Source organism: Strongylocentrotus purpuratus, unplaced genomic scaffold, assembly GCF_000002235.5.
Source record: "Strongylocentrotus purpuratus isolate Spur 01 unplaced genomic scaffold, Spur_5.0 spur5_scaffold_10, whole genome shotgun sequence".
Lineage (NCBI taxonomy): Eukaryota > Metazoa > Echinodermata > Echinoidea > Camarodonta > Strongylocentrotidae > Strongylocentrotus > Strongylocentrotus purpuratus.
Genome location: NW_022145595.1, coordinates 21,786,224 through 21,858,312, shown reverse-complemented (window position 1 = coordinate 21,858,312; position 72,089 = coordinate 21,786,224). Strand labels below are relative to the sequence as shown.

At 37.0% G+C, this 72,089-nt stretch overlaps 1 protein-coding gene and 2 long non-coding RNA genes across 4 annotated transcripts; 1 reads left to right on the top strand and 2 right to left on the bottom strand.

Moving 5' to 3' along the window:
• Positions 1-24,113: 24,113 nt before the first annotated feature.
• Positions 24,114-28,341, bottom strand: LOC105443691. Of its 2 annotated transcripts, none has more exons than XM_030979768.1 (2): positions 27,199-28,341; positions 24,114-25,237 (listed from the first exon to the last, which is right to left on the bottom strand). In XM_030979768.1, the coding sequence occupies exon 2, from the start codon at positions 25,232-25,234 to the stop codon at positions 24,254-24,256; it is 981 nt and encodes a 326-aa protein (XP_030835628.1). In that variant the 5' UTR covers positions 25,235-25,237; positions 27,199-28,341; the 3' UTR covers positions 24,114-24,253. The 2 variants fall into 2 exon arrangements, with proteins under 2 accessions (XP_030835628.1, XP_030835629.1); XM_030979769.1 differs by having other exon boundaries at positions 24,429-25,237.
• A 12,059-nt stretch (positions 28,342-40,400) lies between these two features.
• LOC115921727 lies at positions 40,401-41,545 on the top strand. Its single transcript, XR_004063071.1, has 2 exons — positions 40,401-40,431; positions 40,945-41,545. It is a non-coding gene; the product is annotated as an uncharacterized LOC115921727 (long non-coding RNA).
• Positions 41,546-42,977: 1,432 nt separating this feature from the next.
• On the bottom strand, positions 42,978-44,495 carry LOC105440701. Its single transcript, XR_004063133.1, has 2 exons — positions 44,377-44,495; positions 42,978-43,545 (listed from the first exon to the last, which is right to left on the bottom strand). It is a non-coding gene; the product is annotated as an uncharacterized LOC105440701 (long non-coding RNA).
• Positions 44,496-72,089: the final 27,594 nt, after the last annotated feature.

Genomic DNA, 72,089 nt, shown 5'->3' with positions numbered 1-72,089 from the left:
GCACGTACGGACATTATCTTAAACGGACGCTCATTCCGTTATTAATTGGCAGAAAAAGGTGAACAAGGTATCAAAATGCTTGGAAAAATGTGCCAAATATGATGACAGAGAAAATTTTGCGATTTTATGTAGGCAAATACAAGTACGCGCGAAAACGCCCGCGCACGCGCGTGCGAGCTTTTTTTTGCGAAACGCTTAAAATGGCCTGAAACGTATGCAAAATTAATTTTAAACGATTTAGAGCATTTTTATTTTTTGCGCGCGCGCTGACGCGCGGACGTACGCATGCGCGCGCGTTTTTTGACCTGAAATTGACCGGACGGATATTGACCTTAATCATGATAAATATGAATGAGAAATGCCTTTCCGTTATAAAGATATGATCATGAGTTGAAAGTACAAAAAAAAACACAAAATGGCGCCTGGATGACGTCATGAAGACTTGATGATATTGAAAAGGTTACTGTCACGTCTCATGACAATGACCTATGACTGTGCCAAAATTGAACGAAATTGATCAAACTGATCTTGAGTTATCCTGTGAACAAAAAAGTGGGAACAATAAATAAAAATAAAGAATAACTAGAATTTAATTCGTCACGAAGACGAATAAGGTGGTCTGTCTTCAAGTCTTATGATAGATTAAAATAGTTACTGTATTGAGAAAGGGAGAAGTTATAAAGACATGTAAACAATGATCATCACCATGATGATGATGATCTTGATAGTAATGGTGATGACGATGATAATGATGATGATGATGATCATCATGATGATGTTGATGATTATCATCAACAGACCATGATGACATCAGACTGAACAAAATGAGAGAACATTTAGATAGTATATAGTCTCAGCTATCACATACTCAAAAATCAACAAAAATCAAGCTGAAATAACGGCGATATTGCTCGCAAAAGATAAGAATGTAGAATCCAGATTTGAGAAAAAGTCATCTCCCATAAGGATTACACGCAAAAAGTAATGGATCAAGTGATAATATATAGGGTAATAATAAAGTAAATATGGTTGTTTATTACATTATTTGCGATTGTATGTGTTTTAATATTCAAAGGAGATGGTACAGTGAAAGGTCAAAAAGAAAAAAAAGGGAAGAAAAAAAATTGTTGGAGACGCCCGGACTCGAACCAGGGACCTCGAGGTCGGAAGTCAAGTGCGTTACCGATATACCAAAACATTTCCCTTAGAGATTACACGTAAACGGAAAATGGAATTATCAAATCCCACTTTGTAAGTGAAATATGAGCATGATCCCGGCATCTGATCGAAAAATAAAGGGCACATTCATGATAGCTTATTGTCTCAGCTACAACATACTCAAAGATTAGCGTAAACAAAGATAAAACAACGGAGATATGGCTCGCGAAAGACCAGAATGTAGAATCCAGTTTTGAGAAAAAGTCATGTCCCATAGAGAATACACGCAAAATGTGAAAAATTGACATGCCTCCTTTAATCGCAAAAATACGCCATGATACCATTGTCAAAATGAAATAGCATGTTGACTGCATTTGTTGAAAATATTCTCAGGTAGAACATATCAAAATTTGAAAGAAATTTGATTAATATTTACAGAGATACAATCAATTTTTCAAAAATCTGCTGACGTCATAATATGCAAATTGAAATGTTGAGTTCGGAGGCCATTATGATGACGTCATGAGTTAATTGAGGGTCAAATGACACATGAAATCATATCTCCAACTCATGCTTCTTCCAACCATGATATAAAAAATGGGATCAATTGATTATCTGAAGAGCTATTTTGATTTTAAAAATGTCATGTTTTTGATCAAATTTGCATTATATTGCCCATAGCAGCACGCGCGGATTTTGAACTTTGACGTGCGCTCACGGCCTTATAAAAGATCAAGAGTAACTGAAATTAATGTAAATTGTCATTTACGGTAAGAGGAATCTAAATCATGTAAAAAAAAAATTGAATTTGACCATTTCCGCGCGTTGTGAGCGCGCGCAACGCGCGCGGGGACACTTACGGACGGAAAATTTTGAAATGCTTAAAATGACCTGATTCGTACTCTCGTTTAATAGTTTAGTGATTTTGAGCATTTTAAAAATTTGACGCGCGCGTACGTGCGCGTCATGACCTTTATGTGACCTTTGATGACATGACTTGTTGACCCTTGACCTGAAGTATATGTGATATGAATATGAATGACCTTTGCTTACGCATCATGAAGATATGATGGATAATGGGATTTCACAAAATGGCGCCTGGATGACGTCACGATGACCTGATGACCTTGAAAATGTTCCTGTCACGTCTCATGACAATGACCTATGACTGTGCCAAAATTGAATGAAATTGACGAAATCGAACTTGAGTTATCCTAGGCACAAAAAAGTGTAGGAAATAAAAATAAAGAAATAACTAGAAATTTAATTCGTCATGGGGACGAATTAGGTGGTCTGTCTTTAATTCCTATGTTCATGCTCATCTTTAATTCAATATTTACTATATTGAAAAAGGGAGAAGTTATATAGACATGTAAAGAATGATGATCATGATGATGATCTTGATAGTAATGGTGATGACGATGATGATGATGATGGTGATGTTGATGATCATCAACAGACCATGATGACATCTGATTAAAAAAATGAGGGGACGTTGAGATAGCGTATAGTCTCAGCTACAACATACTCAAAAATCAACAAAAATCAAGCCGAAATAATGGCGATATTGCTATCAAAAGACAAGAATGTAGAATCCAGATTTGAGAAAAAGTCATCTCCCATAAGGATTACATGCAAAAAGTAATGGATCAAGTGATAATAGGGTAATAATAAAGTAAATATGGTTGTCTATTACATTATTTGCGATTGTACGTGTTTTAATATTTAAAGGAGATGGTACAGTAAAAGGTCAAAAAGAAAAAAAAGTGAAAAAAAAATTTGTTGGAGACCCCCGGACTCGAACCAGGGACCTCGAGGTCGGAAGTCAAGTGCGTTACCGATATACCAAAACATTTTCCATAGAGATTACACGTAAACGGAAAATGGAATGATCAAATCCCACTTTGCAAGTGAGATATGAGCATGATCCCGGCATCTGATCGAAAAATAAAGGGCACACTTGTGATAGCTTATTGTCTCAGCTACAACATACTCGAAGCTCAGCGAAAACAAAGCTAAAACGACGGAGATATTGCTCGCAAAAGACAGGATGTAGAATCCAGTTTTGAGAAAAAGTCATGTCCCATAGAGAATACACGCAAAATGTGAAAAATTGACATGCCACCTTTAATCACAAAAATACGCCATGATACCTTTGTCAAAATGAAAAAGTGGGGCAACTGCATTTGTAGAGAATTGTCTCAGCTAGATCATATCGAAATTTGGAAGAAAATCGATCAATATTTACAGAGATACAATCAATTTTCCAGAAATCTGCTGACGTCATAATATGCAAATTGAAATTTTGAGTTGGGAGGCCATTAGGATGACGTCATGAATTAATTGAGGGTCAAATGAGACATGAAATCATATCTCCAACTCATGTTTTTTCTAACCATGATATAAAAGTTGGGGTCATTGGACTATCTGAAGAGCTATTTTGATTTTTAAAATGGCATGTTTTTGATCAAATTTGCATTATATTGCCCATAGCAGCACGCGCGGATTTTGAACTTTGACGCGCGCTCACGGCCTTATGAAAGGTCAAGGGTGACTGAAATTAATGTAAATTGTCATTTACGGTAAGAGGAATCTAAATCATGTAAACATTTTGAATTTGACCTTTTTCCGCGCGTTGTGAGCGCGCGCAACGCGCGCGGGGACACGTACGGACGGAAAATTTTGAAAAGCTTAAAATGGCCTGATTCGTACTCTCGTTTAATAGTTAGGTGATTTTGAGCATTTTAAAATTTTGACGCACGCGTACGCGCGCGTCATGACCTTTATGTAACCTTGGATGACATGACCTGTTGACCCTTGACCTGAAGTATATGTGATATAAATATGAATGACCTTTGCTTATGCATCATGAAGATATGATGGATAACGTGATTTCACAAAATGGCGTCTGGATGACGTCACGATAACCTAATGACCTTGAAAATGTTCCTGTCACGTCTCATGACAATGACCTATAACTGTGCTAAAATTAAAAGAAATTGATTAAACTGATCTTCAGTTATCCTCTGAACAAAAAAGGGGGAGAAATAAAAATAAAGAATAAATAAATAATAATAAAGAAGAAAGAAAATTCTGACGAAAACAATAGGTGATCTGTTTTCAACAGACCACCTAATAATAAATAAACTAGAAATTTAATTCGTCACGAAGACGAATAAGGTGGTCTGTCCAAGTCTTATGATAGATTTGAGAATGGGAGAAGTTATATAGACATGTAAACAATAATGATTATGATTAACATGATGATGATCATGATAGTAAAGGTGATGATGATAATGATAATGTTATATGATGATAAAAACGATAATGTTAACGATTATGATGATAATGATCATGATCATGATGATGTTAATGATGATCATCTTCAGACCATGATGATGATGATGATGAGCATGAGCATGATCCTGACATCTGATTGAAAAATAAGGAAATATTTAGATAGCAAATAGTCTCAGCTACAACATACTAAAACTTGGGAGAAAACTGTTGAATAATAACCGAGATACTGGTCAAAACACATTGTCAAGCAGATTCATGTTTAGAAAAAAGTGACCTCCCATAGACATAACACGCAAATATGACAAATTATGCATTGTCGCGTTTAATCGAATATTTACCTATGATGACGTCATCTAAATAAAAAATAAATAGCATATTTTTGATAGAGAATTATCTCAGCTACAACATATCAAAATCTGGGAGAAGATCGGTGACCGATAAGTGAGATAATCTCAATTAAACAAAGACAAAAATGACGTCATCAACAAAATACATTTTGTTGAGTTTAGATGTCAATATGTTGACTTTGTTACACTTTGTACGAGTCAGAGTGGTATGAAATCATATCTCCAACTCATGCTTTCTCCAACCATGATATAAAAATCGGGGGTCGATGGACTATCTGAAGAGCTATTTTGATTTTTAAAATGGCATGTTTTTGATCAAATTTGCATTATATTGCCCATAGCAGCACGCGCAGATTTTGAACTTTGACGCGCGCTCACGGCCTTATGAAAAGGTCAAGAGTGACTGAAATTAATGTAAATTGTCATTTACGGTAAGAGGAATCTAAATCATGTAAACAATTTGAATTTGACCTTTTCCACGCGTTATGAGCGCGCGCAACGCGCGCGGTGACACGTACGGACGGAAAATGTTGAAATGCTTAAAATGACCTAATTCGTACTCTCCTTTAATAGTTAAGTGATTTTGAGCATTTTAAAATTTTGACGCGCGCGTACGTGCGCGTCATGTCCTTTATGTGACCTTTGATGACATGACTTGTTGACCCTTGACCTGAAGTATATGTAATGTAAATATGAATGACCTTTGCTAATGCATCATGAAGATATGATGGATAACGTGATTTCACAAAATGGCGCCTGGATGACGTCACGATGACCTGATGACCTTGAAAAGGTTACTGTCACGTCTCATGACAATGACCTATAACTGTGTCAAAATTGAAAGAAATTAACACAACCGATCTTGAGTTAACCGATGAACAAAAAACGGGGAGAAATAAAAATAAATAATAATAACTAGATTTTAATTCGTCACTTTGACGAATAAGGTGGTCTGTCTTCAAACTTATTAATTTGAATATTTACTATATAGAGAAAGGAAGAGGTAATATAGACATGTAAACAATGATGATCATAATGATGATGATGATGAACATGATGATGATCTTGATAGTAATGGTGATGACGACGATGATGATGATCATGATCATGATGATGTTGATGATTATCATCAACAGACCATAATGACATCAGACCGAACAAATGAGGGAATATTTAGATAGTATACAGTCTCAGCTACAACATACTCAAAAATCAACAAAAATCAAGCCGAAATAATGGCGATATTGCTCGCAAAAGACAAGAATGTAGAATCCAGATTTGAGAAAAAGTCATCTCCCATAAGGATTACACGCAAAAAGTAATGGATCAAGTGATAATAGGGTAATAATAAAGTAAATATGGTTGTCTATTACATTATTTGCGATTGTACGTGTTTTAATATTTAAAGGAGATGGTACAGTGAAAGGTCAAAAAGAAAAAAAAAGTGAAAAAAAAAAAATTGTTGGAGACGCCCGGACTCGAACCAGGGGTCTCGAGGTCGGAAGTCAAGTGCGTTACCGATATACCAAAACATTTCCCATAGCGATTACACGTAAACGGCAAATGGAATTGTCAAATCCCACTTTGTAAGTGAAACATGAGCATGATCCCGGTATCTGATTGAAAAATAAAGGACACACTTGTGATAGCTTATTCTCTCAGCTACAACATACTCAAAGCTCAGCGTAAACAAAGATAACACGACGGAGATATTGCTCGCGAAAGACGAGAAAGTAGAATCCAGTTTTGAGAAAAAGTCATGTCCCATAGAGAATACACGCAAAATGTGAAAAATTGACATGCCTCCATTAATCGCAAAAATACGCCATGATCCATTTGTCAAAATGAAAAATCGTGGCAACTGCATTTGTAGAAAATTGTCTCAGCTAGAACATATCAAAATTTGGAAGAAAATCGGTCAATATTTACAGAGATACAATCAATTTTCCAAAAATATGCTGACGTCAAAATATGCAAATTGAAATTTTGAGTTCGGAGGCCATTATGATGACGTCATGAGTTAATTGAGGGTCAAATGAGACATGAAATCATATCTCCAATTCATACTCTATCAAAATATGAAAACAAAATTGGGATCACCTTGCATCCTTAAGCGCTACAATGGATTTTGTATAGGCATGTTTTTGCCCATGTATGCTATGTATTACAAGAGCTCGCACGTACGGACATTATCTTAAACGGACGCTCATTCCGTTATTAATTGGCAGAAAAAGGTGAACAAGGTATCAAAATGCTTGGAAAAATGTGCCAAATATGATGACAGAGAAAATTTTGCGATTTTATGTAGGCAAATACAAGTACGCGCGAAAACGCCCGCGCACGCGCGTGCGAGCTTTTTTTTGCGAAACGCTTAAAATGGCCTGAAACGTATGCAAAATTAATTTTAAACGATTTAGAGCATTTTTATTTTTTGCGCGCGCGCTGACGCGCGGACGTACGCATGCGCGCGCGTTTTTTGACCTGAAATTGACCGGACGGATATTGACCTTAATCATGATAAATATGAATGAGAAATGCCTTTCCGTTATAAAGATATGATCATGAGTTGAAAGTACAAAAAAAAACACAAAATGGCGCCTGGATGACGTCATGAAGACTTGATGATATTGAAAAGGTTACTGTCACGTCTCATGACAATGACCTATGACTGTGCCAAAATTGAACGAAATTGATCAAACTGATCTTGAGTTATCCTGTGAACAAAAAAGTGGGAACAATAAATAAAAATAAAGAATAATAATAAATAAACTAGAAATTTAATTCGTCACGAAGACGAATAAGGTGGTCTGTCCAAGTCTTATGATAGATTTGAGAATGGGAGAAGTTATATAGACATGTAAACAATAATGATTATGATTAACATGATGATGATCATGATAGTAAAGGTGATGATGATAATGATAATGTTATATGATGATAAAAACGATAATGTTAACGATTATGATGATAATGATCATGATCATGATGATGTTAATGATGATCATCTTCAGACCATGATGATGATGATGATGAGCATGAGCATGATCCTGACATCTGATTGAAAAATAAGGAAATATTTAGATAGCAAATAAGTCTCAGCTACAACATACTAAAACTTGGGAGAAAACTGTTGAATAATAACCGAGATACTGGTCAAAACACATTGTCAAGCAGATTCATGTTTAGAAAAAAGTGACCTCCCATAGACATAACACGCAAATATGACAAATTATGCATTGTCGCGTTTAATCGAATATTTACCTATGATGACGTCATCTAAATAAAAAATAAATAGCATATTTTTGATAGAGAATTATCTCAGCTACAACATATCAAAATCTGGGAGAAGATCGATCACCGATAAGTGAGATAATCTCAAATAAACAAAGACAAAAATGACGTCATCAACAAAATACATTTGTTTGAGTTTAGATGCCAATATGATGACTTTATTTCACTTTGTACGAGTCAGGGTGGTATGAAATCATATCTCCAACTCATGCTCTTTCCAACCATGATATAAAAATTGGGGGTCGATGGACTATCTGAAGAACTATTTCGATTTTTAAAATGGCATGTTTTTGATCAAATTTGCATTATATTGCCCATAGCAGCACGCGCGGATTTTGAACTTTGACGCACGCTCACGGCCTTATTAAAGGTCAAGAGTGACTGAAATTAATGTAAATTGTCATTTACGGTAAGAAGAATCTATATCATGTAAACATTTTGAATTTTACCTTTTCCGCGCGTTGTGAGCGCGCGCACCGCGCGCGGGGACAAGTACGGACGGAAATTTTTGAAATGCTTCAAATGACCTGATTCGTACTCTCCTTTAGTAGTTAAGTGATTTTGAGCTTTTTAAAATTTTGACGCGCACATACGCGCGCGTCATGACCTTTATGTGACCTATGGTGACATGACCTGTTGACTCTTGACCTAAAGTATATGTGATATGAATATGAATGACCTTTGCTGATGCATCATGAAGATATGATGGATAACGTGATTTCACAAAATGGCGACTGGATGACGTCACGATGAACTGATGACCTTGAAAAGGTTACTGTCACGTCTCATGACAATGACCTATGACTGTGTCAAAATTGAAAGAAATTAACACAACCGATCTTGAGTTAACCGATGAACAAAAAACGGGGAGAAATAAAAATAAATAATAATAATAATAATAAAGAAAGAAAATTCTGACGAAAACAATAGGTGATCTGTTTTCAACAGACCACCTAATAAAGAAAGAAAATTCTGACGAAAACAATAGGTGATCTGTTTTCAACAGACCACCTAATAACTAGAAATTTAATTCGTCACGAAGACGAATAAGGTGGTCTGTCTAAGTCTTATGATAGAATTGAGAATGGGAGAAGTTATATAGACATGTAAACAATGATGATCATGATGAACATGATGATAATCATTATAGTAAAGGTGATGATGATGATGATAATGATAATGTTATATAATGATAAAAACGATAATGATGATGATGAGCATGAGCGTGATTCTGACATCTTATCGGAAGAATGAGGGTGATTTAGATAACATATAGTCTCAGCGACAACATACTAAAATTTGGGAGAAAACTGTTGAATAACAACCGAGATACTGGTCAAAACACATTGTCATGCAGATTCATGTTTTGAAATAAGTGACCTTCCATAGACATAACACGCAAATATGACAAATTATGCATTGTCGCCTTTAATCGAATATTTAACTATGATGACGTCATTTAAATGAAAAATAAATGGCATATTTCTGATAGAGAATTATCTCAGCTACAACATATCGAAATCTGAGAGAAAATCGATCACTGATAAGCGAGATAATCTCAATTAAACAAAGACAAAAATGACGTCATCAACAAAATACATTTTCTTTAGTTTAGATGCAAATATAAAGATTTTGTTTCACTTTGTACGAGTCAGGGTGGTATGAAATCATATCTTCAACTCATGCTTTTTCCAACCATGATATAAAAATTGGGGGTCGATGAACTATCTGAAGAGCTATTTCGATTTATAAAGTAGCATGTTTTTGATCAAATTTACATCATATTGCCCATAGCAGCACGCGCGGAATTTGAACTTTGACGCACGGTCACGGCCTTATGAAAGGTCAAGAGTGACTGAAATTAATGTAAATTGTCATTTACGGTAAGAGGAATCCAAATCATGTAAACATTTTGAATTTGACTTTTTCCGCGCGTCATGAGCGCGCGCAACGCGCGCGGGTACATGTACGGACGGAAATTTTTGAAATGCTTAAAATGACCTGATTCGTACTCTCCTATAATAGTTAAGTAATTTTGAGCATTTTAAAATTTTGACGCGCGCGTACGTGCGCGTCATGACCTTTATGTAACCTTTGATGACATGACTTGTTGACCCTTGACCTGAAGTATATGTGATATGAATATGAATGACCTTTGCTTATGCATCATGAAGATATGATGGATAACGTGATTTCACAAAATGGCGCCTGGATGACGTCACGATGACCTGATGACCTTGAAAAGGTTACTGTCACGTCTCATGACAATGACCTATGACTGTGTCAAAATTGAAAAAAATTAACACAACCGATCTTGAGTTAACCGATGAACAAAAAACGGGGAGAAATAAAAATAAATAATAACTAGAAATTTAATTCGTCATGGGGACGAATTAGGTGGTCTGTGTTCAATTTTCATGATCATTGACAAGTCAAAAAGAAAAAAAAAGAGAAAAAAAATTGTTGGAGACTCCCGGACTCGAACCAGGGATCTCGAGGTCCAAAGTCAAGTGCGTTACCGATATACCAAAACATTTCCCATAGCGATTACACGTAAACGGAAAGTGAAATTCTCAAATCCCACTTTGCAAGTGAAATATGAGCATGATCCCGGCATCTGATCGAGAAATAAATGGCACACTTGTGATAGCTTATTGTCTCAGCTACAAGATACTCGATGCTCAGCCAAAACGAAGCTAAGACGACGGAGATATTGCTCGTGAAAGACGGGAATGTAGAATCCAGTTTTCAGAAAAAGTCATGTCCCATAGAGAATACACGCAAAATGTAAAAAATTGACATGCCTCCTTTAATCGCAAAAAATACGCCATGATGCTTTCGTCAAAATGAAAATTCATGTAATTGCATCTGTAGGGAATTGTCTCAGCTAAAACATATCAAAATTTGGATGAAAATTGATCAATATTTACAGAGATACAATCAATTTTCCGTAAATATGATGACATCATAATATGCAAATTGAAATTTTGAGTCCGGAGGCCATTATGATGACGTCATGAGTTAATTGAGGGTCAAATGAGACATGAAATCATATCTACAATTCATACTCTATCAAAATATGAAAACAAAATTGGGTTCATCTTGCATCCTAAAGCGCTACAATGGATTTTGTATAGGCATGTTTTTGCCCATGCATGCTATGTATCACAAGAGCTCGCACGCACGGACATTATTTAAACGGACGCTCATTCCGTTATTAATGGGCAGAAAAAGGTGAACAAGGTATCAAAATGCTTGGAAAAATGTGAAAAATATGATGACATAAAAAATTTGGCGATTTTATCTTGCAAAATGCCATTTCGCGCGAAAACGCGCGCGCATGTGCGTGTGCGAGTTTTTTTGCGAAATGCTTAAAATGTCATAGAACGTATGCAAAAAAATTTTTAGACGATTTTGAGCATTTTTATTTTTTGCGCGCGCGCTGACGCGCGGACGTACGCATGCGCGCGCGTTTTTTGACCTGAAATTGACCGGACAGATATTAACCTTAATCATGATAAATATGAATAAAAAATGCCTTTCCGTTATAAAGATATGATCATGAGTAAAAAGTACCCCAAAAAACACAAAATGGCGCCTGGATGACGTCATGAAGATTTGATGACCTTGAAAATGTTCCTGTCACGTCTCATGACAATGACCTATGACTGTGCCAAAATTGAACGAAATTTACTAAACCGATCTTGAGTTATCCTGTTCACAAAAAAGGGGGTAAAATAAATAAAAATAAAGAATAAATAAATAATAATAAAGAAGAAAGAAAATTCTGACGAAAACAATGGGCTGTATGCATAAAAAGTAGCAATTGCTTGTGCTAGCCTTTTACTTGAATCCGTATGCATAAACATAAACAATTGCTTGCAAGCAAATGCTTTTGCTAGCAAGCACAAGCAATTGCTTAATGTCCACAAGCAATTGCTTAAAGATCAAGCATTGCTTAAAAACGTATGCATAAAACGAACCTTTTGCTTGTTCTGATAAGCAATTGCTTACGTTTTTTTAAGCTCCGTCATAGCAGCTTGAGCTCTTGCTTAATCGGGACGTTCGCGGTTAAGCATCATGTTTATGCTCGTTAGAGAAAGACCAAAGTTGTACAGGAGTAGAATAAATCGAGAAGAAATTGCTCCCGAGACCTATCGGAAACTATTCCGTTTCGACAAAGAGAACGTTGAGTGGTTAGCACACAGGTTCATACCTGAACATGATGAAAAACGGGTGTGTGTATTTGGGTGTGCGCTTGTGTGTGCATGTATCGGTGTTTTTTTTTCATTTTGTTCTGAAATATGTCATCCTGGAATGTTATACTGCCATGTCAGGAAAGGCTACCCCACACGCATGACATTTGAATACACTACTAGTATGCGAAACCCGCCTTTGTTCTCCCATGAATGATGTTCGAACCGGCGTGACGTCGCTAATGTTGAGATCGTAAGCAATTGCTTGCTGGAGGCAAGCAAAAGGTTTGAGCACAAGCAAAATGTTATGCATACGGATTTAAGCAATTGCTTGAGCTTGATCTTTTGCTTGACAAGCAATTGCTTGTGCTTGAAGCAATTGCTTGCAAGCAATTGCTACTTTTTATGCATACGGCCCAATAGGTGATCTGTCGGAAACGACAGACCACCTAATAATAATAACTAGAATTTAATTCGTCACGAAGACGAATAAGGTGGTCTGTTCAAGTCTCATGATAGATTTGAGAATGGGACAAGTTATATAGACATGTAAACAATGATGATTATGATGAACATGGTGATCATTATGATTGTAAAGGTGATGATGATGATAATGATAATGTTATATGACGATAAAAACGATAATGTTAATGATGATGATGAGCATAAGCATGATCCTGATAACTGATTAAAAAAAATGAGGAAATATTTAGATAGTAAATAGTCTCAGCTACAACATACTAAAATTTGGGAGAAAACTGTTGAATAACAACCGAGATACTGGTCAAAACACATTGTCATGCAGATTCATGTTTTGAAAAAAGTGACCTTCCATAGACATAACACGCAAATATGACAAATTATGCATTGTCGCATTTAATCGAATATTTCACTATGATGACGTCATCGAAATGAAAAATAAATGAAATATTTCTGATAGAAAATTATCTCAGCTACAACATATCAAAATCTGGGAGAAATTCGATCAGTGATAAGCGAGATAATCTCAATTAAACAAAGACAAAAATGACGTCATCAACAAAATACATTTTCTTTAGTTTAGATGCAAATGTGAAGATTTTGTTTCACTTTGTACGAGTCAGGGTGGTATGAAATCATATCTCCAACTCATGCTCTTTCCAACCATGATATAAAAATTGGGGGTCGACGGACTATCTGAAGAGCTATTTCGATTTATAAAGTAGCATGTTTTTGATCAAATTTGCATTATATTTCCCATAGCAGCACGCGCACATTTTGAACTTTGACGCGCGCTCACGGCCTTATGAAAGTTCAAGAGTGACTGAAATTAATGTAAATTGTCATTTACGGTAAGAGGAATCTAAATCATGTAAACAATTTGAATTTGACCTTTTCCACGCGTTATGAGCGCGCGCAACGCGCGCGGTGACACGTACGGACGGAAAATTTTGAAATGCTTACAATGACCTGATTCGTACTCTCCTTTAATAGTTAAGTGATTTTGAGCATTTTAAAATTTTGACGCGCGCGTACGTGCGCGTCATGACCTTTATGTGACCTTTGATGACATGACTTGTTGACCCTTGACCTGAAGTATATGTGATATAAATATGAATGACCTTTGCTTATGCATCATGAAAATATGATGGATAACGTGATTTCACAAAATGGCGCCTAGATGACGTCACGATGACCTGGTGACCTTGAAAAGGTTACTGTCACGTCTCATGACAATGACCTATGACTGTGTCAAAATTGAAAGAAATTAACACAACCGATCTTGAGTTAACCGATGAACAAAAAACAGGGAGAAATAAAAATAAATAATAACTAGAAATTTAATTCGTCACGAAGACGAATAAGGTGGTCTGTCTAAGTCTTATGATAGATTTGAGAATGGGAGAAGTTATATAGAAATGTAAACAATGATGATCATGATGAACATGATGATCATGATAGTAAAGGTGATGATGATCATGATAATGATAATGTTATATGATGATAAAAACGATAATGTTACTGATGATGATGATAATGATCATGATCATGGTGATGTTGATGATCATCATCTTTAGACCATGATGATGATGATGGTGACATTGATGATGATGATGATATTGATGATGATGACGATGATGAGTATGAGCATGATCCTGACATCTGATTGAAAAAAATGAGGAAATATTTAGATAGCAAATAGTAGCAACCTCCCATAGACATAACACGCAAATATGACAAATTATGCATTGTCGCCTTTAATGGAATATTTAACTATGATGACGTCATCTAAATGAAAAATAAATGGCATATTACTGATAGAGAATTATCTCAGCTACAACATATTACATTCTGGGATAAAATCGATCACCGATAAGTGAGATAATCTCAATTAAACAAAGACAAAAATGACGTCATCAACAAAATACATTTTTTTGAGTTTAGATGCCAATATGATGACTTTGTTTCACTTTGTACGAGTCAGGGTGGTATGAAATCATATCTACAACTCATGCTTTTTCCAACCATGATATAAAAATCGGGGGTCGATGGACTATCTGAAGAGCTATTTCGATTTTTAAAATGGCATGTTTTTTATGAAATTTGCATTATATTGCCTATAGCAGCACGCGCGGATTTTGAACTTTGACGCGCGCTCACGGCCTTATGAAAGGTCAAGGGTGACTGAAATTAATGTAAATTGTCATTTACGGTAAGAGGAATCTAAATCATGTAAAACATTTGAATTTGACCTTTCCCGCGCGCCGTGAGCGCGCGCAACGCGCAAAGAGACACGTACGGACGGAATATTTTGAAATGCTTAGAATGACCTGATTCGTACTCTTCTTTAATAGTTAAGTGATTTTGAGCATTTTAAAATTTTGACGCGCGCGTACGTGCGCGTCATGACCTTTATGTGACCTTTGATGAAATGACTTGTTGACCCTTGACCTGAATTATATGTGATATGAATATGAATGACCTTTGCTTATGCATCATGAAGATATGATGGATAATGGGATTTCACAAAATGGCGCCTGGATGACGTCACGATAATTTGATGACCTTGAAAATGTTGCTGTCACGTCTTATGACAATGATCTATGACTGTGCCGAAATTGAACGACTTTGACTAAACTGATCTTGAGTTATCCTCTGAACAAAAAAGGGGGGAGAAATAAATAAAAATAAATAATAATAATAATAATAATAATAATAATAATAATAAATAAAGAAAGAAAATTCTGACGAAAACAATAGGTGGTCTGTTGATAACAGACCACCTAATAATAATAACTAAAAATTTAATTCGTCACGAAGACGAATAAGGTGGTCTGTCTAAGTCTTATGATAGAATTGAGAATGGGAGAAGTTATATAGACATGTAAACAATGATGATCATGATGACCATGATGATGATAGTAAAGGTGATGATGATGATGATAATGATAATGTTATATAATGATAAAAACGATAATGATGATGATGAGCATAAGCATGATCCTGACATTTGATTGAAAAAATAAGGAAATATTTAGATAGCAAATAGTCTCAGCTACAACATATTAAAATTTGGGAGAAAACTGTTGAATAACAACTGAGATACTGGTCAAAACACCTTGTTATGCAGATTCATGTTTTGAAAAAAGTGACCTCCCATAGACATAACACGCAAATATGACAAATTATGCATTGTCGCTATTAATGGAATATTTAACTATGATGACGTCATCGAAATGAAAAATGAAGGACATATTTTTGATAGAGAATTATCTCAGCTACAACATATCAAAATCTGAGAGAAAATCGATCACTGATAAGCGAGATAATCTCAATTAAACAAAGACAAAAATGACGTCATCAACAAAAAACATTTGTTTGAGTTTAGATGCCAATATGATGACTTTGTTTCACTTTGTACGAGTCAGGGTGGTATGAAATCATATCTACAACTCATGCTTTTTCCAACCATGATATAAAAATTGGGGGTCGATGGACTATCTGAAGAGCTATTTCGATTTTTAAAATGGCATGTTTTTGATGAAATTTGCATTATATTGCCTATAGCAGCACGCGCGGATTTTGAACTTTGACGCACGCTCACGGCCTTATGAAATATGAAAAGTGACTGAAATTAATATAAATTGTCAATTACGTTAAGAGGAATCCAAATCATGTAAACATTTTGAATTTGACCTTTTCCGCGCGCTGTGAGCGCGCAGGGACACGTACGGACGGAAAATTTTGAAATGCTTAAAATGACCTGATTCGTACTCTACTTAAGTAGTTAAGTGATTTTGAGCTTTTTTAAATTTTGACGCACACGTACGCGCGCGTCATGACCTTTATGTGACCTTTGATGACATGACCTGTTGACCCTTAACCTGAAGTATATGTGATATTAATATGAATGACCTTTGATAACGCATCATGAAGATATGATGGATAACGTGATTTCACAAAATGGCGCCTGGATGACGTCACGATGGCCTGAAGACCTTGAAAAGGTTACTGTCACGTCTCATGACAATGACCTATCACTGTGTCAAAAGTGAATGAAATTAACACAACCAATCTTGAGTTAACCGATGAACAAAAAACGGGGAGAAATAAAAATAAATAATAATAATAATAATAATAATAACTAGAAATTTAATTCGTCACGAAGACGAATAAGGTGGTCTGTCTATGTCTTATGATAGATTTGAGAATGGGAGAAGTTATATAGACATGTAAACAATGATGATCATGATGAACATGGTGATGATCATGATAGTAAAGGTGATGATGATGATAATGATAATGTTATATGACGATAAAAACGATAATGTTAATGATGATGATGAGCATAAGCATAATCCTGACAACTGATTAAAAAAAATGAGAAAATATTAGATAGCAAATAGTCTCAGCTACAACATACTAAAATTTGTGAGAAAACTATTGAATAACAACCGAGATACTGGTCAAAACACCTTGTCATGCAGATTCATGTTTTGAAAAAAGTGACCTCCCATAGACATTACACGCAAATATGACAAATTATGCATTGTCACCTTTAATCGAATATTTAACTATGATGACGTAATCTAAATGAAAAATAAATGGCATATTACTGATAGAGAGTTATCTCAGCTACAACATATCAAAATCTGGGAGAAGATCGATCACCGATAAGTGAGATAATCTCGAATAAACAAAGACAAAAATGACGTCATCAACAAAATACATTTGTTTGAGTTTAGATGCCAATATGATGACTTTATTTCACTTTGTACGAGTCAGAATGGTATGAAATCATATCTCCAACTCATGCTTTCTCCAACCATGATATAAAAATTGGGGGTCAATGGACTATCTGAAGAGCTATTTCGATTTTTAAAATGGCATGTTTTTGATCAAATTTGCATTATATTTCCCATAGCAGCACGCGCGTATTGTGAACTTTGACGCACGCTCACGGCCTTATAAAAGGTCAAGAGTGACTGAAATTAATGTAAATTGTCATTTACGGTAAGAGGAATCTGAATCATGTAAACAAATTGAATTTGACCTTTTCCGCGCGTTGTGAGCGCGCGCACCGCGCGCGGGGACAAGTACGGACGGAAAATTTTGAAATGCTTAAAATGACCTGATTCGTACTCTCCGTTAGTAGTTAAGTGATTTTGAGCAATTTAAAATTTTGACGCGCACATACGCGCGCGTCATGACCTTTATGTAATTTTTGATGACATGACCTGTTGACCCTTGACCTAAAGTATATGTGATATGAATATCAATGAACTTTGAGTACGCATCATGGAGATATGATGGATAACGTGATTTCACAAAATGGCGCCTGGATGACGTCACGATGACCTGATGACCTTGAAAAGGTTACTGTCACGTCTCATGACAATGACCTATAACTGTGTCAAAATTGAAAGAAATTAACACAACCGATCTTGAGTTAACCGATGAACAAAAAACGGGGAGAAATAAAAATAAATAATAATAAAGAAAGAAAATTCTGACGAAAACAATAGGTGATCTGTCGTTGACAGACCACCTAATAATAAAGAAAGAAAATTCTGACGAAAACAATAGGTGATCTGTCGTTGACAGACCACCTAATAAAGAAAGAAAATTCTGACGAAAACAATAGGTGGTCTGTTGATAACAGACCACCTAATAATAATAAATAAATAAATAAAGAAAGAAAATTCTGACGAAAACAATAGGTGATCTGTCGTTGACAGACCACCTAATAATAATAAAGAAAGAAAATTCTGACGAAAACAATAGGTGGTCTGTTGATAACAGACCACCTAATAATAATAAAGAAAATTCTGACGAAATCAATAGGTGGTCTGTTGATAACAGACCACCTAAAAATCGCTGAGATTTAGGCCCAGGAAAACTGTTTTAAGCCCGTTAACGTCCGAGGTGTTGTATAAAACAAATAGTGAATGGTCTTTATTCGTGCGATGGAACAATATTTTGCATTCGGTGAAAGATGGGACGCTCCATTCAACTCGGCTGCGCCTCGTTAAATATAGCGTCTCTTATCTTTCACCTCGTGCAAAATCTTATACCATTGCACTCATGGTCATTCACTATTTGTATACTATTTATCGCCCCCTTCTTTAAATCACAACGAATTCTTAGTTGAAATGCAGCATTTACTTGTTCACCCCCTTATTCAAAATAAACATTGCATCATTATGAGAGATTTCAACGTTGATTTGTTAAAATGTAATGATAATCAGTTCTCTCGTGATTTTCTGGATACCTTGCTTTCGTATTCTTTTGTTCCAGTAATATCAAAACCCACGAGGTTATCCACTCATTCGTGTACTCTCATCGATAATATATTTGTAAATGTTGATCATTTGCAAAATGAATCTGTCTGACATATCAGATGACTGGCCAGTTTATTGCAAAATTCAAAGTTTATTTAATCTTGCTAAATCACCTCCCCCTTCAAAAATATAGGATTCCCCGTCCAAATGCGCGAGTTTGTCATTCAAATTAATTTGTCTTGCGTTCAAATTCGACGGTTTTAGTGCAGTCAGGTATATCTCGGGTTTATATTCCCTTTTCTAGTTTTCAAATCTATGGAATTTTTGTTAGAATCTACGTATGTTTCATTCAAATTAATGAACAATGTGATTCTTTCGCTATTTGGTCATACGATTTGGCGCAATACGATTTTCCGACATCTCGACGGTGTACTTTTAGCATTCTAATTCATTTGTAGCATTCAAATTAGCACTTTGGCCACTTAGATTGATGGTCAATTTCTCGTTTATTACACACTTTTTATAGCTCATTCTTTTTCTTTCAAGATTGTTTTTTCATGTGTATTTCATCATATTTCATTTTCTTGCATTTATACACTTATACTTATTAGATTTATCTGATATTCATCAGCATTTAAGTTTGATTGTTAAGAAGAAAAAACGACTTGCATCTAAGGACCTGATGGTCTCAGTATATTTGTAAATGTTCAGGTAAGGAAGTTGTTTGTCTTATGTTTCATCATAAATTTATCATAATTTCATCATAATTTCATTATGGAAGAAGGGTACAATATTGTGACTGGGGTAGGGACTAGAGTCAAGAATTGGAACATGATTTATTATTTAGCCATGTCTTTAGCCATCGATCTGATAACGGGCAAGTAAGAAAAGCAGAAAAGCTTTAAGAAAAGCAGAGGGGTGTGCTTGGTATAAGAGACGATGATAATTACTTTTGTAAAATTCCGAGTCTGTAGTAAAAAAAAAAAGGGGGGGCGATTGAGGGTACCCCCACCTTTCCCGGGTATATGAACATGTCCGTGCATAAATGCCATATCCCTTGATTTCGCCCCTTCTTTACTTTATGTCTGACTACACCCATCTGCAATGTCCTGAAAATAAATAAATGGAATAACAGCTTAGACCCCAATGGCAAATCATGCATTTTAACTGCATTATTTTAAAACTGTAAAAGTTTGTTGCAATTCTTCCCCCTAACATTCCTAACTAGACTAACAATATTACGAATACGAATGACAGGTGTTAATTTGAATGATAAAAATTACGCTTCGACAAGTGAATATTAATTTGAATGCTAGTTGAGCAGTTTCTAAATTGAATAAAAACCCTTCGACCAAAATCCTACATTAAATTAAGAAACTGGAAAATTGAATGATAATTGGCATGGCAAAGCCGATCTGCGCTAACTTAAATGCAAAGTAAATGAATTCGAATGACAAACACGCGAATTTGGACGGGAAATCCTGTAGTAAGGAAATTTACAGCCTCCAAAATTGATAAATTAAAGGGAAAGCTGGGATCGATTGATTGGGCAGAAGTTTGGCTCATACTGATGTAAATGTGTCTTACAACAATTTTACCCACGTTCTAAAAATAGCTCTTGACGAATGTATTCCTCTAGAGAGATGCAAATTTTCTAGTTATAGACATGAACCACGTAACCCTTGGGTCTCTAAATCTTTATTAAGATCAATTAATAGGAAAAATAACTTGTTTTATAAATTTCGTTCGACTCCCAAACCAAAATTTCGTGAAAAATATGTTAAATATAAAAACACATTGACAAAGATTATGCGATTAGAGAAACAGAGTTATTATTGTATCCAGTTTGAAAAAAAGAAATCCAACATAAAGGAAACATGGGGAGTTATTAATAAGGCATTGAACACAAAAAGAGGGGAAAAAACATAAAACAAATCTGAGAGGATAATAAAACCATCAATGATGATGAATCTATTGCTAATCACTGTAAAGATTACATCTCAAACATTGGACCCAATCTTGCCAAGAAAATTCCTGCTGTCGAAAACCCTTTCATTCTTTTTTGAAGAACACAAATCAGAATTCTATATTTTTTAGCCTAACCAACTCATCTGAAATTCTCAAACTTGTTAAAAATTTCAAAGAAAAAAGAAGTGCGGGTCAGGGTGAAGTTACACTGTCGCTCATATAGTTGGAATATTTTAGTTTTACCCCAATTTATGGAATTATTTTAAAAATGATTTAAAAATAATAGATCTAGATAATACATGTAGTATACATTCTCAGAATTTATTGAATAATAATTTGACAATGTGTGTTTTGCGTGACTGCTAAAGCATGTGTATGCTATAATGCTTATCAACTAGGGGACCTACGCCCTTAAGTCATAAATGACAGTGATGAGGATTAATGCCCCACAAAAGGGCACTAATATAGCACATCGACACGGTTTTGATCCTGGGGCCTCACAGTTACGAGGCCATTGCTTTGTCACTGAACCATGACTGTACGCAGCGGGGGCTAGGGTAGGGGGCAGTTTCCAAAAATAAAATTTTTAAAAGAAAATGCAATACATATTCAATAATTCGTCCCTATTTCACGAAGTGACGGTAGTGAGGAAAATCGTAACGCAAAGTGAATGCGATTTTCATTCACTACTGTCACGTCGTGAAAATAGGGACGAATTTATTACATTTTACCCCGGTTCCCAACATAAACAAATCCTCTGTGTGCCCATGCCTTGAGCCATAATGCATGGCCTTCCAGAGGATTTTTTTTATTTTTTATTTTTCGCACATCGAGGGAAGGCGTACAGCAGCTGGGGGATCACGTGATGATGCACGACCGCGCCCGATCCACGTCAAGCTTCTTCGGTTCGCCGATCGCGAAGCTATCCTGAAGCACAGCTCTGCGTTGAAAGATGTTCGCATTCGAGGCTCGCGTGTGGGATTATCAGCGACGATGTACATAAAGACACCAGGGAAGAATACAAGTGGCTGGTGGTGACGGTGAAGAAGATGCGACAAGACATCAAATTCGCGTTCATCCCTTACTCGGTGCCAAGAGTGATCAAGTACAAAACCGGTCCAAAAGATGCTCCTGGTCCACTAAAAACCATCAGATTATCAGACATAACTGACGACAACAGTTACTAGTTAAACAGCTTCCGAGCTACACGGCTAGCTTATAGGATTGAGTCCGACAATAAAACAATATTATTGAACCATAAACACTTTGAATTTTACTGTAGGTTGATAAGCAAAGCCTACATTCTGAACATATTAGATGCTCCTGTTTTGTTTTGCACTATGACTATTTACTTAGGCGGACAAGATGATTGCAAAGGAGCAACGTCCACATTTTAGGTTTTTATTTCAAGTGGTCAAGGACCCGATCTCTGTTTTGTTTTGTTTTGTCGTTTTTATTGTGTATGTATTCTGATTTGCTGGGGTTTTTCTTCGTGTATTATATAATGTCAATTGGCTTCTTTAACTTTAAAACAATTTCATTCGACTGTAAAATTATTTATGCATCAACAGATTATGGCTGACCATACAATTAATGTTAAGATATGTTCTCTCAATTTAAGAGGTCTAGGAGATAGATTAAAAAGAAGACGCATGTTTGATTGGTTTTGAAACATGCAATTTGATAGTAAGATTAAACGAGAACTTACCGTTTGAAGTTTGATCTTTATTTTATGAATATTTAGGAGGAAGTTATTACATGAGATCCCGCCAAGCGCATGCGCAGTCAATATTCAAAGCTACAAATGTGGCTACTCTCAATAGTAAGGAACAGGGAACTTACACTTAAGTTTGAAGTTTGGGTGGGTGAGGAGGGCATGTAATAACTTCCCCCTAAATATTCATAAAATAAAGATCAAACTTCAAACGGTAAGTTCTCGTTTAATCTTACTATTTTATTTCATATTTCGTCGTTCGAAATTACATGAGATTTTGAAGCATAGTAGTCACATTTGGAACAACCAACATGTACGGAAAAGTGAACACTGATTATGCAGATTGAATTGAATGCTTCTAATCAATGACTCACCATATTTGACATTTATTGTAGTCTGTTCATACATGTGGCAAAACATTTCACATACAAGACGTCCATATACACTGTCGCTCATAAAGTTGGAATATTTTTGTTTTACCCCAATTTATGGAATACTTTTAAAAAAAAATTAAAAATAATAAATCTAGATAATAGTATACATTCTCAGATTTTATTGAATAACAATTTGCCAATGTATGTTTTGCGTGACTGCTAAAGCATGTGTATGCTACTATGCTTATCTACTAGGGGACCTACGCCCTTAAGTCATAAATGACAGTAATGAAGATTAATGCCCCACAAAAGGGCACTAATATAGCACATCGACACGGTTTTGATCCTGAGGCCTCAAAGTTACGAGGCCATTGGTTTGTCACTGAACCATGACTGTACGCAGCGGGGGCTAGGGTAGGGGGCAGTTTTCATAAGTAAAAAAAAACCACAGAAAATGCACTAAACTTTTAAAAATTTATTGCATTTTACCCCGGTCCTCAACATAAACAAATCCTCTGTGTGCCCATACCTTGAGCCATAATGCATGGGCACACAGAAGATTTTTTATGTTGGGGACCGGGGTAAAATGCAATAAATTATTGAAAATTTATTGCATTTTCTGTGTTTTTTTTTATTTATGGAAACTGCCCCCTACCCTAGCCCCCGCTGCGTACAGTCATGGTTCAGTGACAAACCAATGGCCTCGTAACTGTGAGGCCCCAGGATCAAAACCGTGTCGATGTGCTATATTAGTGCCCTTTTGTGGGGCATTAATCTTCATTACTGCCATTTATGACTTAAGAGCGTAGGTCCCCTAGTAGATAAGCATACTAACATTCATATGCTTTAGCAGTCACGCAAAACATACATTGGCAAATTATTATTCAAGAAAATCTGAGAATGTATACTATTATCTAGATTTATTATTTTTAATTTTTTTTAAAAAGTATTCCATAAATTGGGGTAAAACAAAAATATTCCAACTTTATGAGCGACAGTGTATAAGATGTCATAATGTTGCAAAAACATTGTTCGTTTCTGTATCTAGTTTATTCTAGACATCTGGTTTCTTAATCCCAGTTCTATTAAATAGACAGCTGGTCTCTTAATGCCAGTTCTATTGAAAAGCCTTCTGATGCAGTTCTTAAAGCAGTGTGCTATCTTGTAAGACTGCCTGGGTAAAGTTTCTCTTGTTTTCAAAAGGTTTCCTGTAGAACTTCCTAAACGTTTTCTCTGAAGACCATCCTGCTCGGGCTAGGATCTGGTCCATTGGAAGTGCTGCCTTGGCAGCTGCTGAAGTTGATGCTGCCCGCGTTGAATGAGCCTTATAAACGTTTGTATCCACACCTGCTCTTTGCAAGCAGGTCTTGATCCAGCGAGATAAGGTTTGAGTTGTTACTCTATTATGAGGTCTGGTGTAACTTACAAAGAATGAGTTCTCATTCCCACGAAGTGGTCCTGTGCGCTGGACATAATGTTTCACATATTTTACAATACACAATCTTCTATCAGGTGGATATGCTTCCAATTTAAAATTAAAATTGGTATTTCCTGGTTTGCTTTGCTTCAAGTGTTCATCCAAATGAAAAATCACAAAGCCCCCTTTCAGGGTCATCTTGTTAGTCTTCAATATATGCAAGGTTTGCACTCTCTGTGCCGATACAAGAGCCATTAGCATACATACTTTGAGTGTTAAATCTCTGAGGTTTAAGGAGTTTACTGGAGACAATTTTCTTAGAAAATTGAGGACTGGACTAATATTCCATATTTCTGTATATCTAGGTACGACAGGTCTGAGTTGAAAAACACCTCTCATCAGTCTGGTTATAAGTGGGTGAGTACTTATTGTCTGATTACTGTCAACGAGAATCAGAAAAGTGGATAAAGCGCTACGAGCTGTATTGATCGCACTGTAGCTAAGGTTCCTGTCATGAAATAAACTACTAAGGAATTCTAGTACCGTTTCCACCTCGGCTTGGAGGTAACTCGTATTCCTGCTGTGGCAAAATCTTCGCCACTGTGTGATGTACACTTGGTACTGCTTGCAGGTTGATGCTCTCCATGAAGCTGTAATGATATCCACTGTTCGTCTGCTTAGTCCCCGATTCTCAAAATGTTGCCGCATAACCTGCAACATAGGAGGTCAATATTAGCATTAAGAGGGTGGGTGGTGTTTAACACAGGAAGGAGTAGCAAATCTTCTTGCCTCTGGATAAAGAGTGGCTCTCCTTCCATCATGCTAACCAACTGAGGGAACCACGCCTGAGTAGGCCAATAAGGGACCAGAAGTAACCCTCTAGCTTTATCCTCTCTGATTTTTTGCAAGCATTTGGGGATCATACAGAACGGTGGGAATGCATAGAATGCAAAAGGTTTCCAATCTAGCGTAAATGCGTCAACTGCAAAAGCCCCAGGGTCTGGGTGCCAAGTGACATATTTCTCTACTTGAGCATTTAGTCTCGAGGCGAACAGGTCTATTTCTGGTACACCAAAGTGGGAAACTATTCTATCGAACACTTGTCTGTTTAGTTTCCAATCTGTTCGATCATTAAATTTCCTGGATCTTTCATCTGCTATAGTATTGAGCCGACCAGGTACATGATGGGCTGCGGAGACCCAAATATTTCGAGAAATGCACCACTGCCAAATTTCTCTCGTCATCTTGTCACACACTGCGGACTTGCAGCCTCCCATGTGATTTAAATAAGCCACTGCAGTGGTATTATCTATTCTTACCATCACATGAACGTTACGCTTATTCATGCAAAAGGATTTTATCCCCAACCCAGCAGCTAGGGTTTCCAGGAAATTTATTTCATTGTTTCGTGCCCTTTCTGCCTCAAATTCATTCCAACGACCCCCTGTTTGCTTCTGGAGGTCAGTAGCTCCCCATCCAAGGCCACTGGCATCTGTGTGCAATTCTAAGTCAGGTTTTTTCCTAACAATTGGGGAGGAGGCCATAGAAACATTGTTCATCCACCACTTTAACTCCTCTTTTGCCTCAAGGGACAACTTCATCTTTCTGTCAAAATGACCCCTGTTTTGTCTGAGGGCTGCAATTTTGTCCCTTTCCATTGATCTATAGTATAAGGGGCCATACTCAACCGCAGGGAAAGTTGCTATGACCTTCCCAATCACTCGTGCTACCATTCGTATTGATGGGAGGTACGTGCCCATTAATTCACGGCATAAATCTTTCACTTCTTGTGCCTTTGTTTGAGGCAATTTAACAATCATACTCTCAGTGTTAAGAATGAAGCCAAGAAAGGCTAGTTCACGTGTTGGGATGAGCACTGACTTTTTAGTGTGAATGAGGAATCCTAATTCTGAGAGGATCTTGGTTGTTGCACTCACACTCTCTTTCAGCTTTTCTTTTGTTTCACCAATAATTATGGTGTCGTCCAAATATCCTATGACTGTATGACCTGCTTGTCGCAGTTCGGCAAAGACTGGCTTCAGCAATTTTGTGAACAGTCTGGGGGCTGTGCTGAGCCCATTAGGTAAGGCTGCAAATTGCCAGCGCTCACCCTGCCACATGAACCTCAAGTATTTTCTACTATTTGGGTCTACTGGAATGGAGTAATAAGCATCTTGGAGGTCGATTGATGCAAGATAACAGTGCGGAGAAATCAAGTGCTTGGCAGTGTGGATGTTATCCATCTTAAAGTGTTGTACATTCAGACTTTGATTAAGCTCTGATAAGTCTAAGATCATACGAGTACCCCCATCTTTCTTGGGTCTCGTGAAGATGTTTGAGAGGAATTCTCCCTCTTCAAATGAGCAAGGTTCTATTACGTTTTTTGCTTGTAGAGCCAAGATTTCTTTAGTAATCTGATTTATTTCTAAAGGGCTCTTTTTGTAACCGTAGAGGGGCTTATTTCTTGAGGGAACCCCTTTCGAATAATCAAATTCGATCTCATAGCCTCGCACTGCCGATAGCAGAAATAGATCTGACGTTAATTCACGCCATCTACGATAGAAATACATCAATCGACCTCCAACAGGCACATTTGAGATGCATTCTTGTTGTAATGTACATGAAGTAGAAGGAGCATTAACATTCTCACAATATTCATATGTGCTCCTTACCTCTTTGGGTAATGGTGTAGCTATTTCCTCCTTGCTGCCTGTGGCCGCTGGAAGGATTGGGTCTGTTTTCCCATGCTCATCGTCTGGGTGTGAGGCGGAGCTCTGTATGGTCTGCCTCGTTGGGTTCGCTGGCCTAAAAAGGGCGTGTTGTAGTTCCCACTTGCGGGCCTGCTACTTGGAAAAGTTTGTGATGTGCCGGTGGCACGGTTCCATCCTTGTCTGCGGTATTGAAAAGTGCTGGACGCTTGCGTCCTGTACGGATGGTACTGGGGCGGGGTGTACGTTGTCCACGCACCACGCCAGATGCAGCTTTTTGTTGTTCTGTAAGATCTTTGACTCTCTTTGTTAAGTCATCGCCAAATAAGTACTGACTCACTGGTGTGGCAGGTTTGCAAAGATGTGAGTACTTGGCATTTAAGTCTGGCTTAATCTGATCTTTGCGTAAGCAGTTGATTTCAAAGTTTGTGTTACACAGCAATGCCAATGCATCCTGTTGTGTCTCAGATAGGCTATCGGGGGACAGAGTTTGAATAAAAGCTGTGAGTCCCCTTGTCAAAGGCTTTTGGATTCTTTGCAGTTTCAAATCACGGCTTCTCGTTTGCGAGGATAGGTTTTCCCATATTGCTGCATTCACGTTGGGGCAACACAGTGGAGTACAATTGCTTGGAGGAGGGTATTTCCCTCCAGCTTCCTCCAACACATTTTCCTCTAGCTGGTGGGACATGAGGTACATGGCAGACTTTGCTAAATCATCGTGGATCGCGCCACCAACCCCAGTAGGGATAGCAAATTTCTGAGCCAGGGCAGGAACTTTGTCCTCATTCTCCTGGTCTAAACCTGGTGCAACAGTTTCGTTGACATCACCCTCATCCATGCTGCCAATGTCATATGACGTAGGGCATTGGCCCATGTTTCCAGTGTCAATATGCTCAAAATCATCATCATCATGTTCAACTTCACGAAATCTCACGTTCGTCGCAGCTGTATATGCTGTCGGTGGTGTATCCCCTGTGGGGCGAGTTGCAGATTGACAAGGCAAAAAATCCACCATTCTCTCCATTAAGGATTCCAATTTGTCAAGTCTTCCTCGTAAATCCGTGAAGTCCTCCTTTTCTTCAGGCTTTTTGCCCTTCTTTTTAGGCCCAGAGTAATTAGACTCATTCGAGGCAGGCTTTGCCAAGACACTTTTGCGTTTCGTATCGGAGGATTTCACTGCCGATGAGCGCTTTGGCTCAGGCTTCGTAGAGGGGCCCGCGGCGGTTTCGCCCGGGGAAGTTCCGGCTTTAGCCGTGCTCAGCGTTTCGCTGGTTTTCTGCTTGGTGCTGCCTGACGGAGACGCCATCGTGTACGTGGAAATCGGAACAAAACTTCGATTTTTGATATAAAAACAGCACAGATTCTCTCAAGTCTTCCAAAAACATGAAAAAGGAGAGTTACTCTCCCTAATGAAGTATTTTTTCGAAACCGGTGGTCCGAAAAAACGCCGAAAATTAGGTATTTTGACTGCTGAGGGAAAGTTACTTTCCCTGTAAAATTCAATTGCGCGGCGAATTGGCTGCGCATGCGCTTGGCGGGATCTCATGTAATTTCGAACGACGAAATATGAAATAAAATACATTTCTCGTACAAGAAACACATAGTGTTAAAGACTCAGACAGAATATGGGCAAGGGAATGGGGATTTAAATGTTATTTTTCTCATGGTACATCTTGCAGCGCAGGAGTATGTATTTTGATTAAATCAAATAGTAATTTGAAAATGTCCTCAATCCACAGAGATTGTCAAGGGCGAATTATTTTATTAAATGTAATGCATGATAATACCAATTTTACTGGTGTTAATGTATATAGTCCCAATCGCGACGATTGTAATGTATTTAATAAATTATATGATATTTTAGGAACGCATGGATCCGAGCCTCTAATTATTGGGGGAGACTGGAACACGGTACAAAACCCTTTCTAGATAGACACCCAACTTCAAAACAATATCATCCTAAATGCTATGACTGCCTTGAAATTTTAAAAGAGGACTATAATTTGATTGATATTTGGCGTGTTGAAAACCCATGTAAGATTCAATATACTTGACAATCTAATGGTTCTCAGAGTAGAATCGATTATTTTGTTATTTCTAGTAGTTTACGGAAGTTTGTTAAAGAATGTGATATTAAGTTTGGCTATCGAAGTGACCATTCAGCTATAACTATTGAAATCAGTCGATCAGTCCCTAAAAGGGGACCTGGTTTTTGGAAACTTAATTCTTCTCTATTGATGAATGAAAAGATAAAAGAGGAAATTAGACTATCCATTGTCTCTTTTCTAAATGAAACTGAGGAAACAGAAATGGAAAGGAAATGGGTATATTTTTAATTAAAAATAAAGCAAAAAATGACCCATTTGTCTAAATTAAATAAAAAATAAAATAATCGAAATATAGATGAAGTAAGAAAACGAATCGAAAAAACACATTAACGTTTATTTGGATCCTCGAAATAATGAATTGAAAGAATTGATTGATGTTTATGAAACGGAATTGATTAGTTTACACAAAATTTACATACGAGGTGTAATGGTTCGTATAAGAGCAACTTGGATAGCTGAAGGGGAAAAGAATACACGATATTCTTTTCATTTAGAAAAACGGAATTTTTATAAAAAACATATATCAAGATTATCTGTCGATGGGAGACTAGTGATTGAGCCAAATGATATTTTGTTCGAAGAAAAGAATTTTTATGAAAGACTGTATTCAACTAGACAAACGGAAAAGGAAAACAATGAATTTTGTTGGGATGAATATGACTTACCCGTTTTAGAAGAAGAATCTGCAGTTTTATGTGAAGGTCCTATTACAGAAGCTGAATGTTTTGAAGCAGTAATGTCTATGCCCAATGATAAAACACCCGGATCAGATGGGCTTTCTGTTAATTTTTATAAGGTGTTCTGGCAAGAGTTAAAAGATGATCTATGTCAGGTATTTAATAAATGTTTTAAAAATGGTGAACTTTGTCCCTCAATGAGAAGAGGAATAATTACTTTACTCCCTAAACAAGGAAAAGATAATTTATATTTGAAAAATTGGCGTCCAATTTCTTTATTAAATACAGACTATAAAATATTAGCTAAAATAATAGCAAATGGAATAAAAAAAAAAAAGGTACTTCCACTCTTAATTTGTTCTGATCAAACTGGTTTTATGAAAAATAGATACATTGGAGAAAATATTCGTTTGTTTTTAGACATGATAGAATTTTGTAAATCACATTTTGTAGATGGTCTTGCTTTTTCTATTGGTTTCGAAAAAGCATTCGATTCTTTAGAATGGAATTTTGTGTAAATATGCTTAAAGAAATTTGGTTTTAAGGAAAATTATATTCAATGGATAAAAACACTTTATAAGAACATTGAAGGTTGTGTACTTAATAATGGATATTCCTCGCCGTCATTCAATATACAGAGGGATGTAAGACAAGGTTGCCCTCTTTCACCATCTTTAATTTTAATTGGTGCTGAATTTTTAGGGGTGATGATTAGACAATCAAAAGATATTATAGGGATCCGTGTAAACGACTCGGAATTGAAACTTAGTCAATATGAGATGATACTGTTATTTATTTATCAGCGACCGAGGATAATTTAAAAAAATGTTGTAATGTGTTATCACAATTTGCAAGTATATCAGGTTTGAAAATAAACATAGAGAAGAGCAATATCGTTCGTTTGGGTAATTTTCAGGGTACTTTATATATATAGATAAGAAATTTAAATGGGTTTCTGATTCATTAATTTATTTAGGTTTAAAAATACCTGCCTCAGATGAATTCGATCTATATGATTTAAATTTTGAAGAAAAAAATAAAGAAACTGATAATTTGCTAAAGGTTTGGAGTAACAGGAGTTTGTCATTAGTTGGAAAAATTGCAGTAATCAAAGCACTTGTCATTCCAAAGTTTGTATATTTATTTAGTAACACTCCTAACCCACCTAAAAAGTTCTTTGGAACAATAAAGGTGACCGAATAAAGAGAAGTATTAAGTATAATAATTTAACGATGGTGGGATGAAAATGACGCCTATAGAGAGTTTTTGTAAAGCCCTAAAAATTGCATGGGTAAAAAGAGTTTTGGACAAATAAAATGATGGTCATTGGAAAAAGTTTCTTTATGCCAATACTAAACAAATAGGTGGAGTGTATATATTATTGTGTAATTTTGTAGGAAGTGATTTGGATTATAGCGGCATAAATGGATTTTGGAAAGATGCTCTTGTTGCTTGGTCACACTACAGATACTACAACCCCGTGAACTTTAAAGATATTATGAATCAATCGATATGGGATAACTCTCATATCAAAATAGATGGACAAATTATTATGTATAAAAACTGGTTTGATAAGTGAATTTTGTTTGTAAAAAATAAAATAAAAATAGATGGATCATTTAAACCTTTTTTGGAGTTACAGGAAATTTTACAGTTGAATCAAGGATGTTATTTGGAATATTTTGCATTGCTATTTTGCATGAAAAAAAGAATTGAAAAGAATATTGAAAATAGGTGATTTAGAACAAGAACTAGAAGAAGATGGATATATGGAATTTTTTAGATTAAAAAAAATAACCAAACCCTGTTATGAAAAATTAGTGTCTACATTTTGATCAAATTTATTAAATACGAATCAGTGTGAAAAAAGGTCCTATGATTTGAATGACTTAATTCAATGGCAGAATATATTTAAAATTATATATTGGGTAACGCTAGACACAAAGATTCGTGTATTTAAATTTAAATTCATCCACCGTCGTTTGGCTACGAATGATTATTTGTATGAAATCGGCATACACAACTCTCCAGTCTGTAATTTCTGTAAAAACCACAAAGTTTATTGCATTTGTTTTGTACATGTTCTAAAATTCAACAATTTTGGTCTGATATAAATGCTTGGTTATTAAGAAAAAATGTATACACTCAAAAATGTTCATACCTATATATTTGTTTTGGTTTTGGCGAAAAAACTCACCATTTTATAAATACAATTATATTTTATGCAAAATATTTTATTCATAAAACAAAGTGTAAAGACAAAAATCTTTTTTACGTTTTACCAAAGAACTAGATTTTCTTCAACAAGTAGAACATATAATTGTATTCAGAAAATGAAAACAGAATAACACAAACAAAAGTGGAAACCTCTAATTTAATTTGATTTGATATTTGATATTTGATTAATTATTTTACATATTCATTTGTTTACTTTGAATTGTATTGTATTTGTTATGCAGTTTGAATGTTATAATGAACAACGATTGTAAATATCTTTGATTTGAAGCAATAAAAAAAAAATTATTAAAACAAAGCTCAAGCAAAACTGCTTCGTAGACAACTAGAAAGAAGTCCAAGGTTCACAAAATTGAGATTCATAGGCAGATGTATCGTACCCCTAACACAACATGTTTAAGCTTTATTACGATTGCTCAGTCAAACTATCATTAAAAAAAGTAGAGGATTGTGGGAAAGACACGAAGACACTTTATAAAGTCGCTAATAATTTACTCCACAGAAAACAACCATCTCACTCATGGTGATCGGTTCAAGCTTGCCAATATTTTGTATCGATATTTTGTGGATATTTTGCTCATACAAATATGCTTTTCTATAATTGTAATATTCTTAAAATATCCGACTTGGATTTATATAATATTGGAATATTTATGTATGAACTATCCAAAGATAATTTGTCAGATGCTTCGTCCCCTTTTTTCAACGCAATAATACTATACATCCTTGCCCTACTAAACAGTCAACCCATTTTCATCTCCCTCGAACTCGCACCGTTTTTGCTAACAAAACAATTATTTTTAATGGACCTAAACTCTGGAACAGCCTGAATAACGAACTAGTTGGAAGCCCCTCTATTAATTCATTTAAACGAAAGCTCAGGTGTTTACTTTTAAGTAAGTATGTATAAAAGTAATGTTGATGTCGCGGTGGATCGTACAGGTGGTCGTACAGGTGGTTATACAGACTTTGTTTTTGTTATTATACAATGCCAGTGATTTCATCAATTTGCCTTCTCTTATTCTTCTACTACCTCTTCTTCCACTTCTTTTTCGTCTTCCTCTTCTTCCTCTTTCTTCCCTCCTTCACCTTCTCCTACTTTTCACTATTATATTATTCTCTTTACTCTTCATTTCTATTCTTCGTTTCTTCTCAAATTCACTCTCCTTGTACGTCTCTAGAATCTCATACTATACAACTCCGTTTTCGCCTCCTATAATACCTTTTAAATCCATACCTACTATGTTGTGTTACTCAGTACGGGAGCATATTCACATACAAGCTTTGCTTTTTATTTAGGCTCCCCACATTTTACATTGTTCTACCTAGGCTGTTATATATACATATTTCGAAATTTCGTACTTATTTTGCGGTACATTTGATTTGATTTGAAATCTATATATTGTGTTTCTTGTGTGAAATCTATTCTTATAATGAAATACGCCTGTATTAAAATGAAAAGAATATAAAGTGTTTTTCTAGGTAAAATGTGGAATAAATAAAACTTCAAACTTCAAACAATCTGACAGTGCTTCCAAACTCATGTTGTACAGTTAGATGACACTGTTTGTGAAGCCGAATCAGATTTGAGTAAGTTTCGGTCGGTCACTGTCAGTGAGATGGAAACATTTATCAAGAACTTACCAACAAATCATGAGAGCTTGATCCGACCCCAACAGATTTGGTTAAGAAGTGTAGCACAATCTTGGCACCTGTCATCACAAGTATTATAAATGCTAGCCTTAGTGTTGTCCAACAGGTTTGTAAAACAGCTGTCATCTATCCAACCTTCAACAAATCGGGCTGAGATCAGGAGTGTCTCAAAAATTATCGCCCAATCTTAAACTTATCCTTTTTGAGTAAAATGTTGGAACGGGTTGTTTTCTCACAACTGACTGTATATTTACGAGATATTTAATTGTTTGACCCATGCCAATCTGCCCATAGGCCTGGTCATAGTGTGGAAACACTACTTGTCAACTTAACAGATAGTATTTTAGAGAACTGGATTGCAGTAATATTACTACTCTAATATATGAGCTCAGCTTTCGATACAGTAGATTACCCTTTCCTGATTTGAAGGCTGAAATCATAGGTATCGAGTGTACCGTCCTTAATTGTTTTATATCATATCTCTCTGAATGATCTAAGTATGTTAAAATTCTACCTCTGTTAAAAGTACTATGAAGTATGGTGTACCCCAGGGTTCGGGAGGAGGGCCACTGCTCTCTTCTCTTTCTATGCAACCAATTAGGAAGATAATTCACAAACATTGTATTAGTTACCATTGCTGATGACATCCAAATCTAATTTTCGGTTAAACCTACAATGTCTTCACTGTCATCAGCTGTTTAAAAACTTGCAACATGTCTAGAAGACCTGAAATCCTGACTAATATATAATTGCCTTAAGCTGAATGATGATAAATGTGAGTTCATATTATTAGGTACGAAGCACATGTTACGAAAGGTTGACTATTAATCGTGTCATCTCCATATTGGTTGCACGTGTATCACTCCATCAAAAACAGGTCGTAATTTAGGTGTAATATTTGATAAGAAAATGTCATGTCGTAGTCATATAACACATGTTCAACCGAGTGTAAGGTATCAAATAATTAATCAAGGTTACATAAGAAAGTGTTTATCTAAATCTGCGGCTGAGATCTTGATTCATGCTTTAATTTCTTCTAGTTCAGATTTTGCAAATTCGTTGTTCTGTAATCATCCAAAAAAAATGTCACAAAACTTCAACGACTTCAAAATACTGCACCCCCCCCCTCCCCCCCCCCCCCAATTAACATTCACTGAAAAATATGATTCCATGTCAACCATTCTCCGTTCTCTCCATTGGTTGCTAGTTGACAAAAAAAGTATCTTTAAAATTCTGTTACTCGTACATCATTCAGTTTACTATCTTATTTCCCCTACATACCTCAGCAACTTTGTTTCCAAATACAATCCCACACGAAGTCTTCGCTCGTCATCAGACACGCTACACCTAGAATAAAACATGCTTGGGGCAATCGGGCTCTCTCAGCCATAGGTCCGAAACTCTAAAATGAACTCCCTCTACAAATACGTCAACTGTCGTCAACAGAAACATTCAAATCACAACTGAAAACTTTTTTTTTTCTCTCGATGTAATTATTGCAATATTCTAATTTACTATGTTTATATGAATTTCGAATTTCGTTTTTTGTTTTATCTTTCTTATTTTTGTTACATGGATTTTGTTCTAAGCGCCATGAACACCGAAAGGTGGACCTGCGCGCTTTACAAGTAGCCACTATTATTATTATTAATTACTAAGAACTTCAAAGTCAATTATTAACTATTAACAATCTGTCATCAAATTAATTGTTCATGTACATCTCGAGTACCTTTGCCTTCATATCGATAGCCGTTTAACACGCAGGTATGCTATTTCTGCCCCCCTCCCCCACCATACTTGAACCCATGCAGTACCCGTGTATAAAACGTAATGATCTGCAGAAAGTAGATAAGGCGAGTAAACAGAATTAACAGAAATTATGATATTATAATCAAATCTCAAACACATATTTTTTAATGCATAAGTGACATCTTCAAAATATATAATTAAGTACCCATAACTTATTTATGAAATCGCGTGCGCTGTTTATGCTAATGTTATACCTGTGTGTTTTTAATGTACTTTTTACAGTTATTTCTAGCTCATGCGAATTCAGTTTTTTGACTGCAATGATGAATCGTTTCTAATAAACCTGTATTTTATTTCAATTTATGTCACAGGCTTATGATATATAAATTCCCCTATCGAAAGTTTTCTTTATGATATCATTGTCTCGCTGTTGTTTTTTCATTTGTTGATGTTGCGATTACAGCTGGGTTTTGTCGTTGTTGTGTTGTTGTTGTTGTTTTGTGTTGTTTTTTGGGGGGCGGGGGGTACATGGTAGGCGATTTCTTGCCACGACCGGGGATGGAGGAGGGGTGGACCCTGTGTCAGTTCATCCCTACAACTACCCCTCCCCCCTCCCCATACACACACGCATCAGATTTCACTTTTTGCAGTATAACAATTATATATATCTTGTTTACGAGGTAGCATCGCGAACGAGATAGACATTTTGGTGATTTAGAAATTTGCTGTTCAATTAGACCACAATAATCACACATGCAAAACATATTATGATCTGAACTTACACAATCTTTCTAACAGCTAGCGTTAAGTTGCCATTTAGAGAAGAAAAAAAGATTGGCGAAGCGACAAACCGAGAAAATTCTCTGTTACGAATGATGAAACTTTGCATTTTAGAGCACTTTAGAATTTAAATATTGTGTTGCACCCTGTACTCATTATTATGTGAAACATGTATGTACACTGGCGTACCTATGGGGGGGGGCAGGGGGGCAGAGTGCCCCCCCCCCCCCTGACGGGCTCCAGGAGAAAAAAAGAAAAAGGGGAAAGAAAAGAAAAGAAAGGAAAAGGAAAGAAAAAGAAAAAAGGAAAAGGGAAGAAAAAAGGAAAGAAAGAGAAAAAAGGAAAAAAGGAAAGAAAAAAGGAAAAAGAAGAGAAAAGGAAGAAAAAGGGAAAAGAAAAGGAAAGGAATAAAAATGGGGAAATTAAAAAAAAAAAAAAAAGACCATGGCCGTACGCACCAGGGGGGGGGGGGGCAGTTGACCCCAGATATTTTGAAAACGTACAGTTTTTTTCCTGAAAATGTAGTGTAGGCCTATACCAAATCCTTCAATTCTACTTTTGAAAATGCAAAAGTACCCTCATGACCAGTTCGGTCGCTCGAACTCCCTTCACTCCTTTTGCTTTTGAGATTCTTCGAAAACTTTTAACGCATCTTTCCCCCTCCCCCACCAGAAAAATATTCCGCATACGGCCCTGAAAAATTAAAACAAATGAAAATAGGAAAATATAAGTGATATAACAAATTTGAAACTCTTCGCTGGCGCGAACTGCTTGCTAGCCTATTTTGTATTAAATGTTTTCACTTGCTCGTCCCCCTGAAAAAAGAAAAGGATTAGTATTGCCTAGATTATTGTGCCTGCCCCGACGGGCCCCGACCTGCAACCATGGCAGCAATAACACATAATACATGTACCAAATGTTACTAAAAGAGACTAATTCATTTTTCTCGCTCGCGAATAAAATAAATAGACATTGCTTTGGAAACAATTGTGCCCACCCTTGACCTGCAACAATATCATTAAAAATGGAAGAGTTTTTTCGCCCTCTCGCCAAAATGGAATTGAATCGCGTTAAACGCGATTGCGTCCATCCTGACCTGCACCAATAAAAACAAGTTTATTTATTAATTTCTATTAAAAGAGAATTTTTTTTTTTGCTTGCTCGCTATGCTCGCTCGCCAAAATGGAATTGACACCGCTAACGTGCCCGCCCCAACCTGCAATAACCAGTTAATAATTATGTACCAAACGTTATTCAAAGAAGTTTTGGTGTGCTTGTGCCCGCCAAAATGGAATTAACATCACCTTAGACATGATTGTGTAAGCCCTGCCTTGCAACAAAAAAATCTGAAATATATGAACCAATTATCATTACAAAAATTTTGCTCGCTCGCTACGCTCGCTCGCCAAAATAGAAATAACACCGCTTTTAATAATCACGTCCCTGACATGGAACAATGAACCCAAGTTTATATACCATATTTTCCCTATAAAAGAGAAGTGATTTGTTTTGCTCACTCGCTACGCTCGCTCGCCAAAATAGAAATAACACCGCTTTTAATTATCACGTCCCTGACATGGAACAATGAACCCAAGTTTTATGTACCATATTTTCCCTATAAAAGAGAAGTGATTTTTTTTTTGCTCGCTCGCTACGCTCGCTCGTCAAAATAGAAATAACACCGCTTTTGATAATCACGTCCCTGACATGGAACAATGAACCCAAGTTTTATGTACCATATTTTCCCTATAAAAGAAAAAAAAAAAATTTCCGCTCGCTACGCTCGCTAGCTCGTGGAATTATGTGCCCACCACTAACCTGCTACAATATCATTACAAAGATAAATGTAGGGGGTTGCCTGCCCGCCAAAATGGGATTGACATTACCTTAAACACGATTGTGCCCGCCCCCTACCTGCAACAATGAAACAAATTTTATATAGCAATTCATTGAGAGAAAGATGTATTTTCGCTCGCTAGCTAAAATGGGTATAAAATCACCCTAAACACAATATTGTTCCCGCGCCCTGCATGGGACGATTGAACCAAGTTTAAGTGGCAATTATTAAAAAAGACGTGATTTTTTTTCTTGCTCGCTACACTCGTTTGCAAAAAAAATTAAATTAACGTCGCTAACAAGTGAATGTTCCCACCCCCAACTTGCAACAATACCAGTTTATATACCAAACGTTACTTAAAGATTTTTTTTTTGCTCGCTCGCTCGCCAGAAGTGAAAATTAGCATCGCCTTTTTTGTTTGTTTCGGTCGCTTGCCCCCCCCCCCCCTGACGGAGTACCCCAGGTACGCCACTGTGTATGTATAATATGTACAGAGAGGGTATTTTATCGTTGACAAAACGCAAAAGATGATTCGAATTGACATGTAAAACTTATCCTGGACGACTAAATGAAATAAAATGAAACTACGACTCCAAGTCATCATAAGAGCTAATTCACAAGTTAAATATTAACTAATTGTGTAAAGTCCATTTTTTAATACTTGAGGCAATTGTGGAAGGTTACCATTCCATAATTCAGTATCACTCAGCATAGAAACATGGGCATACTAGGAGGAACGGGAGTTACACGTAAGTAGTAAAATGTTTTCGTATCGTTTATCAACATTGAAGTAGTGGTTTTGATATTTGACTGGAGATGCTGTCATCCTTTTATCTACATTGCTTCTCTTGGAATGGTGGACAAATTCACAGTACTTTGATCAGTATTGTGAGTGTCTGTAAAGAAGGTTGCGTATCTGAAATGCTCGCCATGGCGTGGAGAATATGCATATTGTGTGCGGGCAAGCTTGAATCCTATGACTGGGGTAGTACACGTAAAAATATATCGGTGCTTCACTCAAAATACATACTACCAATACATTACCAATACCACCACCACTACTACTACTAGTAGTAGTAGTAGTAGTAGTAGTAGTAGTAGTAGTCTGTCGCGAAGCGACAAAGACCGCCTTCACTTTCACGGAGGCTGCTTGCAAAGGTAAGTAAGTACCGGTAGCTCTTGCAAGTTACTTACAGTAATCACGCGGGGAACTGGTGGCAGTTTCACACAGACGAGGACAAGCCAGGAAAGGGGTGAACCACTAGACCCTGCAGTGACTGGTCGAAGGATGTTGGGATTTCCATATCGTCAATCGACCTCAAAGCTGTCACGGTGGCACGGGTTCCTGTTGGGGTTTGCTCCCTTCGCCTTAGATTCTAAAGATAACCTGAACCGCAGTGGTTACAACTGTGTATGGTAATTACAATTAACATTTATTAACAGAATGAGGTGATTACAATTACTCTTATGTTGCGTTAAATTGAGAGTACTAATCGAGCACAACCAAATACTAATTTTTAAGTACTTTATTGATTATAGTGCTGTGATAAAAACACTGATTATAATAGAAAAACTAAGACTTTTTTCGTAAAGATTGCACGAATTTTAAGGAGATTGAAGGCAGATCGAAAAAGCTTAAAATGGTTTATCTATCTAAACGGTCGGGATTTTCCTGTGTGACACTGCCTAATAGGCGGTGTCACACATAGGCCAAAAATCCGGATTTATGATGGGCCATTGCGTACGTGCCCTTTAGGTAGATAAGCATTTACCGTGTTTACACAGTGATCCGCCTCGAGGGTTGAAGCCGCGAGGCGTGTTGAACCCGGCACTGGGATCCCGTTTACATGACGAAAAATTGCCGGGTTCAACACGCCTCGCGGCTTCAACCCGCTTTAACCCTCGAGGCGGGTCACTGTGTAAACACGGTAATTGTGACATCACACGTTCAATCATTAAATGCGCGCTAATATAATACGTGCCTTCACGGTTGTTTCATCGCAAAGCATGCCGGGACATAATTCTAGTCCATTTTCACCTTCGCCGCGATCAGCTGTCCTGTTGCAAACAACGGGATTCTTATCGAATCAACATCATAATCTTGTACATAGTCCGCTATTCTGCAGTGATTTTCTTCCAATCCAGTATCATTTGTACGGTGAGAAAACCAAAGTTTGTGGTTATTCATTTTTATGACTAATAAAGCTGATAATACGACGTAATGAGAGTGGGCCGAGATCCAACTTTAGTAAATGTAGGCCTAGATCTAGTCCCGTATGTTCAAATGTGTGTGCATTTTAAGTAGACTGATTGTCTTTTAAAGCTGCTTAAGTACACTCGTCTCGTGTTTTAGGTAGAAATGTACAGTAATATGAGATTTATGTCTCATGAAATATGAATAGACTTTCTAGATCCTATAATTGATAATGGAATAGGGTCTACTAGAATGGCTGACATTTAGATAGTGATTGCAATTAAGTGTAAAAAAGTAGACCTCTAAAAGAGGCCATGAAAATGATAGATTTGTCGATCTGGATCTGGATATAAATTCTGATATCGATGAGCTCAACTTGAGCATCTACGTGTTGAAGAAGTGATAAGGATTCTTTTGTTACAATCATTCTTGTGGTCACGAACTTAATATGATTGTCTTTTCCCTTATATTTATCAGTTGCAGCATCATCGAACACGGCCGATGAAACAGAAGATAACGTGCATGTAGATTACGAGAGAGCTCATTTCACAATGGACAATAGAAGTGTTACGTGACTTTCTACAAGGAGGGGACTCAAGCTTGGAAATCGAGTACCGGTAGTAATTATTTTATGGGTGTTCTCTGCCTTGACGCGGTAGCTGTTCAGCCATCCGAGGTAGACACTGTGAGGAACTGGACAATGGATGGATTGGGGGGGTGGGGGTAGGCATGCAGAACTGGCCTACTATGTTTGTATGTACCTACTGGATAAGGACCCTCCATCACTAGAGGGAAAAATAATGAGAGACTACAAAGAGGGGAAGGCATATAGTTATTTTGCCTTGTGAAAAAATTAGATTTAGCCCCTAAAAAAGTGTTCCTTCGGGTATCAAATGACGACAGGTGAAACCTCGCAGTTGTAGAATTATTATCTGTAATGTGATTTCCAAACCATGTGACAGCAAATGGTGTATGGTGTATGTTGTAAAGGTATTGTAAAATGCATTGTTTAACAATGTATAACAATGTTTAAACCGAGATGGACGTATGGCCCTACGTGCTACCAGTGTCTGTGATATGGTGTATTAATACTGAAGCCCTAACAAAATTGTGCTTCAAAATGATCAAGAAGTGCCTCTAAAAAGTAAAAATCTTTGTTTGACCCCTTTTACCATACTCGTTTTCCCCAATAAACTGTAGTGTTATGAAAACCGTTTGGCAAACACAAAATTTGGTTTCGATTTCCAATCGTAAATATCTTGATAATCAGACAGGCGATCGGATTGTAAAAGTCATTGAGTTCCTGACTGACCTAAATTTATCATTGCAGCATGAGCTAAATCCAGGATTTTGTTTCAGAATCTGAGAGTAAGTTACCCGATCCCTTTAAATGTGTTTGCATTAAAGGTGGTACCCCCCCCCCCCCCTTCTCAGCAAAAGTCCAGTGTGTAAAGTCAATACGGGCAGATCTTTTTCTTTGTTACGAGCCAGAGATTTTGGGAACACGCATGCGGTACCTCCGTTCTTGTTCCTGGAGGGGGGGCGGGGGTGGTACTACTTCTTCATAAGATGTCAACTTATATGCATTGCATTAAACCTGTTGATATTGATCTAACTTGTATTCATCTCATGGTTATATTTATTTTATCAATAAAAAAAAAACAACACAGAGAAGGTTGTAGATGAGTACTAAGCAATCATTACTGTATGTAGGACGCCGAGTTGAAGTTATTCATGATTTATTCAAGAGAGGAAGGTCAGACAGACCTGATGTTTTAAATATTTAACGAGAGAAAAATCATAGAAACAGAGAGAGGCATCGAGAGAGATGTCGACGCTTAATGAAAGAGAAAGAGTGATAATAAGGAGAGAGGAGAGAGAAAGAGACAGAGAGGGGAGGGAGAGATAGAGAGGGAGAGCAAGAATTAGGTGTGAAGAGGAAGATCTAAGAGAACAAGAGATTAAATTTTACAAATGTACACGTTTCCATGTACCTTTACTTAATTTATATTATAATGTAAACGATATTGTGATGGTCTTTGCTTAATTTTAGTTTGCATTCTTTCCTTTAGCTTTATCTTCTAATTTACTATTCTAATTTAGTAAATGTTAGTATAAATATAATTTTGATTTCTATCTCTTCCCCTATGTCATAGCCTCCATTCTTGCTCTCCCTTCCTCATGTTAGTCCATCTCTCTTTCTCTCTCTCTGTAATGATAACCCCTCGATCAATCTTTTCTCCATCAACTCATGATATGTTCCTCCTCTTCTCCTTCTCGTTCATCATCACAATCATCATCATCATCTCAAAACTGTATTAATCAATCTATAAGACTCTTTAGATTGATCAATACAGTTCTTATAACATATGACCTTTATGTACAAACAATAAACCAAATGGTCACAATCATTTAATAAAAAGTGGTAAGAACAATTATTCCAACTCTATGGGCAACAACGTAATCTCCATTTTCTCCTCCTCGTTCAAATATTAGCTTCTTTTTCATTCTTTACTCGTGTTACTTCTCTATCTCTCTGACTATACTCACAAGAAAGTAGAATCAACGGTTTGACATGAAACAGTCTAGAAAATGAACTAAATTTATTCAAGTATCAAATGATTTTGAATTACAGACAGCTTTCTCCCACGAGATGAAAAAAATATCTCCCTAACCAGAAACTGGCAAAATAACTAAATGCCTTTCCCTCTTTGTAGTCTCTCATTCTTCCCTCTAGTGATGGAGGGTCCTTATCTACTAGGTACACACAAATGTCTCTATACATAGTAGACGACCAGCTCTGCAGTCTGCATGCCTTTCTCCCCCCCCCCCCCCCCCCCCCCCCCCCTCTCCATCCATCGTCCAGTTTATCTCTACCTCGGATGGCTGAACAGTACCCCCAGAGTCAAGGCAGAGAACACCCATAAAATAATGACTACCGGTACTCGATTTCCAAGCTTGAGTCCCCTCCTTGTAGAAAGTCACGTAACACTTCTGTTGTCCATTGTGAAATGAGCTCTCTCGTAGCATCTACGTTATCTTCTGATTCATGGGTCATAGTGTTCGATGATGCTGCAACTGATAAATAAAAGGGAAAAGAAAATCAAATTTAAGTTTGTGACCAAAGAACCCTCATCACTTCTTCAACACTAGATCATGTAGCAGACGTGTATGCAGGGGGGAGGGAGTTTCGGGGGTTGAACCCCCCCCCCTCCTCCAATTTTGTTTAGACTATGTGTGTGTGTGTTTTTGAGGAAACCCCCCCCCCCTCACTTTTTTAATAACAAAAATAAATTAAACATTTTTTGTGCTAAAGGGTGACCCAAAAAAGGTGACCTTACCCCCCACCAACTGAACAAAATATCGGTCTCCCAAATTTCATATTTTCGGGGGAAAAAAGAAGGAAAAAAAAAAAAAACCCGGCCCCCCCCCCCCCCCCCCTCGAAAAAATCCTCCGTACGCCCCCGTCATGTAGATCCTCAAGTAGAGCTCATTGATATCAGACTATTATATTCAGATCCAGATCGAAAAAATTTATCGTTTTCATGGCCTCTTTTACTTTCTTACATTTATAATTTCTAATTGCAATCACTTTCTAGGCCTAACTGTCGGCCATTCTAGTAGACCCTATTCCATTATCAATTATAGGATCTAGAAAGTCTATTCATATTTCATGAGACATAAATCTCATATTACTGTACATTTCTACCTAAAACACGAGACGAGTGTACTTAAGCAGCTTAAAAGACAATCAGTCTACTTAAAATGCACACACATTTGAACATACGGGACTAGATCTAGATCTAGGCCTACATTTACTAAAGTTGGATCTCGGCCCACTCTCATTACGTCGTATTATCAGCTTTATTAGTCATAAAAATGAATAACCACAAACTTTGGTTTTCTTACCGTACAAATGATACTGGATTGGAAGAAAATCACTGCAGAATAGCGGACTATGTACAAGATTATGATGTTGATTCGATACGAATTCCGTTGTTTGCAACAGGACAGCTGATCACGGCGAAGGTGAAAATGGACTAGAATTATGTCCCGGCATGCTTTGCGATGAAACAACCGTGAAGGCACGTATTGTGCGCAGGTTATGATAGCGCGTTAAAAACCCTATGCATGCTAGCCAATCACGTTAAACTTACACTGACCTTTAAAGGTATTATTTCAACCTTGGTGTCAGACAGAAAAATCCCTTTAAAAAACCCTTGAAAAATCCTTCAAGAGAGAATTATCTTGCTTTATAAAGGCGGTGTCACACAGAGGCCAAAAATCCGGATTTTAGGTATCCGGATTTTAGTTATCCTCTTAATTGGCTGTCTGTCATCAATTATCCCTTCAAAAATCCCTTCAAAACCCTCATATGAAGCAAGATAATTCTCTCTTGAAAGGATTTTTCAAGGGTTTTTTAAAGGGATTTTTCAGTCTGACACCAATGTAGCCCTTTGACAAGGCCTCGTGACTCTGACTAAGCGGCTGAGATGAGTCTAGATACCCAGGGTGAACGCGCGACCGCCACAAGAGCCTTTTGCAATCTAGATATTACTGCTTAGCATGAATTATTCATAGCATTGGATATATTGACCAATTAGAACGGCCATCCCCCAGTTGGCTTCGTTCGTGATTCGTTCATTATCAAAACATGTAAGAAAAGGTAAAGGACGTAAGTACGTTTCGCTTATGAGATGAACATTATAATTGATAGATACAAAATATCACATTCAAATTTATTTTAAATGCAAAATTACAATGAAATAGGAAGCATTTGATGACTTATGCTAACAATCATAAGTGAGATAATTGGACTTTCCCTGTCTATAAAATGAACCAGTCTCGTTTTCGTTCCATGTAGAGGTCAGTGGTCTTAGCCCGAACGTCAGTTCATAGTAGGTCCATGTTTGTACTATACGTACAGTTTACTCCGTGTGTGAAGGATACTATATGCTGACGTAATGCGAGGATACGTTCGGTGATTGGACGCTACCAGTTCGGTAGAGAATTCCAGTCGGAAACATAGGTTTACATAAGAAATCTAATCTGGATTACCAAAGGCTACCGTGGGTGTGCTTCTCGGTCTCTCGTTCACTCGGGCTTTCGCGATTAGTCTCTTTTTAGTCGATCGGCGTCTATCAGACATGTGGCCTTGTTCAAAGGCTAACACCACTGTTGAAATAATCCCTTTAGAAGTCAGTGTAAGTTTAACGTGATTGGCTGGCATGGGGTTTTTAACGCGCTATCTTAACCTGCGCACAATTATATTAGCACGCATTTAATGATTGAACGTGTGATGTCACAATGCTTATCTACCTAAACGGCACATGCGCAATGGCCCATCAAACATCCGGATGTTAGTTATCCGGATTATTCGTAGCCTGTCTGTCACCAGTCTGTCACCGACGTAAATGAAAAAACTAGATTTCTAAAATCTGGTTTATTCAAGATGGGTCGGGATTTTTCTGTGTGACACCGCCTTATGATAATTTTTGAAGGGATTTTGAAGGGATAATTGGTGACAGACAGCCGATTAAGAGGATAAATAAAATCCGGATTTTGGGCCTCTGTGTGACACCGCCTATTGTATAAAATCTTTTTAAAATCCAGTATCAAGACAGCGCCCATGCAAATATGATGTGAGCACACAGCGCAGGCAGTGATGTCATGATGGGTTCAGATGCGCATGTATGGTTGGGTCACGGCCTGCACAGCCGTGACCAGGCATTTATTTTGCCTACATATGGTGAATGTTTGCTTGGATTTGTCTCATAAAAGAAGTTGACCACAAACTGACTCCCACACGCTGTTGAGTGATCATGGTTCACGGGCCACTGGCTTCATCGGGCAGGTAGTTCCATTATGTGAATGGGTAAATTAACTATTACAAAATGAGGGGACACATTACGTTGTACAATAGGGACACACATTGTTTTTGTTGTGCAGAACATACTCTTTTATTGACTTACTTATTGAATGAAACTGTAAAACCAAAATGCATTTTGTATTCTAACAATTGGAGTACAAAGAATAATAATAACAGGTGAATGAAATGCATAAACACCACAAACACCTGGGAAGGAAGCATTCGTAAATTTGAATACATATAGTTGATAAACGACTCCGCATGAAACTATAAAACCAAAATGTAATTTGCGTTCTGGCAATTGGAGTACAAAGAATGATAGCAGGTGATTGAAATGCTTTAACAACACAAACACATGGGAAGGAAGCATCCATAAATTTGAATAATTTAGTTGATAAACGACTCCGCATGTGGACGTTTGGTGGAACGGAAAGCAGTGGATTCCAACACGAACCCATTTAACAGAATGTCGGAACGTAAATTAAATTCAACACGGTTTGAAAATGCATCTTTCTACCCTGTAACTTTAATGGTACGATCCAGTAAATTTAAACAGTGAAATGGCTCTTATTTTAAAATTACTCATTAAATTAAACCTAAATCTTCAGTGATATCAGACAAAATATGTTATATCTTACTAATAATTTAAAAAGATGTAAAAACATTGTGAAAGTGTAGCATTTTACGATAAAAAAAGACATCGATTTAGCGAAGATGACGTCATTAGAACCTGTTTATGTGCGTTTGCATCAGGGAATTCAAAATCAAAAGTCAATTCAGACGCTGATAAGTTATTGGTCAAGCCTTTTTGTTTCCTTTATTATGACAAAATTATACAATCAATCAAAACAAGTTTAATACCAGAAGAAAGCTGACGATTATTATTTTCATTAACCGCTTGCCCCAAAGTCGCTTGACCACAGTGAAACGAGTGAGAGCTTGCGAGAGCGGCCAAAGTGTGATTGAAACTCGCTATTTGCTCTTTTCCAACGCAAAAAGAGACGACATTGTGCTGGATAAATATATTTTTTTCCGACAAAAGTACAGACAATTTGCGTATGGTCTTTTTAAATTATACTTTAGGAAATGTTACCCGAGTAACTTCCGGGCACCCCAATGCTGGAAAGAAACGCACATTTTAGAAAACTTCACTTTTCATGGAAAAATGCTTATTTTGTTCTATGCACGCAAGTAAAATTGAGCGGATGATACAACGTTTCTATATGCGCGTAATCGCGCGTAATTTGGGTACTGACCGGTCATTATCCAATGATAATGACCAGTCATTATCAAAATCATATTAGAAAACATCACTTTATAAAACAAATAAAACATAATCTTATAAAACAAATAATACACATCATTTTGTTTGGGCATTAGTAAAATGACCCACATTTGGTACCTTTAAAACAGTCTAACACGCCCTCGGCTATCGCCTCGGGCGTGTTAGACTGTTCCAAAGGTACCTCGTGTGGGTAATTCTTACTTATGCCCTCACTGATGTGTATTATTTGTAAATTAATTTCATATCATTAAATACGCGCTAATATAATTGTGCGCAAGATATGATAGCGCGTTAAAAACCATATGCCAGCCAATCATTAAGCGAAGTCACACAGAAAAATCCCGACCCATCTTGAATAAACCAGATTTTAGAAATCAATTTTTTTCATTTGAGTCGGTGACAGACAGGCTAAGAATAATCCGGATAACTAAAATCCGGATTTTTGATGGCCATTGCGCACGCATTGTGACATTACACGTTTAATCGAAAGTATGCGCCGTTTAGGTAGATAAGCATTGTGATATTACACGTTTAAATGCGCGTATTTAAACGTGTGATGTCACAATGCTTATTAAAAGGGATTATTTCAACATTGGTGTCAGACAGAAAAATCCCTTCAAAAAACCCTTTAAAAATCCTTTCAAGAGAGAATTATCTTGCTTCACATGAGGTTTTTAAAGGGATTTTTGAAGGGATTTTTGAAGGGATAATTGATGTCAGACAGCCAAAAAGAGGATAATTAAAAACCGGATAACTAAAATCCGGGTTTTTGGCCTCTGTATGACACCGCCTATTAAGTCAAACATTGATCTTACACTGACCTTAAAGGGGATTATTTCAACATTGGTGTCAGACAAAAAAAAAATCACTTAAAAAATCCCTTGAAAAATCCTTTCAAAGGAGAATTTTCTTGCTTCGTTAGAGGATTTTTGAAGGCATTTTTAAAGGGATTTTTGAAGAGATAATTGATGATAGACAGCCAATTAAGAGGATAATTAAAATCCTGATTTTTGGTCTCTGTCTGACACCGCCTAATAAGGCGGTGTCACACAGACAAAGCCCGACCCATCTAAAACCAGATTTAAGAAATCTAGTTTTTCCATTTACGTCGGTGACAGACTGGTGTCAGACAGGCTACCAATAATCCGGAAAACCAAAATCTGGATTTTTGATGGGCCATTGCGCATGTGCCGTTTAGGTAGATAAGCATTGTGACATCACACGTTCAATCATTAAATGCGCGCTAATATAATGGTGCGCAAGTTGATAGCGCGTTAAAACCCCTATGCCAGCCAATCACGTTAAACTTACACTGACCTTTAAAGGGATTATTTCAACATTGCTGTCAGACAGAAAAATCCCTTAACAAAAACCTTGAAAAATCCTTTCAAGAGAGAATTATCTTGCTTCATATGAGGATATTTGAAGGGATTTTTGAAGGGATAACTGGTGACAGACAGCCAATCAAGAGGATAACTAAAATCCGGATAACTAAAATCCGGTGTTTCGGCCTCTGTGTGACACCGCCTATAGTGTAAAAAAATATCCAAGAATACGCGAAGAAAAATACATTTGAAAATTAAATCTCATCAAAAGTGCAAAGTTTCCAAATATTTTGCTTTCAAATTAGGTCCATCAATGACGAAAAAATTCCAGATTTTATCAAAATCGCCTTCCAAGTAATGTTATCCACAGTCCGATATATATCGTGCGCTCTAAACAGAGTTACGCTTGAAATGTTGAGAGCCCGCAGAAAACACGTCCTCCCCTCCCCTTACTACTACTACTACTACTGTACTACTACTAAACGTGGATATGCATACACGTCGCTATACGATTCTTGCCGTGTGTTATTTGGCGTCTTTCAGTGTTTCCCTGTGTAATAGGATATTACTTATATTACTATTACTACTATTAAACTACTGATAATTCTGCTGGTGCTACTACTACATTTACTACTACTACGATGATGATGATGATGATGATGATAAATTAATATTTCATTTTTATCATTAGTTTCAATAAATGGTAAATGAAAATGGTAATCAGAGGGTAAACATAGTAAATTGATAGCAACACCACAGATGGAGTCAAGGAAGACGCGGTAAAAGGATTGATTCAACTACAAAAATTAAGTATGTCATCTGATGATTTTTAGTTTAACAGAAAGAACGTCCCATTGCGGTACGTGTAGGTTACGATTAACATAATCTCTCTCTCTCTCTCTTTGTATACGAATTTCATGTCTGAACGTCAATATGTGACTGGAGAATTAGAATTGATGACGACTTTGAGTCTAAATTTCGTTAATTCGTCCAGGATTAGTTTTACACTGGTGTTTGTTTCGCTTACGCAATAGATTAAAGGCTCATAAATAGTTTACAAAAACACATAATATATTCTGTTGATGTTACTATGTTATACATAATGAATATTATTCGATCGGTTATTGCTTGTTTCGTTTTATTTAACAAGGTAATGTAATTTAGATGCCATTTATAAATAAAATAATTAACAGTTAGGAAATCGAACCCCAAACCTACAAATCTGTAGAACAAATGGGGCACGGCTCGAGATCCCTTTTATTGTGTACTAAAGACATTTCCTTACTAAAAACGCAGTAGGCGATGGGCTGAACATGTTGAGCGTCTCAGATTTCTCTGCAAACTTCTTATTTCTTGACCAGGATCATGCTCTGCTCGAAAATCTGAAACTTTGCAGGATGGACAACCGTTAGGCCAGAGTGAGCAGCCTGCGACGATGAAATCATTTCTGACCCCAGCTGCAAACAAAATTGCCATGATATATATATATATATATATACATTGTGATATGAGGCGACGCAAAGACTCAGTGGTAGAGCTTTAGTTTTGCTTTGAAATTTTCACAAAACATTTTGAAAAAATTGGTTCCACCCCCCCCCCCCTCCCTGGTTAAAAAAGGCAAAATTAATTAGTTTAATCAATTTCTTTGATGAGTAATTAGCTCATTTATAAATAAAAAAGTTATGAACTGATGTGTGTTAAGCAAAGATATCTATAAACATAATTGATTATTAACGCTTCTTCATGTATTTTGGGGAGGTACAAGTGGGACGTAACTCTACTTCTGTATTCACATATTCTGCCAGGTCGTATTGTTTTATTCTAGCACGCACATTACACAAACAAATATTTTAAATATATATTCTAATCTTGTGTCTCTATCACGATGATCACAAGGGTGACACTGGTGATATGTCTACGAGGCTCTGTTGACTAATTATGACAAATGCTATCTCTTATTTTTATGTTTATCCTGTACTTTGATCAAAAAGTGCGTTCAACTTAAATTAGTTGTTGGCAGCCATCGGGCTTCACGAAATCAGCTAACCTTGTATTAGTCGCTTTGTGTGTGCCTTTGATATTTTCTTGCATTTTTTTCTCCCGATTGAATATTTACATGATTATTTTAAGATCTTTTCTAAAGAAGATAATGGCCTTGCATTATTTTATATTACTTACAAATATTGTATCTTAATTTGAGATTCATTCTTTAAAATGTCACAGACATGACAAAAGGATTTATGTGAATATGCCTCCTAAGTGCAGGGTTCATTAACAAATATGTACACGCCCGAAAATTGTCGGATGAACATTTTGATATCTACTTTTGAGCACTTCAATGAAATGAAATGGAAATGCGCAAGGAACCACTTAATTAAGTCACCTGGGTTTCGCACAAGGCTATACATATTGTTTGCTCTCTGAGGCCAAGAAGAAAGAGAAGAAAAAGAAAAAGAAGACAAAGAAAAAGAAGAAAAAGAAGAAGAAAAGGAATTTAAAAGAATAAGGCGAAGAAGAAGAAGAAAAAGAAAAAGGAGGAGGAGTAAAGAAAGAATGAAAAGAAGAAATAGGAAAAGCCCATGTACTTTTAAATGACCATGTAGAAGGTTTTTGGTACGGTAGGCATAAAATGCAACAGTCATAACTTAGCCCCGTACTATCCTCAACCCCGGACAATTTTAGCCCCGTACTAGCCATAGCGTGAATATTTATTAATTCGCTCCACTGCGTAGTCCCGGACTATTTTTTGTTTCTGTTCTCATTCATTTGCTTGGTACCGCAATTGCGGAGTTAGCAGGAGTTAGCACCACAATTGCGGGGTTAGCCCTGCTATTTTGCAGGGCCATCTAACCCCGTACTATAGGTGGGGCTAGCCCACTTTGGTAAATACGAGTGTGATACTGTTTTCACACTAGCAAACTTTTGCTTAACCCCGTACTATAGGTGGGGTTAAGGGGGGTCTTAGCCCCACCTTAAGTCCGGGGTTAAGCCTATTCCACTTTCTGTTCAGACTCGTATTTACCAAAGTGGGCTAGCCCCACCTATAGTACGGGGTTAACTAACCCTGCACTGGTTTTGCTTAACCCCGTACTTTGCTTAGCCCCGTACTATCCTTAACCCCGGACTATTTTGTTTGGCTTTTCACACACGCTGTTTTTAGTCCCGTACTAGCGCCTATTCCGGAATAAGAAAATTCCCGCTGTTCTCACTGCATTTCGTTAACTCCGGATATCGTGAATATTATGATTGGACATACTTCGCATCTGGCCAGCTGCGATACGCTCCATTGCGTAGTACCGGACTATTTTTCGTTTCTGTTCTCATTCATTTGCTTAGCACCGCAATTGCGGGGTAGCAGGAGTTAGCACCACAATTGCGGAGTTAGCCCTGCTATTTTGCAGGGTTAGTTAACCCCGTACTATAGGTGGGGTTAGCCAACTTTAGCCCACTTTGGTAAAAAAACCAGTCTGAACAGAAAGTGGAATAGGCTTAACCCCGTACTATAGGTGGGGCTAAGACCCCCCCCCCCCCCTTAACCCCACCTATAGTACGGGGTTAAGCAAAATATTGCCAGTGTGAAAACAGTACTAAATAGCAGGGCTAACCCCGCAATTGTGGTGCTAACTCCTGCTAATCCCGCAATTGCGGTGCCAAGCAAATGAATGAGAACAGAAACGAAAAATAGTCCGGTACTACGCAATGGAGCGTATCGCAGCTGGCCAGATGCGAAGTAAGGAGCCCAATGTCCAATCATAAAATTCACGATATCCGGGGCTAACGAATTGCAGTTAGAACAGCGTGAATTTTCTTATTCCGGAATAGGCGCTAGTATGGGACTAAAAACAGCGTGTGTGAAAAGCCAAAAAAATAGTCCGGGGTTAAGGATAGTACGGGGCTAAGCAAAGTACGGGGTTAAGCAAAGAAACATTATTTTATGTAAACAAATTCCTGAATTGAAACCATTTACTTCTGATCTTATCATTTCTACAATTCGAATCTGCAATATACTTTTCGTTTTATTAAAGGGACTTGGTAACATTGTTCAGATGAGAGACAATGGTTCTAAGGTAGTGACTTCAATTCTAGATGTACAATTAAAGATAATCTGAAAATTTGAGTGAAAACGGACCATTATTCATGGTACAAATTGGGAAAAACTGATCTGATCGATTCCTTAATTCTCCCAACTAGGTCTAGATCTAGATCTATAGAACAATTTGGTTACATTTTAGGTGAATGGAAATCTCACAAAGCAATAACATGGCTCTACATTCTATTCCAGACATAAGTGTTGACAGATTTTTTATAGCCTGTTTCATGTCTTTTTTCATGGAAAAACGGTTGGGAAAATTCAAAAATGGTTGGGAGAATTTACTGTTAATCACTGTTAGAGGGTGCCTCACATCGACGCCTTCAAAGAAAACCATAGATATATTCATGGTTTGAGAATTTCTTCAGGATTTTTTGCCTCTCAGAGGTTTAGTACAGTAGAATGAATATAGTAAGTAACATTTGATACAAAAATTAAGCAATTTTTTTCATCAACCTTCAACAATGTTACCAAGTCACTTTAAATAATTTATAATCGAAACTCTAATATTATCAAATTCGGGCAGTTGTTTCTTTATTTTGCAAGTATACACCATCTGTAGCACCACAATCAGTATAGGCATACAATTCAATGCATAATTATTTGAACCTCTTAAACTAAATAGTTTATTTTGTAATGAAAATGTTAATTTATTTCCGGTTCCAGTATATATCCAATGCTCCAACCTATCCCAAATATGTTTAAGAAGCGTACAATCACATACAGATGTAATGAACAGATTGAAACAGTTATAACTGATTTAAATCTTAAACTGAAACCATCGAAAGCCCACATCAAGGGTAAAATTTAATCCAATGGGACAAATATGTTTCCCCAACTCTTTTCATTCAGGTCGAAAATGCATTTCCATTTAAGAAAACTTTTGAATACTCCTTTCCTTCTCTTTAATTAATAAAGTTGCATAGATATGTGAATATCCTTTAAAGGGATCGTTTAACAATGTTAAGGCTGAGATACACGGCCCTACGTGTTATCAGTGTTTGTGATATGGTATAATATTGAAGCCTTAAACAAAAATTGCGCTTCAAAATGATGCCTCAAAAAAGTAAAAATCTTTGAGTGACCGGTTTTACCATACCCTTTTTCCTCAATAGACTGTAGTGTTATGAAAACCGTTTGGCAAACGGTTTTTCAAGATTTGTAATTCCAATCATAAATATCTTGATAATCAGACAGGCGATCGGCTTGTAAAAGTCATGGGGCTCCTGACTGACCTAAAGGTTTATAATTATCATTGCAGCATGAGCTAAATCCAGAATTTTTTTTTTTCGGAATCTGAGACAAAATTACCGGATCCCTTTAATACGTTTCATAACAAATGTCATTGTATCAGGGAAAAGGGGTTGTGGCACTTTTTTTTTAAATAGTACAATTATTAAACCATTGTCTAATTGCATCGCGTAATCCACGATAAAAAAGAAAAATTATTTGAATAATATACTTTTCTTAGAAAGGTTCCAGAGAGAACAAAAAATCACCATTTGTCTCTAAAATACCATTGACAAAACGAATTCCCTTTTTACACAAGTTTTTACTTTATATTGGGATATTGCTTATTTTAATGTAATCATTATTCAATAAGGGTAGGCAAGAAATGTTCGCATAATGCATGGACAAGAGCGTACTATAAGCCATAAACATTTCTTTCCAATTTCTTTTTTTTTTTTGTTTAACCTGCCAGTTCCCGAAAAAAATGATTGGCACAAGATGCTTTCAGCGGTCACTTTTTATTTTCCTATTTCCTTTCTTTTCTGTGCCGTCGCATGCGCATGCGTAGACCATGTGCAAGTAACGTGAAAACTGTGCGGGAAGTATGCGCAGCCGATGCGGGAAGTATGCGCAGTCGATGCGCAGCCGAAGCGCAAATTGTGAGCAATTTATTCGTAAATCCGTCGTTAACTGGTCGTAAACATGCGTGCCATTCGGGCATTGGAACGCGCGGTCAGTACTGACACGGGTAGGATACGTTTAGGATACGCATAGTTCGCGAAGTGTTCACAAAAGTCGTTCACCAAATTTTTCGTGCCAAAATTTTGATGCCACGAATTTCAAGCCTTGTCACGCATTGGCCCTCATCCTCCCGCATGTTCCGCGAACGCATCCCGTTGTGGCAAGAACGTGGCACGAAACAATGCGCAAACTATGCGCAAACTATGCGCGAACCAAAATCGTGCAAGTGTCAGGGTGCCTTAAATGTCACGCACTGGCACGCCTCAATGCGGGGCATTGCGGGAACAAAAAATCGTGCATGTGTCAGGGTGGCTAATGACCTACTATATTGTGTTACTCAGTACTGGAGCCTATTCACATACAAGCTTTGCTGTTATTTAGGCTCCCCGCATGTTACATTGTTTTACCTTGTCTGTCATATCTATATATTTCGAAACTTCGTACCTATTTTCCGTACATTACACTTGATTTGAAATCTTTATTTTGTTGGTGTGTAATATACGCTTTTATGCTTGCAATAAAAAAAAATTATATTTTTTTTTATCTAAAAGTTGAACAAATATACTTCAACTTCAACTTCAGTGTAGCCTGTAGCGCCATTTTGTTCCTGATGACTTCGGCGTTCTGTGAGCCGTAAAGTGCACCGATTTTTCGCAAATGTATCGTTTTTATGCCAGATTTCTTCAATGAACTTTGGAATTTGTAGATATCTAAAGTACTTTCAATATGTTTAGTGCGTAGTGTCCCGTACCACGTGAACGAAAATGCAAAACTAGGCCGGTTTTGGTGCCTCGTTCCACGGCCTATCCCCTCCTTATCAATTTCTGGGAACGCCACTACATGTAAAGTATCGTCAGTGGGAATGCATGAGTGTCCATGTGAATGATAATTGTTTTAAAAATATTATGTTAACTACTTGTGTGATTGAACACCCTTGTCAGCACTAGTGTTTATTTTCCACATTTGGGATTGTTGACATAACATGTAGATGTTATGATAGCGCATACTGATCTCACGCACAGCCCTAATAAGTCATCGCCGTGCCTGCATTAAATCTTTGCCCTTGTACGTGCACTTTGCCCTTGTACTTGTATTATGTGTATAGCGTATACTCCCTCAATAAAGTACTTATCGTCATTTCATAATATTCATGCGGGTAGGTCTCGAACTCTGCGCTTATTTGCTGATTTATTATGATATGCATGATCCGTTATGTGATGACATATTATTGGCTCGGTGTAAAAATGTCAGAATTAAAAATGTCAGAGGTAAAACTGTCAGGGGTAAAAATGTCAGAAGTAAAAATGTCAGAGGAAAAAATGTCAGGAGTAAAAATATCAAAACAAAAGCTTGTTACAGGTTGAATATTGGTATTAAATGGTTGTATATTAGGCCTATCAAAAAAGAATAACGAAGGATTCTATGCAGACATTATTCAAACGCTGCTTTATTTTCACCTTTCTTTAATTTTTATTTACCTTCGGCCCAAAGTGTTGACTTTTTGCCGGATAATTGCCGAGGGGAGATGTGAGGAGGGGGGGGGGGCAACTCCTTCCCACGGATTTGTACGCCAAGGCCAGGAATCACAGAGTACATCTTTCAAGCCTAAAAAACAAATACAATTCTTCACTTCTGTTCGAAAGTCGAAAGCACATGAAAAGATACCTGGCTAGATATGTATAAACATTTACTACATGTAGGCCAGGCCTACTATCTGACATTATTCAAGCGAATCTTTGATATCATTTGTTAAACTATTGTAATAAAGTAATTGATGGGGGGGGGGGGCATCTGTGTCGTTTTCTTAATGTTTTCTTGTCGTAACAGTCTATTGCTGGGATGAACATGAAGATGGTTCTGATGACTGAATTTGTGGGATTTCTGTGCGATATTATTAACCGATTTCCTGTTTTATCTCATTCAATTGTAATACTCTATGTTCTTACTTACTTTAACATAAAGTAACACAACCAATTTAAAATATCGAAAAATGTTAGAAATTTATATATGCAAACCTGATCACAAAATATAAGTTTCAAATTTCTGTCCACATTGTATGATCCCCAGGACAAGTACGAAGTACAATACACAGTCATTTATAAAATATGCATTATGATATGGAGGAAGGGAATATTATACAAATAATGCACTGCTGTGAGGGCATTAGTAAGAATTACCCACACAAGGTACCTTTGTTTTTGTTTGGACTGTTTCAAAGGTACCAAGTGTAGGTCATTCTTACTAATACCCGAACAAAATGCTGTGTATTATTTGTTTTATAAAATTATGATGTTGATCCGTGTTATTTGATAAATCATCCTCATCTCGAAGTCAATACATTACGATTAGGTAATTAATTTATAAGTAATTAATATGCGCATATGTAATCAAATCAAAACCGAACATGATACATCAGTGAAACCTATGTATATCAGATTGGAAATATATTTTATTTGAAGAAAAAAAGATCATGAATATTCATCAAATATGCAAATTAGGTCGTTTCAGCTAATTATATATACAGGAAAGTCAAACTGTTCATTTTGTTGGCATTTTTTAAATCATATATTTATAGATCATATTTACACCAAATATTAACATTAAATTCCAAATATATTTGTGCAATGCCAATAAAATATGGCGATGGAAATTACTTGGATCACCGTCACAGCTATTTCCTCATGTGTGTCACAAACTTTTCAGAAAAACCGATCAAATGATAAGAATTTGCCGACTTTCAGCTACATTACAGTATATTTGGCTTTTTAACAAATGTCAGATTTGAGGATTTATGATGATTTTCCGATAAGCCATTCAACAGGGCATAACATTCCACAGGGACTTTAAAGTGAAAACAAGTTTGGTGAACCCAGTACAGTTATGGCTAACTTGAGTGTGAACAACAAATTGATTCAATGAGTAAAACACATGAGGATATTGCATTTTTTGTAGGGGAGTTTTATACATTTAGGTGCCTTTTCACCACGCAGAATAGCAGCGCGAGCCAATGGGAGATAAGCGGGCCATGTCACACAATGGCTGAAAAGACAATATTCTAATTAAATCATTTAACATATTTCCCACATGCCTATAACAATGAAACTACACAGAATTGTAACTAAAGGTATGTTTGAAATATATGTGAAATACAAATTTAAAACTATTGTTTATTTTTTGGTAAATAAATTTACAAAAATTGCTATTTCTACCAACTAACTGCTGTTGTGTGTGTGTGTTCGCGGGGCAGACTGTGTGTACAGGCGGTGTGATCACCATATTACTATAACTAATTCTAGGTCAACATCTACATCTATGACTGATTTAGATCTAACTTATTTCTAGTTTTGTTAAAGTGTTTTCATCTTACTTTCTTAGTCTTAATCTTACCTTTAACCATGACAACAGGATCATCCATCATAAACTTGTAAATCAATGGCTATGCAACACGCCAACAGGTCATAGAAAAACTTGAAATTGAAACTCTAACTTGAACAACGAACATCTAGTCTATACGTAGAACTTGAAGTAACTAACAACCCGAACCAGCAAGGTAAAAATGTCTTTCCAAAGTGCAACTTCCAAACAGCGATAATGTACATGTAGAATAGTTTCAAAAGCTGAAATAGTCTAGTCAAACTCAAAGCCGAACATATGTACACGTAGATCTAGGCCTACACAAAGTCTTGTCCTAAACACATTACTTAGACTAGGTTGACAGGGTCTATTATAAATGTTCACCACATAATCGTGAATTTGAAAGGTATCTAAAGTCTTTGAAAGGTCCTGGTGTACCTTTTCCTCCGGGCTTTTCCTGCGAAAGCGAAACAGAAGGTTGTTGATGGGAATTCACATGAACATTTACATTATCTGAGTCACAATCCGGAACTACTATTTCATGCGGCTGTCAGGTCGTGTGCACGGAATAGGCGCGATTAGGCCTGCTTGGACCTGGTCCAGGACCAGGATCTTGAACCGATTGAGTTGCACTAGGCAAAGTGATGTTTCTTTTCTCGCAGAGATGACTTCCAAGATGTGAAGACATTTTTTTCTTCCGCTCGTGGCTAGTGTTACAGTAATTTTTGAGTGGATGCTCACTGTGGTGACCACTCACTGATTGAGTGTTTCGAGACTCGAAACCGGCTCTATCCAGAGTCGTGATGCATGTTGCTCTTAAGCAGTGGTTTGTGTACAACTTTGAGCATCCAGATTTCTGGGAAATTAGTTTCATCTTATTTCCTATAGTGTTTTCGCCAACTGGAACATTGCAGTACCAGTTTTCACCATCTTCTGGCTTCTTTGCATTTGGTTTCTGCCATAGAAAAGGGCAATCTTTGTTGAGCTTCGATACGTACCGCAAGAAACTCTCAACTGGACACTTTAAACTTCCAGGTATTTCGTACATGACTCCGCTGTTCAACACCTCATCATTACTCTCACGATTATTCTTTGTCAGTTGATCTCTTTTACTGATGCACCAAAGCCCGTCTTCATCTGTCTGAAGTCGAAAATCGTCTGGTTTATTAAATGTAACCACAACATTTTACTCAGGCCATTTGTGTAGCATAATTTTCTATGTTTTAAGTGCAGTAAGACAGGTACAATATTCGTTTCATTTGTGTATTATTTCTATCTCTCCTAGGTGTTTCCCTTTTTCACTCTCTCTTTGATCATGTACCTCTTTATTTATCTTTCCCGATGTATTTTTTTTCTCTTACTCTTATCTTGTCTTTCTTTATTTCAGGTGTATGATATTCAAATCATAATAATACCTCTGATATTCAAATCATAATTAATACATTAATGATATGCAGCTAACTTATTGTGGGAATTTGTGTGTTTGAAACATTTTTTTCGATGTTAATACTTGATCAATTAAATTGTTAGTGCCTTCCTTTCATCTTTTGTCACAATCCAAAGGCAATCTAATTCAGCTTTGTTTAGTATGCGTTTACTTGCATGTGGTCTTCACCTCCTATCCAAGAACTGTTGGCTAGAAAGCTTCAAGGGTGTCCTTGCTCGTATCTTCCCCGAATTACTCGTCTATGAGCTAATGAGCAGGAACATCTTTTGGAAGTCGGAGAACATGGCCACAAAGTCGCCATCGTGCTTCTTAAGGCAGATGTTGAGTGGTCCAAATTTGTAAAGCGCTTTGTTGGGAATACCGTGTGGCTGTCGATTAACACGGAGATCATGTTATTGCTTTTTACGGAAATATTCCGTTTCGTCAGTTTGTTGTGGGGTGAGATACAAACGAATTGTATAGCCAAATATGAGCAGCATCCTCACCATCTCAAAGCATCAAACCAAATTTCTTCGTCATTTAACAATCTCCCCCCCCCCCCTCGGCGTCCGAATAGTACTGAGTGTATTTAAAGAGATGGTTCATTGAAATGTGGAAAATGGGCAAATAACACCTCTACTGATTGCTGAGAACATTAACAAAATGAGCAAAGTACTTTTGAAGCCCTCACTGTTGTGAGGAATAAATTAAATGCAACTTTGTTACCCTTTCCTGAACCCACTCACTAAGTGAATTGACGGTGTTATTTTACATGCGAAACGATGACGTCACAATATGAACAACCTACATCACACATTCGGGACAATGTTGGATACCCATTGCAATTTTCAGATATGGGTTAACGTTGTTCGTATATTTACCGCCAGTGGTGATATTTCCTCTTTTTTTGGCATTTTGAATGAGATACACTGAATAAATAATACTTTCTACAAATGTTTGTTTGATTTTTATATTTTTTCCCGTCACATTTGAGCATAAAAATCGGAAAAATAATCACATATTCTGAGGGCACTTCATCGTGTATGTGTCTGATCTGGGAAGGCAAAGGACATTTTGCATGCTGACCTAACGACTCTTTTGGAGTAAAATAGGCGACAAATTTACATAGAATTGTCCAGATATTCATTACAAAAATGTGTGATTAGGCTCATTAATTTACATTTTGTATATATTAAGTCGTATAGGACCTGATAAACCGAGAGAAACAGATCAGTCCGGTTCGCGATTCACGGCTAGCTCGAGCGCCGGGCTACGGGCTAGGCTGGCTAGCAAGCTGCGCTAGATGTGATGCACGCATATAGAGGTCAGTGTATTGCACACATAGTACATGCACAGAGTACGCACGCACAGCTACCAGCTACGGGAAACTCGAACGCTACATCGACGATATATTCACTCGCTTTTTGGAAGTTATATACCATTTATCTAGACTAACGTCAGATTAAGAACCAAAACCATGCCATGGAAGAGCCTTCTGGAGTATACTCAAGTATGTTTTCGTCCATATCCATATTTCCAGGGGATTTTGATGAAGGTAAACAGCGTTAGATATAAATGGGTACGGTACTCGAGAGTCAATGCAATACATGTGAATAGCACGCAAACTGCATCTCGCACCATCGTCAATCATTTCAGCTGAGCGGCCCGCTGTTCATATTGTGACGTCACTTCAAACTCAGCTGACTTACGATGTTTTGGGGGCGTTGAGTCGGTTGATTTTTCGTCAGTTTCAATCAACTTTTATAAATTTCGCTCGAATGTACAAGTCACACAAATGTAATGATTTTACTAAGTGTAATTTTTCGATTGCAATGATACCAAATTCAGTCAAGTTTGAAATCAATAAACCATCTCTTTAACAATGTATGTCTTAATTGGGTTGACATTGGGAACAATTGTTTCTGACTCCCCCGTGCTGTCTCCTCCATTGTTTTGAGAAATGCTCCTGAGTAGCTTATCAGCATCATCCATGCATGTTACATCAATTAATTATTGAAAATTGAAAATTTATCGCATTTTCTTTGTTTTTTGTATTTGTGGACACTGCCCCCTACCCTAGCCTCCGCTGCGTACAGTCATGGTTTAGTGGCAAAGCAATGGCCTTGTAACTGTGAGGCCCCAGGATCAAAAACCGTGTCGGTGTGCCATATTAGTGTCCTTTTGTGTGGCATTAATCCTCATTACTGTCATTTATGACTTGAGGGCGTAGGTCCCCTAGTTGATAAGCATAGTAAGCAAACACATGCTTTAGCAGTCACGCAAAACAAACACTGGCAAATTATTATTCAATAAAATCTGAGAATGTATACTATTATCTAGATCTAATAGGAATCATTGTCATGTTGTAAATCATTGTCAAAATAATTCCATAAGAATTGGGGTAAAAAACAGATATTCCAATTATATGAGCGACAGTGTATGATTTTATCAAACTTAATATATGCATATTTATTTTAAATTTCATAATAAACTGTTACCATCTGTTTTTAGTAATATGTTCCAAACAAATTGTTCTATTCACAACTACCCCACTCGTCAAAGTCAAAAACTTATATCACCCACTTTTTCTTACAACTTCACTGTGTAATTCGATATTGTTTGTTGGGATACGGGAATGGAATTCCTTGAACCATGACCTAATATCCAGTTCTACAATTAGCGGTCAAGCAACGTACATTTTAGAATGGTTTCTATTGTTGACTAGGTACTTCTCTTTCCCATCTTTCTTCTACTTTTATCTCTTTCTTTCCTATTTTTCGCTCCTTTTTATTATTTCTGTCTAACCTTTTTTATGGATATGTGTGTATGTGTTGATGTGTACGTGCTAATGTGCGTACTTTGTACTATGTAAGTCTTTTACTATATATTGTTAATTTATGTTCATTATCTTGTTATTTTTTGTTACAGGGCCCCGACTACAAGCACATTTCTGCTTCTAAGGGGTCCTAACCATTATATTGTATATTATATAATTTCAATGTAAATTGTTTTATACTGGTTGAATAAAGAATTGAATTGAATTTTAAAAAACTTCCATCAACGCGTTCCTTGTCATTGCAGATATATCAAAAGCCTGACTCATATCCAGTCCAAGTATTCCGCAATCTGCTCACAGACCAACATATGCCATTCCCCGTGCTGCTCAGTGCCGTCACCCGAACACTAAGTGTGGAGCTTAATAGGGGATCTTGGTGTGAAATTTGCTTGTACAATAGATGACAGATATTTCAGGTATGGCTTGAATTAGTACGTTTGCATCATTATTTGAGCTGCTCAGACAGGGAGCCATAGAAACAGGCTCGGTCATTATTCAGATTCTTCATCATTATTCAGATTCTTCATCGATGCCTCCCCTTCCTCAGGCTGTATACGACCCTGAATAGGACGGGATTCTCTTTAACACGAATAGCTACAATATATATTTACACTGTTGGTCATAATGGTGGAATAATTATTTTTACCCAAATTTATTGAATGATTTTGACAATGATTCAATCCTAATAGATCTAGATAATAGTTTACATTCTCAGATTTTATTGAATAACAATTGGGGAGTGTTTGTTTTGCGTGACTGCTAAAGCATGTGTGTGCTACTCTGCTAACCAACTAGGGGACCTAAGTTCTTAAGTCATAACTGAGAGTAACGGGGATTAATGCCTCATAAAAGGGCACCAATATAGCACATGGACACGGTTTTGATCCTGGGGGGCTCACAGTTACGAGGCCATTGCTTAGCCAATGAATCATGACTGTATGCAGAGGGCGCTAGGGTACGTCGACGCCCCCACAACAACAACAACAAAACACAAAGAAAATGCAATAAATTGTCCATAATTCATTGCATTTTCCCCCAGTCCCCAACAGGAAAAATGTCTCTGTAGGGCCATGCATTATGGTTCAAGGTATGCCCACACAGAAGATTTGTTATGGGGGTCGGGGCAAAATGCAATGAATTATTGAACATTTATTGCATTTTCTTTGTTTTTGTTTTGTTTTTGTGAGGGCGTCGACGTACCCTAGCGCCCGCTACGTACAGTGATGATTCATTGGCTAAGCAATGACCTCGTTACTGTGAGCCCCCAGGATCAAAACCGTGTCGATGTGATATATTAGTGCCCTTTTCTGAGGCATTAATCCCCATTACTGTCAGTTATGACTTAAGGACGTAGGTCCCCTAGTTGATTAGCATAGTAGCACACACATGCTTTAGCAGTCACGCAAAACAAACATTTCCCAACTGTTATTTAATAAAATCTGAGAATGTATACTATTATCTAAATCATTGTCAAAATCATTCAATAAATTGGGGTAAAAATAATTATACCACCATTATGACCAACAGTGTATATATATATATATCCGGGAAACTAGTTGTTAAAGTGATTTTTAGGGTATCCTAAATAAGTGATGCTGACATCAATATTGTGAAAGAGGATTAGCATTATATTGTCTGACCTTGACACTCATGACATAGCATTAATACATTTGTTTGGCCTTTACGTTTTTAAATACATTACTATCCAACCAGGATGGAGGCCATATTGAATTTGAACAATATGCATGGTGGCCTCTAAATATGCTTAGCTCGTTGCACTTAAAGATAAACTTGAGTTCTGGTTAAAAAAAAAAGAATTAGCACATAATCTAACGAAACTTACACTGACTGTTCAAGATTATAAATCAATGTCATGAGCCAAACAATTTTGGAAGAAAATGTATACTGGCTGTGTAATGAGCATAGAAAGATAAGGACATCAAGGTAGTACTAGCCCCGACACCTTTTGTGTTGTCCCATATACATTTTTCTGTGTACAGTGATTGTTACTTTACCAAGACTGGGCCAAATATATGATGATTTTGATGACTCCAGAACCTTGCAGTACATACTAATACTTACATGGTATATGATCAACTTTTTCTGATCCATTCAACTCCTTTTCTTTCACAATGCAATCGAATACCAGAATTCACCTTTATCTTTAATGAATTGAATATGGAATTGGCTACAAAAATGGGGCATATATTTTAGCCTTTTGTAAGAATCCTATAAACCTGGATCCTGTTTCACAAAAACTTGCTATCAATAAGAAGTTACAATAACTGTTATAAGCTTCAGAAATCGTGGCATTTGATTGGCTTTGAGCAAATTTGTCATAGAAACCTAGCATTTAGTCCAGTAGACGGTACCATATACCACGTACATGACCTGGAAAAGTTGATAAGTACAAGTTTTTTGTTGAATTGTGTTCTAGATGGGTATTGTAGTAAATTCAACTCGGCTTGCTAATTAATGATTAGTCTTTCACAGCTGGTTTAAAAATGTTGCATTGCTCAATTTTTAGGCTTTATTAAGACAAACAATGACAATGAAGTCCATACATTGTACATAATAATAACGGTATTTAAGACAATTGCATTACTTGGAATAAAAAAACTGGTGTCATAAATGAATTCCTCGTCATAGAAAACCCTTGAAAAGTCGTAATATCCATGTTTTCAGGCTTCCTGGATTGATATTAGCAACATTATTACATATTGCATGTATGCTAATTAGATGATTATGCTAATATGGTTATTAAACAAGTTTTCCAAGGTTGCCAAGCTGGCAACCGAGCTGAATTTACTTCAATACACATCTAGAACACAAATCAACAACAAAAACTTGTACTTTTCCAGGTCTGAAAATCTTCTACAGGACTAATTGTTATTGATACAAATTTATATGAAACAGAGCCGTGATAACCCCCTATAGGTCTTTAAAAGTCCCGTATGTAGCCATGTGGGACACCCCCTAAATGCCTGTTCTGTTCATTAAACGGCTTTATGGTGAAATCCAAACATTTTATCAATCAAATAGCATCACAAGCGGATTTCCTGACCCTGAAAAGTTTTACAGGCACAGGATTTAATTATAATAGCTATCATTCGAAGAAAAAAATTAGCTCAGACTGCGGCCATATTGGATTTTTAACAAAATGATGATCCAGGGGTCGCCCTTCTTAACGTAAAAAATGATAAATCAAAACGAAATAACATCAGAGTCAGATTCTCTGTACCTGAATTCATTATTAAAGCCATTATGGTCCTTATTACTTTAAACTTGAAACATTTTGTTCTTTTAGACATATACAGTACGTTCTGTTTTAAGGCAATAAAATGTAAAAATTATCTCTCGTGTGTTTTAAGTAATAATACTTTCCTTGATTGTTTAAAATATGCTCCAGATAAGTTATATTCAAACCCTTATAAAAATGTACCATGTAAAACCATAGTTTGAGTACCATGGTTACCATGGTTCTTATGGTGGATGGTAATTTGGACATAGAACCATCGTAACCATGGTAACCATGGTACTGAAAATCATGGTAACCTTGGTTTCGTGCACCATGGTTTTCAGTACCATGGTGACCATGGTTCTCCCATACCTTTCGTTACCATTGTTCTCCTGTACCTAGGTTACCATGGTTCTTGTACTATAATTTTACTGCACGTACCCAGTCCCCTTACCATTCTCTGCATGTAGCTTAATAAAAAGAAAGCATTGATTACATTGGATGATTGATTTTTTGTTATCATTTACAAATCTACTACCTAAATTAAGCACTTTCAACACAGTATCCCTCTTAATATCTGCCAGCCCTTGATCATTTAACTTTGAAAGAACATGCTGGTCTGCAAAGTAGGCACAACAATAACAGGAACTGGCATGAAGTCCACTTTCAGCACAATTATCCATTTTGTCAAGGTTCAGCCACTACTCTCTCAAACATGATCTGTTAACAAAAGACATCACAATAATGTTGATCATTGATCATATGACGTATCAAACAGCAAACAATGGAAACAATATGTTTACTTTTTTAAAGGCGTTTATTCAAACGAGCTAAAATCTAGCTCGCGTAAATTATACAAAACAATTTACATTCGAAAACTGAGTCTATTTCTATAGCGAAAGACTGCCGCTTGTTACATTATACATGACACTAAACACTTTCAGCACACAACAATATTATAAGTAAAGTGGTTAGTCTATTTCTATAGCGAAAGTCTGCCGCTCATATTCAAATTACAAAATACATTTTACAAACTGTCCTTCCAGCGGAGGTGCGAGATTCGTCGGCGTGTTTCCACAGAAAAAAAAGTGGAACACGGATTATCTGTTCCGGAATTGAAATACCGTGTCGCGGCAACACGGTATTAAATCAATCTGTTTCCACAGAGCGCAGCATTCCGATTCGCCCCGATTCCGTGTTCCAAGTCAGGCAAATACCGTGTCAATCGGAAGTCAAGATTCAACCTTTGACCTCGATCGTGGATTCAGATCTACACAGGATTCCACGCTATTCTATTGTGACGTACATTTTTCATTGTTACGTACAGCGCGTATATAAACATATTATTGTATACGCGTATTTCAAAGTATTTTTCAACCAATCACGCTGCAGTGGTGATTGAGGCTTCGCGCTCTGATGATCCGCCAGACACGGTTTGTCGCTGTGTGTTTCCACAGAGATTTCACAGGGAGTTCGTCGGGATCGACACGTCAAGATCCACCTCCAGAGGTGGATCTGATAATCTGCATCTCGGTCGACCCGACACGCTTGTTTTTCCACAGGAAAACTGACACGGTATGACACGGGTCAGGCGCGTACGCAGGGGGGGGGGGGGGGTTAGGGGGTTGAACCTCCCCCCCCCCCCCCCTTTGGATAAAAAAAATTATGCCCATGGCTGACCTAAAACCTTACCCCCCCCCCCCCCCCAGCGAAAAAAAATTTCAAATTTTCAAATTTCGAGACCAAAAAAAAAAAAAGTGTCCTCTTATCCCCCGAACCCCCACCCCCCCCCCCCCCCCCCCACACTGAGCGACTTTTCGGCTGGCTCAGTCGTTGCAATTTTTGTTGGACTCCAGAAAAAAACAAAAAAAGTGTCCGCTTACCCCCCCCCCCCCCCCCCCCCCCCCCCCACCTCAGATTAAAAAAAAAGTGACATGGCGCTTGATTCTCCGCTGGGAGCTGCTAGTTTCTTCGTTCCGATAGCTCTTTTCTTACACGAGCTCGACTCACCGTAGTTCGTCTATTATTTCATCAACGAGTTCGACCTACTGCAACTCTGATGATTTCTACATCAAAGTCCGGCTCATTCATCGAGCGACTTCATTGCTCATCTTCACCACCGGCTTCGGATGTCTACATTTCTACCCTTGGCCTCCGATATTCAAGCGATTCACTGCCTCGTCATCGAGCGCCACATTTCTTCTCTTCTCTTCTCGCCTGAGAGCTTCTTCACCATCTTCATCACGAGCGTCAGCGTCGAGATTTCCTCACGGCTCTTCAGCCACGATAACGGAGCTACATCTCCGCCTTCGAGCCTCCGTACCATTCATCGCGTGAGCCACTTCCTTCGTTCTTCACATCTTATCATCTTCATTGGACTTTCGACCTCATTTCCACCCTGTCGTAAGCTTTATTCATTTCATTGCATTTATTCATCAATAAATGACCATTTAAACTCCGTGCAATGTTTACGATACTAATTCATGTGATTCGTATTCCGAATCATTTATTCGCCTGACTGACTTCACTTGCAAGTGTTATCTATCATATTTATTCATCAATAAGCATAACGAAAAGGGAATACTTTCTTTCATGTATTTTATTGCCTTGTTTCCTCGTAGCTAAAATAAAATAAGAGTTATGTTGTGTGGATCAGTGAACACGCTTTTACAATTTTCATTCACAATACCCCACACACGCATTTCTCTACACGAAGTCCATATATGGCGATGGTGAAACTTGGTATAGAGTTCGACCTCGACGGTGATCGAAGACAGATCGAAAGTCGATAAATTCATCATTAGCCGGAGTCAGGATCAGACTTGCAAACGACGAAACGCAATTCGAAGACGAAGAAGGTAAAAAAGAGGTTCTTACCTTCAATCAAAGTTCGACGTCGACGGTGTTCAAAAACAGAACAAAAGTTGTTAGGCCAATGTCCAATTCATTATTAGAGTTCGCAACAAACTGCAAAGTTCAAACGCCAAAACGGAGGTCAACGACGAAGACATGGTGATGGTGGCGTTGTTGTTTTGGTCAAGAAGATGATAAAGAACGACGTCGATATGGAAACTACTCATTTGTCATGTTGCGTATATATCTGTAATTTAAAAAAGACAATTTTGAACTAGACTTTAATTCGTCACTTAGACGTATTAGGTGATACGTATGCTCATGTGTAACATAGTAAAGAACGCATTTTCACGATTTCATCTTTTGTTATAAAATACAACTCCCATTGTGGTATATCCATGAGTCAAGTTTCAACTGTGTAGGGCACAGGGAGACAGAGTAAGAGAATAAGAGGGAGGCAAGGCAAGATAGAGAGAGGGAGAGGGTGAAATAGTAGAGAGAGAGAGAGATGCAGAGACGGACCATAAAAGGAGAGGGACAGAACATGAGAGGAGAAGAGAAACAGAGCAAGAGAGAGAGGAGAGAGAGAGATGTAATTGAAAACAATGCCTTCCATATTTCTAGCATAAATAAGCTCTTGTGAATACTGATCATGAAAGTGTTGCCGATAATAAAAAAATAAAAAAAACATTATGTTCATGAATACGATGATGACGATATTAGAATGATTTTTTTTTTAAAGCTTTTTTGCCTTTATTCAGATTTTCATAATTATACAAAATGATGAATAGGAACACAATTGTTCTTACAGTATAAACATACATGTAGTACATTTTCTCATACATTATAAACACAGACATATTTTAAACATATTTTCCATAAGTATCCAAACTAATATATTACACATTCAATCAAGTGTACAAATTGTGCTACTATTCCTTTAAAAAAGGAAGAGGTGACGGTAATACTTCATAATAATATTTTTGGATACAACATTATAAAAAGGAACAATTTTTACAACATATCTTCTATGCAAATTAATTAGTTCAATATAAATCGGGCAATCTGAACAAAAAAATTCGTATATAAACAAAAAAGGTGAAGGTGCTGCTTCATAACCCATAATTTGTTATATTTACATAATGATATGGTGCATTTTTCATTATAACTATATGAGGTTCTTGTATCAGTGGAGGTCTGTAACTATACCGTTATTTAAAAAATAAAAATATGAAATATAAAAAACAAGCAAACAACGATAGTAGATAAGTGTCCGGATCGATGAGAAAGTGAGGGAGTGAACAGGAATTACAATATATAAACAATCAGTTCCCCTGCCTTAAGGGGTAACATTTTTCCATTTTTGATAATGAATCGGCAGTTTGTCCTTTAATTTTGCTTTTTCATGTTCAACTTTTTTGAGTTCTCTACAGCCTTACATATTTCTTTACTAGTTGGGAACTTTCCATTTTTACGATTACTGTAAATCATATATTTGACCAAAATCAATACATGATTTAACAATATATTATCTTTCATGATGACCATGATTAAGAGTGGCACAGCGCCCCCTTCAGGTTTTCGACAGAGGATTAAACTGTTTACCTATACTAAACAAGCTCAACACACTTTTTGTATAAATATTACAAAATATACATAGTGATTTATTTAGTCCTGATTTAATATAAAATATGAGTAAGATATTAATATTTTACCCATCCGTAACCCAACATTTATGATGTTAAATCTAGAAACGATTGTTAGTATGCATGGCAGTGAATGGCTAAACGATAGAAATTGCCTCGAATTTCCTTGGATTAAATTGTTATACATATAAATGAGACAAGCTTAGATGATGCAGAGAGAAAGGGGAGAGAGTAGAGAAAGAGAGATAGAGGTAGAGACAAAAGGAGACAGATCAAGAGAGGAAGGGGGAAAGGGAAACAGTGAAAGGGAGAGGGTGAAAGTGTAAGAGAGAGGGAGATAACAAGAGAGATCAGCAGATGAGAGAGACCAAGAGAAGGAGATGGGCAGAACAAGACTAGGTGAAGGGAGACAGAGCAAGAGAGAGAGGGGAGAGACGCAATCGAGAAAAATGCCTTCAATAAGTCTAGCATAAATAGCTAGGCTCTTGAATTACGATCATGACAGTGTGCCAAAACTGCCGATGATGATATAATGATAATGTTCATGAATACGATAATGACGATATTGATGATGATGATGACCATGATTAAAAGTGGGATAGCGCCCCCTTCAGGTATTCAATTGAGAATTGTTATATATGATAACTGACATGTCACCTATGATTGAATTTTTGACTATGATAACGTCATAATAATGTTAAATAGTCTCCATAAATCTTGTGGAAACTTGTTTCAGCTACAACATACTCAAAAATCAACAAAATCCAAGCAGAAATAACGGCGACATCGCTCACAAAAGACAGAAATGTAGAATCCAGATTTGAAAAAAAAAGTCATCTCCCATAGGGATCTCACGCAAAAAGTAATAGATTAAGTGTAAATAGGGTAATAATAAAGTAAATAGGGTTGTTTATTACATTATTTTCGATTCTTCGTGTTTTAATAATTAAAGGAGATGGATACGTCACCGGACTGTCGATCACAAGGTCCGCGGTTCGAGTCCCGCCGCCGCACTAATGTCCTTTGGCAAGACATTGATCTACATTTGCCACACTCCACCCAGGTGAAGTAAATGGGTACCTGGTAGGAATTTCTTCCTTGAAATGCTAGAGCACTATAATGGCAGCACAGCTAAAGCCGGGGTAATAATATCCAAGTTTGGAAGCGCTTAGAGACTTAATTGTGATTCGCGCTATATAAAAGCTGAATATTATTATTATTATTATTACAGTGAAAGGTCAAAAAGAAAAACAACTAAAAAGAGACTTCTTCATATTTTTATTTACCTATTAAGTTATCGTTTACAAATAGAAGAAAATATTAGAAAACCATGTATATACCTCCAGAAATGGAGGCAAATGCTAAAAATGTGAATATGCTTATATTATTATGAAGAAAATAATAAAGAAGACCTGAAATGGTTATTTTACACACACACACACACACACACACACACACACAAAAGGTGAAGAAATAAATTGTTGGAGACGCCCGGACTCGAACCAGGGATCTCAAGGTCGGAAGTCAAGTGCGTTACCGATATACCAAAACATTTCCCATAGCGATTACACGTAAATGGAAAATGGAATTCTCAAATCCAACTTTGCAAGTAAAATATGAGCATGATCGAAAAATAAATGGCACACTGGAGATAGGTTATCGCCTCAGCTAAAACATGCCCGAAGCTCAGCGAAAACAAAGCTAACAAAACGGAGATATTGCTCGCGAA

What these genes read in the sequence shown, in the direction of transcription:
- LOC105443691 (XM_030979768.1), bottom strand. Translation starts at nt 25,234, where the DNA reads ATGCGGCAACATTTTGAGAATCGGGGACTAAGCAGACGAACAGTGGAT.